This window comes from Primulina tabacum, chromosome 3 (genome assembly GCF_025594145.1).
Source record: "Primulina tabacum isolate GXHZ01 chromosome 3, ASM2559414v2, whole genome shotgun sequence".
NCBI classification, from domain to species: Eukaryota; Viridiplantae; Streptophyta; class Magnoliopsida; order Lamiales; family Gesneriaceae; genus Primulina; species Primulina tabacum.
In genome coordinates, this window is record NC_134552.1 from 50560863 (window position 1) to 50632951 (window position 72089).

Sequence of the window (72089 nt, forward strand, 5' to 3'; positions counted from 1 at the left end):
GAGTTCTCTACAATCTATACACAATCTCATACTTCTGTCTTCTTTATTCACAAACAGTACTGGAGTTCCTTATGGAAACATACTCGGTTAAACTTGCTTCTTGTCTAGCAATTCTTGGAGTTGTTCTTTTAGCTCCTGAAGTTCAGTTGGCGTCATTCGGTATGGTGCTATTGAAATTGGTGCAGCACCGAGAACTACATTGATTTTGAACTCAACCAAGTGGTCCGAGACTATCCCAGGTAATTCTTCCAAAAAAACGTCCGAGAATTCCCGCATTATTAAGGTATCTTCAAACTTGAGCTCAATTTCTTCCTGAATTTCCTTCACCATTGCTAAGTAAACTTCTTTACCTAATTTTATGGCTTTCCAAGTTTGGGATGCAGAAGGAATGTATTTATGTCTCTTGGCATTGCCATGATACTTGATTTCTTCTTGGTTCGCGGTTTGGAGTTTGAAATTCTTACTCCGGCAATATGCTATTGCACTGCTCTTAGATAATCAATCCATCCATATGATGACGTCGAAATCTACCAAAGTGCTTTGAATCAAGTCGGCAATTAATATATGCGAATAGATGATGATTTTATTCTATCTTGAAATTATCACGATTACCATCTCAAAACTTAAAAATCATATAAAATCTTGGAACTTAACTCAATATCAATCTATAGTCTATTGATTTAAATCCAAAAAATTATAACTCAGTCGTCATAAAATAAAATCTTATTCAACCTTATACGAATGAAATTAATCCTCAATTAATTCTTGTGCTAAATCTTACTTTCAACAAGACAATGATCTTATAGAGCTCCAACACAAACTATTTTTTTATGGAATGTCTTTCTCCTTGAATCATTCTTAGTACCGTAATAAAATTCAAAACTTATTATGCTGTATTTTACTCAATATCCAGCAATATCTCCTAACTTATTTTATTCACATAAGGTCGTAATCTACTAGTTATCCCAAAATAATATAAATTTCTTAACCTTAAGATATTGTCCCCCAACTTCATTTTAAACAAAATATTCCAAAATCATACATATTTAAAGTTAACGCTTAACATTCTTAAAAATCCAAATTAATGTTCACACATTTAACTATTGCCCAAAATATTGGAATATTCAAAACTTATTATAACTCTTATCTCAGATTCTTACATACTAGTTTTTTTTCCATAAATAATTTATTATCCCCAAATCAAATATTTAATCTTAAATCAGAAACTTAAGTCAACTTATCTCAGATAAATATAATCCCAACAATATAGGTCAATACTAATTGTTTCCTTAATCCAATTCCATAAAAATCCGATAAACACTACAAGAAACGCGTTGAACGAGATTTTTCGAGAAATTTTCCAAAAATGAAAAGTTTAGATAAAAACATATGGATTTAAAGCATATGTCGAGAGGGATTTAGAACAACTGACGGAATCGAATTTGGAATTTCCTTCAGAAAATTATAAGATATAAGTGACTTTCCTAAACGGCAAAAACGCGATTTTGGAGGTCTAAATGAAAGAATTTCGCGTTTACAGGACCATGCCTCACAAAATTGTGAATATTACTTGTTTGGTCGTTCCGAAAGAGACTGGATCGGCTCTTTGCAAAAAATCTGGCCGATTTTTTTTTTTTGTAAAATTTTCCCCAACTGGATTATGAACCTGACGGCACTGATACCACTTAAATGTCACGCCCCGAGACCGAGGTTAGTCGACACCGGCGTTATTCAACAATCACATAATTGCTAAACAATAAGTCTCGTAGTACAATATAAACCAAAACCAGTTTATATCATAAATACCATAAAAATGGAATCGTCTTTACAATAGTAACTTTGAAAACGATAAAAATATGCGGAAGCGTTTAAAACTTGAATTAAAACTCACAAGAATATATTCTTAATTAAAATTCTTCATGCGTCCACTATCAGTTCAAAAACTGGTGTCCGATTCTTCTTTCTCTTTTTATTTTTCTGATTTATCTGGGAGGGTAGAGTAAGGGGCGAGTGATATGGTCGTCACTCAGCAAGTGGGGGCCGTTCGACCACAACACACAACATGCAAAATTTCGGAACACACAACTTTTCATAACATGACTTAAACCACATACTTAAAATCGACTAGACACTGAGATTCCTCTACTTTCAATGGTTTACTGATATCAGTCCCTAATTTTTACTCCTCTAAGGGGTCGAGGCCATATAGCGGTTACATCCCCACCGCGTAAAGGTCATATCATGGTTCTGATTTCCACCCATATCGAGTTGAATCCTCACAGTGTCAACACATAACTTATGCAAAAATCTTAACCAGAAGGGGTAAAAAAGGAATTTGCACTCGACCGAATTTTAAAATACACGAAATGCATAAACCAAAAAAGTAAACATTTAAAACAAGCCCACTTGCCCTTAGACCTGGAAGAAAACATGAAGAATTCGAAAATCATAGAAGAATCATACAACCGACACTTCGAAAACGCAGCAGCACATCGCCCGAAAAATCAATTGTATTGAAAAATTCTTTGCGCCTTATTGAACTGTTGGATCAGGCTTAAACTTTAACAATAAGTTCAAAAATACGTCAAATAAATTATGAACGCTGGAGATCGGGTTTGGACGTCGTTTTATCCTGTATATGGATGAAAAACAGTAAGTATGCTTTTCTCGCTTAGAATATAAGCAGTTTTCTTGCGAAGACTATAAATGAAAAACTAACCGTTGGATTTGGCCGAATTTTGGATATGTTATTCGAAACATATGGAAGCATATTCTGACGGTGGAGATCAGATTCCGACTACCAGAGCGAGATAAACGAATTTATGAACTTGGACAGAATTTTGATGACCGTGCAGAATTTTGGAGAGGAATTTCGAAAATATGAGAGCAAAAACTCGAGAAATTTTTATGTGTAAATGGGGTGTAAATTATGAATGGGAGCTTCTCCTATTTATAGAGGGATGTCTGCTAACCTGATCATGTATTATAATCTCGTTTGAACTTTCGAATCAAACCTAAATATAGGATAATTCTCATTCTTTTATCTGTGATCTTAGATAATATTTCAAAATCTAAATCTTCATCCCTGGATTATTTCGAATTTATTCATTAAATATATCCTTGAATTCGAAATCTAGGGATCGTATTATCCTTTGATTGATTTTTATCCCGATATCTCAATATCATCTCAAATCTTAGATCTTTATTTGCTCATAAGTTCGAAAATATATGCACAATATTATCTTAAATATTGAGCTCAAAATATTGTATACGATAAAATTATCCACTCAACGTTAGATAATCTTGCAAATCTTACACCTTATAATGAGATAGATACCCGAATATTGCGCAAATCCTAGTACCATTAAATTATAAAATATTATCACGATTATGCAAAAATCTTGGAATTTACAACGTCGAAAAAAACTTTGGTGCCCCCTAACCCTATTTTCGTCTGTACAGAACCTTAGATTCCGATCCGACCCGTTCAGCTGTGGAAATTTGAAGACCCGCACTCCATACCGAACCTGTTGTAAAATTTTGGTATCATCACACTTAAAGATAATTTAACTAATATAAAACAAAATAAAACTAGATAAAACAATATTCAAATATCAAAACAAAGTTAAAATAGAAAAAATAGGATGATTGAAGTTTCACTTTTACTCATGATTATATAACCACTCTGAAGAATATTTGATGTGTTGAGAGAGAAAGACGGAAAAAATATTGAAGGAAAGTTGAGAGAGAAAGTGATACAGTGCAAACTAAAAGTAATGAATATACTAAATATTGGGGTACCGTTAACAACCTTAGGTCAAAACAAATAAACAAGGCGGTGCGATGTAGGAGGTTTTTTTTAAAAAAATGCAATTATTTTTTAAAAAATGAGAAAAAGCGGCGTGGTATGGTTGGGTCCGGCGGTTATTGGAATATTTTGATAAACATGTATCGTAAATAATCATCAAGGTTTTGCGTCTTTTCAAAATCTTGGATCAATCTTTCTTTTTTCTGAAATCGAATATTTTGCAAGTCATAATGTGTCTTTAGGTATGGATATATGAGGTGAGCCGAGCTGACTCTTGAATGTTTAAGTTTGGCTCGTTTATAATCGATCCGAGGTCGAGCTTTAATTAACGAATATATTCATTGCTCACGAGCTTATTCGAGCATTTATCGAACCGAAATGAACTTAATAAATATAAATTATAAATTTAAATATTCATTAAAAACTAAATTATATATTTAGATAAAAATATAATATTCTTATTAATTTTTTTTAAATTTTATTCTAATAAATAAATTTAATAGATTTTCTATTTTTTTTTCATTAGTAGAGTGTAAAATCTATAAATCCAATATCAAAACTATTATTTTTTCATCTAAGAGTTGACTCATGAGCCTATTAAAGAACATGTCATGAGCTAACGAGCCGAGTATCGTAAAACTTGAGTTTGATTCGTTTTTCTTAACGATATTCATTAAATGAGCTCAAACGAGTTTTTATCGAATTGAGCGTCGAATAGTTCATAAGCAATTTGGTTCATTTCCATCTCTGTCTTTAGGCCCTCAAGTTCCTCTTTCTTCAGTAATTTTTGAAATGTGCAACACAACTAGGTCCCACTTTTTCCATTAAATTTTGACTTATGAACACCACATAAATTCCTACGAAATCAAACGATTTCCTTAGTTCGAGTTGAATTGTCTCGTCATAAAGTAGAAGAGTGTTACGTTCTGGGGCTCATACGTGCATAAACACGATTATAAAACGGGCCCCTATAAGGACTACTTTTATATTCGTCCTCACTTTCACAAAAATTAATTGCCCACGTTGCTATAAGATTCAATTGAATCTAAGGAACAACATTCCTGAATTGTGCTAGAGATGACACTGGTTCGAAGAGAAGTCGATCACGCTTTTCTGCTCGGTGTCTGCTATGAGATTTGCTAAATCTGGATGGTATTTAATCTCATAGTCATAATCTTTCCACAAATCTATCCATCTACGATTCTCATTTCAACTCAGCTTGAGTTAACATGTAATTGAAACTCTTGTTGTCGGAGTAAACCTCAAATCGCTCATCATAAAGATAATGACACCAAATCTTCAGAGCAAACACTATCTCCACTAGCTCTAAATCGTGAACTGGATAATTCTCCTCATGAGACTTAAGCTGTGTGGAAGAATAAGCGATTACATGACCATTTTGGGTGCACACACACCCTAAACCTTGCAAAGAGACATCAGTGTAAACAATGAATCCTCCAGATCCAGACGGTAAAGCCAACATAGGCGTCGTCGTCAACGCAACTCTCGGAAAGTAGCGCGATATTATTATCTATTGGATGTATTTAGTCTTTGAATTTATATGTTCATATTTAGGATAATTCCATAATATATAATGCGAATAAATCTGATTTATATCTACAGTCAAAATTAATGGATTATCGTGAGACAATCTTGTAAGAGTTTTGAGATAACAAAATGAGTTAATGTAGATAAATTTTTGTTAGATATCGATTTTCTCGTTTACAAACGCAGCGGATGTTTTAACGATTTTTAAGTTGTCATTCAAATATTATCTTGGACACTCATATGGTTTAAACAAAACAAACATTCATAGAGTGTTTGTAAATATACATTTAGTGAATAAATCACTTGACACCAACTATTTTGATATTAGCAGATATAGCTCTTGTTTTATTTTCCTACAAACGTTCTTCAAAATCTCCTTTCTTCAATCCTCTTATTAAATCCACGACTGGATCGATTGTTCTTTTTCTAAACTGCACTAGAAATTTTAGAAGAAGTTTTTAATTTTGAGATCAACAAAATTTGACGGCTCAAACCCCAATTAATTTGAGGTGGCCGAAAATATGAGAGGATGGAGGATAGGTATTTTCGAAACACTCCTATGCTTTGAAGGGTACGGTTTTTCAAAAGAATGAAAGGTTATCTCTAACCCTAAACCTAAAATATATATATATATAACTTTATGGCTCATTAATTAAATTAAATATTAATGGGCTTAGTTAATTAATTTGACTAGTCCAACTAGTTTAATAAATTAATGTTTCAAAGTTCATTAAAAACTTTAATTAATTTGTATGTTGGACTTGAACTCCTACAAGTCCATTAAATATACTCACATTATATTTAATTTAATCCTTTATAAATTCACATGTTGAATTTAATATTTAAATTTCAATTTTCCATAAATTCAACTCTTTGAATTCATTGTCTCCAAATTTTAATTATCATAAATTCAACTCCTTGAATTTATTATCTCAACGGGAACCAAAAAAAGTCCAATACTTGTATGACCTTCAACGGTTCAGGGATACAGCTAGCCGTGAGTTCACAACTCTTTGTGATTCGAGACATTTTCTTTTATTCGGGCTTACCCTAATTTGCCACATTCTATGTACTAACAATTGATCCTGAGAATGCCAAAAATCATATTTCTGATTAAACCCATCGAATCATGGTAAGAGCGTCTAGTAGCATCGCCCCATGATTCCCTAGGTATAACTGATAGCGCCTGCAAGAACCAGTCGATTATTATTAACGTACAGTACGGTCCCTTCATCTCATATATCCCGATCAAATCTACAATTATTGGTTCATCGAGGGTTACATATTAGATTCGATAGCTATATGATATATTCAATTTACTTAGTGTCTCACATGCACAATTAGAGAACTCTTTCCTTAATGTACATCTCACACTCTGGCCAGAGATTTCATGCACTATTATGTCATTAGATAACAGGATATTCACACCCGTAGGTGAGCGGTGACTTTCCGACTACAATGCACTGGATCCCACACACTTCGCAATTGCACCCTACCTCTCCACCTTATGACCCTCGCGGAGTCAGTAAGCGAGTCAAAATACAATCATAGTATGTAGAGTCTCAGTGCTGTCCCGAGTCGTAAGGACTAATGGTATACAATTACAACCACATACTTTTTCTCTCGATGAATGATAACTACTTGGAATATCCGAGAGAGGGTTGTTCGGTATAATCATCATATGATTACCCATCTGCATGTTTGTACATCTCTATGTCCTTACTAAAAAACGCGGCACACAACATCACATATGCTAGTTTCAAGTTCAAGCGGTCTTTATCCTTGTTTTATACAGCTGAATCGACTAGGAACGAATTTAGATTCTACAGTGTTTATAAATGAGTTTCAATATCGAAGTACGATTCATTTGTATTAAAGTATAATCAAGAATTTTATCTATGTTGATCACATGTGTATACAGATAAAGTAAAATGAAACCATGAAAAGTTAAATTATATTAAAATAAATATTGTTTATTACACTTGAGTCAATAAATTCTATAGCCAACAATTGACTTACAGGGTATCTACTCTAACAATTTTACTGTCGAACCATAATTCAAGTCATATTATTGACGAAAATTATTAAGAAAAATTATATACAAATTAGAAAAAAGATGTTGAAATTCCAATAAATGTTTTATAATAAAAAATTAAGTTATTATAAAAAATAGGAACTAATTGGAGAATATATATTTTATTGATCGAAAATTTTGCAAATTATGAAAATAATAAATGAATTAAATTGTTATATATAACTTGCTAGTAATTTATTTTTATATTTGAGGGAAGAATTTAGTGGATGTCAAACCTAAAACATGTCCCGTTTTTTGGAAAACATAAAATTGAAAGTTTTAATTTCATTATGCTTCCTTCCTCTCATGCAACAGACTTACTGATCTTTCCTAGTACTTGGGAAATTTGTAAAGCAATAATTAAAGTACATCTTCATTCAGGAAGGACCTAGCGACTAGACCGGATATTTACGTTATATATATATATATATATATATATATATATATATATTGTTGGAGTAGATGTCCAGCAAGTCAACTGTTGGCTAAAAAATTTATTGACTCAAGTGTAATAAACAATCTTTATTTTAATATAATTTACTTTTCATGCTTTTGTTTTACTTTATCTGTATACTCATGCAATCAGCATAGATAAAGTCCTTGATTATGCTTTAATATAAATGAATCGTAATTTGATGTTGAAACTCATTTGTAAACACTGCATATTCTAAATTTGTTTCTAGTCGATTCAGCCGCCTAAAACATGGATAAAGGTCGCTTGAGCTCGAGACTAGCATCTGTGATGTTGTGTACTGCGTTTCTTGTTAAGGGCATATAAATGTCCAAACATGCAGATGCGTAGTCATATGATAATTATACCGAACTACCCTCCCTCGAACTTTCCAAGTGGTTATCATTCATCGAGAGTATAAGTCTGTGGTTATGATTGTACACCATTAGTCCTTACGACCCGGGACACACTGAGGCTCTATATGCTAGGGATGTGCTTAGACTCGTTTGCCGGCTCCAGAGAGTCATCAGGTGGAGAGGTTGGGTACAGTTGTGACACATGTAGAAGCCAGTGCATTGTAGTCGGGGATTCACCGCTCACCTAAGGGTGTGGATATCCTATGTGACCTAATGAAATAATAGTGCGTGGAATCTCTGGCCAGAGTATAATATGTACGTTAGAGAAGGAGTTCTCCAATAGCACACGCGATGCCAATATTTATATTTATCACATAGTTATCGAATTATTATGCAACCCTCGATTAACCAGTTGCATATTCGATCGGGATATATGAGATGAATGGACCGTACTGTAAGTTAATCATAATCGACTGGTTCTTGCAGACACTATCAGTGATACCTAAGGAATCATGGGGCGATGCTACTAGACGCTCTTACCATGATTCGATGGGTTTAATCATAAATATGATTTCTGACATTCTCATGATCAATTATTGATACATAGAATGAGGCAAATAAGGGTAAACCCGAATAAATGATTATGTCCTGAATCACAAGGAGTTGTGAATCCATGGCTAGCTGTATCCCTGAACTATTGAGGGTCACACAAGCACTGGATCGTTTGTTCTCGTTGAGAGAATAAATTCAAAATGTTGAATTTATATTATGATATAGTAAATTTAAGAAGTTGGATTTATGATAATTAAATTTTGAAGAATAAATTCAAGTAGTTGAATTTATAAAATTTGAGAATTTAATTTATTAGACTCAAAAATGGAGTTTATTAAATATTAAATTTTTTGAGGTGATAAATTCAAGGAGTTGAATTTATAATTTAAATATTAAATTCAAATGTTGAATTTATAATCGATTTAATTTATTAAGCTCAAAAGTTGAGTCTATTAAATATTAAATTAAAATTTATGGGAAGTATGTTTAATGGCTTGTAGGAGTACAAGTCCAACATACTAAATAATTAAAGTTCTTAATGGACTTTGATTAATTAAATAAAATAGTTGGACTAGCCCAATTAATTAATCAAGCCCATTAATGTTAATTATAAAATATTAGGTCATGGTTTAATCATAAATAGGAGTAATCAAGCCATAATCCTAGCCACCAACAGCACAATTTTCGAAAATCCTCCTCATTCTCTCCGAGATCCAACAGTGGTATCAGAGCCAAGTTTTTCTAAGTCTTATAGTTTTGATATTGAATAATTTGTTTCTAAACACACAAGAAAATTTTTCAAAAAATTGTAGCACCATAAAAAAATTATTTCTCCAGAAAACAAAAAAAAATATTTTGGATCTGCCCGGAACTGTTCCGGGCAGACCGCGCGTGCAGCGCAGCGTGTGGAGCGTCCGCACGCTGCGCGCACAGGAGACCCGCCATTGTCCAAAATGTTCGGGCAACGGGCGGCTGCCGAGAGTGTCTCGAGAGACGTGCTGGATGATGGGCTTGAATTGTTTGGGCCTAGAGTGCAATTTTCTGATTTTTCAAATTTTTGGACAAAATTGATATTTTTGAAAATTGGTTCAAATTTTCTTTTTGAAAATTAATTTTAGAAAAATTAATAATTTTCTTGTAAAATAAATAATTAGAATATGATTTTAATTATTTATGGTAAAAATGAGTTTTACAAGAAATCAATTATTATTGATTTAATTGAAAATTAAATAAAGGTGTTTATTTAATTTATTAAATTCTTTAATAATTGTGGTGGTTAGCAATAAAATTATTAGATATATGATTTATCAGTTAATTAAATTTGTTTAATTAATTGATGTTAATATTTGATATTAAATGCATGAAGGATGATCGAGAGCCTTGACCAATGTGTTAGATGTATGTTAGGATATTTTACTGTTTTATTCATTTTGTTAATATTTGATATTATTAAAGTGGGCCTGGTTTATGGCTCGTTCCCACCCCATGAGATGTATCCTTTATGTGCCATGGCTATTTAAATACAATTATTAGAAATAGTGGAAGATCAAGACTGAAAGATGGTGGACCCGATGCACAAGATGAAGACATGTAAAATATTGGAAGCTCTTGTAATAGTTGCATTTGCATCTCTGCATTCACCTAGGTTTTGGACCTGGATCCATATTTGGGTCACATGGATCTAATAGTGTTGGCGATCGATCATCCTTATTTATTGTTGAATGTCATATTATGATATATGCGATATATAGTATAATGCACGTAAAATAATTAACTGGCATAATGAAATTGTCCCGTAATTTTACCAACTGGATTGGATTGGATCGTCCCCAGGCTCGCTGCAACCTAACTGTGCCATGAAAAATATGCAATAGCTTAAACTTGACCAACTATGCAATTTAGTTCAAAAGATGCGACTATGACGCCTAATGACTTCGCATTTAATCATGACTCCGAGCCAAACTGAACCGACACCAAACCGACGTATAGTCATGATTAAAATACGCTGAAAAATCATAAAATAATGCTCCTAAAATGATAGGGTCGAAATCTAGGTGGAATGGAGGCCAAAACACGAAACGCTCTTTCGAGAGTCAATTTGGCACATCGCACCGTAAATTCTCGTACGACCTCATAAATGATCCAAATGACGAACGGTTAAAAACGTGACCTTCCTAACTCAATGAGACACTGTCCAATCCAAGGCCATGGGCTAAAATCCAACCAAGAACTCGAACGAGCCACCGAACCGACACAGCAACTTGCTGTAATTTCCAGCAACCGTACAATCGTGTAACTTGTGTTGTTTTCGAGACTACCGGCCATTGGAGGCGTGAACCACCAACCAGAGACTCTTACCAACATCCCAAGGAATGATTCGAACCATGGCTAAGGGCCCTAGGCCAGCCACAATCCGTATCACACCATAACTCAACCGAAACTCCAACCAAGAACCAACGTGCATGCGTGTGTAGTGTTTTGCTTTGATCGATGTCTTGCGTCGTTCCAGTGGCCATTTGATTGACCATGGCACGATCTAGACATCTAAGAGCATGATATGAACCGTGGCTATGGGCCATAGGCCAACCAAAAACCGAAACCATATGCTGAACCAATGAAGAAGCCGAATGGGGAAAGGGGCTGTTCTTGTTGATTATTTAAAAACCGATGAGACACAAAAAGGGACACAAATGGTGTTGCTGTCATTTCTGAATTTCCAGCAACCAGGGGCTTGAACGAACGGACCAATCTGATCCTAATGCATCCTATTACATGTATTGAGGTCACCTTGGGAGCCTGGAGTCGAACCAATCACCTGAAACTCACAAACCAAAAGAAACCGTGAAGCTTGCCAAGGAAAAATCGAAAATTCTGCATGTGTTGTTTCAAAATGTTTTGACATGTATCTCGGTTTTTGCTTGAATAAACATGCTCATGTACTGAAAAATAAATGATAATATGACTTGATTGAGGTTTGAAAGAAATCTAGACATGCCTGGTTATCGTTTCGAAAGAAAACGAACGAAACGACGACGACGCGGCACGGAGGAGGTGGAGCGCTTCTCTTGTTCTTTCTAGTTCTCGATTATTCTCCCTTTCTCCCTAGCTATTATTCACGTTTTTTCTACTGAAAAGGGGTCTGATTTCGGTGGGGAGGGAGTGTGATGGAGTGGTTATGAGGGGTGAGGAGGATGGTGCAAGATATAAGGATCATATCAAGACCAAGTCTTCATGCATTTGAATTTTGAATTTTGAATTGCTATCAAATGATCTCTTGGGTGATTCTAGAGTATAGTGGCCAATTTTATCATGCCAAACAAGGGTTAGGATAGTGGTCTAGTATTAATTAATTAAGGTGGAAAAATAGCTAAAAGAATTAGCATGCTAATCAACCAAGAATGGGTCAAAGGTGAGTTGGCAAGTCCTAGTTTGTTCTTCTAGGGGTGTGGCCGAAAATGCATGATAAATGGTAGGGGGAAATTGATTATCTAGTAATTTAATAACCCTTAAAAACCTTACTAATCCTTTAATTAATTTAGTGAGCTAACCCCTTAATTAAGTAACTTAAATGAGCTCATTTCTTAATCACCTCAAATAATTAAATTAAATCCTCAACTAACTTAAATAATTCCTTAAACTTTTTTTTAACTTAAATGAACTTACTTGCTAGCTAAATTAACTTCTGGAAATATTTCTCAAATCTTAAATTCTATCTCAAAACTCCAACTCCAGTCCGGCCTCACTGAAATAACTGAAATGCTAAAAAATCAAACTACTGAACTGAAATAATAAAATAATTAACTTCAAAGAAATGCATTTAAAATAATCATGCAATGAAGTCAATTAAATTTAAAAATCTAGAATTATGCATGGCTTATACGTAGACTGATTTACGGGTTCTACAATCCTTCCCCCCTTAAAAGAAATTTCGTCCTCGAAATTAGAACTCACCGAATGACTCGGGGTAACGATCTCTCATCTCCGGCTCAGACTCCCACGTAGCTTCCTCCTCTGAATGGTTGAGCCATTTGACTTTGACTCGCTTAACCAACTTGTTCGAAGTTTCTTCTCCTGCCGGTCTAGGATCTGCACGGGTCTCTCCTCATAAGATAAGTTCGGAATAAGCTGCAACGGCTCGAAATTCAGCACATGCGAAGGATTTGCCATATACTTCCTCAGCATGGAGACGTGAAAGACATTGTGTACTCCGGCCAGATTCGGCGGAAGAGCCACACGATAAGCTAGCGTCCCAACTCTGTCAAGGATCTCAACGGTCCAATGAATCTCGGACTGAGCTTCCCTTTCTTGCCAAACCTCATGACACCCTTCATAGGTGCCACTTTCACAAAGACATGATCGCCCACTGCAAACTCTAACTCTCTCCTCCGCTGATTGGCATAACTCTTCTGTCGGCTCTGAGCAGTCCTCATCCTATCACGGATCTTGACTACTACATCTGCTGCCTGCTGGACAATCTCTGGGCCCAACTCTGCTCTCTCTCCTACTTCATCCCAATGAACAGGAGATCTACACTTGCGGCCATACAGTGCTTCATACGGAGCCATACCAATAGAAGACTGGAAGCTGTTGTTGTAGGTGAACTCAACCAGTGGCAAGTTCGACTCCCAACTCCCTGAGAAATCGATGACGCAAGCGCGAAGAAGATCCTCCAAAATCTGAATAACTCGCTCCGACTGCCCATCTGTCTGCGGATGGAAAGCTGTGCTAAACAGCAACTTCGTACCCATAGTCGAATGCAAACTCTTCCAAAACGAGGAAGTAAATCTGGGATCTTTGTCGGATACGATCGAAACTGGAATACCATGGAGTCGGACTATCTCTCGGATATACAGCTCTGCATACTGAACCATGGTGAAAGTCGTCTTAATAGGCAAGAAGTGCGCTGATTTGGTAAGGCGATCTACAATCACCCAGATGGCATTCGATCCTCTGGCTGACTTCGGCAATCCGGTCACAAAATCTATGGTAATGTTCTCCCACTTCCACTCAGGAATAGGAAGAGGCTTGAGCAAACCTGCTGGTCTCTGATGCTCGGCCTTCACTAACTGACATGTCAGACACTCGGACACAAACCGTCTGATGTCCTTCTTCATACCGGTCCACCAATACAATAGCTGCAGATCTTTGTACATCTTCGTACTCCCAGGGTGAATGGAGTACGGGGACGTATGGGCCTCTGATAAGATGTCTGCTCGGATAGAATCACTGCTAGGAACCCACATCCTGTCTTGGTATCTCAAGACACTGCCCTTGGCTTCATCTCTCTTCTTCCACTGTGCCAACTGCTCATCTGCTGACTGACCACTGCGAATACGGTCAAGAAGGGAAGACTGAATGGTCAAGGTAGATAGACGAGGAACTCTACCTCGAGGATAAGTCTCAATATCAAACCTCTGTATCTCAATCTGAAGAGGTTTCTGAAACGTCAAATGAGCCATCACTGCGACTTTTCTGCTCAAAGCATCCGCAACTACATTAGCTTTATCCGGGTGGTAGCTAATGTCACAATCGTAGTCTTTCACAAGCTCTAACCAACGCCTCTGACGCATGTTCAGCTCCTTCTGCGTAAAGAAATACTTGAGGCTCTTATGGTCGGTAAAGATCTGACACTTCTCTCCATACAGATAGTGCCTCCAAATCTTCAAAGCAAAAACTACGGCCGCTAACTCCAGATCATGGGTAGGGTAATTCTTCTCATGGATTTTCAGCTGTCGAGAAGTATACGCTATCACTCTCCCATGCTGCATAAGAACTGCACCTAAACCAAGCTTCGAAGCATCGGTATAAAGGACAAACTCACCGGATCCTGACGGTACAGCCAAAACGGGTGCTGAGATAAGAGCTTGCTTTAAAGTATCGAAGCTCTTCTGACACTCCTCGCTCCACACAAACTTCACATTTTTCTTGGTCAGTGCTGTGAGTGGAACGGCAATGGATGAGAATCCCTGAATGAACTTCCTATAATATCCTGCTAGCCCAAGAAAACTGCGGATCTCGGATGCATTCTGAGGCACAACCCAATCTCTGACTGCAGCGACTTTCGCCGGGTCTACCTCAATGCCACTGCTAGAAACAATGTGGCCCAAGAACGCCACCTTCTCTAACCAGAATTCGCACTTACTGAACTTTGCGAATAGTTTGTGCTTCTGCAATGTCTGCAACACTGTGGTCAGATGCCTGCTGTGCTCCTCCCGACTCTTGGAGTAGACGAGAATGTCATCTATGAACACTATCACAAACTGGTCGAGGTACGGCTGAAATACGCGATTCATTAGATCCATGAAGATCGCTGGCGCATTCGTCAGACCGAACGGCATCACAAGGAACTCGTAGTGACCATAACAAGTCCTGAAAGCTGTCTTCGAAACATCAACATCTCTCACCCTCAACTGGTGATAACCGGAACGCAGATCTATCTTGGAGAAAATCGAAGCTCCCTGCAACTGGTCAAACAGATCCTCAATCCTCGGAAGTGGGTATTTATTCTTCACCGTAACCCTGTTCAACTCCCGATAGTCAATGCAAAGCCTCATCGTGCCATCCTTCTTTTTCACAAATAAAACTGGCGCGCCCCATGGAGAAAAGCTCGGGCGAATGAACTCCTTGTCGAGAAGTTCCTGAATCTGCTTCTTAAGCTCTGCCATCTCTGTCGGTGCTAGTCGGTACGGCGCTTTGGATATCAGAGCCGTACCTGGCATAAGCTCAATGGAAAACTCCACCTCTTTCTCGGGTGGCATACCAGAGACGTCTTCGAGAAAAACGTCTAAGAAATCTCTGACAATCGGAACATCTGAGGCTGACTGGCTGGGTTCCTCGGGGACAGATAAAAAGGTCGCTAGAAATGCCCGACACCCTCTATGCATGAGTTTCCTAGCCTGAACATACGGAATAATGCGCGGTAAAGGAAAGTACATGTCCGGCTCAAATAAGAACTGCTCCATTCCAGGCGGTCGGACAAGAACGGATCTCCGCTGGAAGTCTATCAACACTCTGTTCCTCAATAGCCAGTCCATCCCTAGGATGATGTAAAATTCCGGCATCGGTAGCACAATCAGATCCGCATAAACAAGATTACCGTGCAGCTCAAGGTCTATATCTCGGATAACATTGGTGGCTGCCATCTCCTCGCCTGACGGCAACACTACAGAAAAGGCTGTATCTAGCCCAATGGTCTGGATCTTGAGAAAGTTTGCAAAGACCTCCGAAATAAACGAGTGAGTGGCTCCTGAATCTATCAAGGCCTTGGTAGCGGAACCAGATATAAAAATTCTCCCTAAAAGAGCGGAGCTCTAAGTTGAATCCAGTAGTTACAAGAACTAAACTTATAGACATGCTAAAGGTCAAGGTTCTTCTAGCTTAATTTCCCCCAAAATAAATCTGAGTAGAGCATGCAATCCTATAACAGTTCTAAGTTCAAATCTAAATCCCGATTCCCAAAACACGGAAATTCAAATAATAACTTAAAGTTTAAAGGTACCTGTCAACAACATAGTCTCAGGGTTGGTTTCCGCGGCATGGAGAGCAAAAACCCTGCCCTGAGTAGGCAGATTCCTCTGAGGGCACTGCAGCAACATGTGGTCTGGACTGCCGCACTTAAAACACTTTCCTGAGCCAGCCATGCATGCTCCAGGATGGCGACGTGAGCACCTGGGACAGACGGGGTGCTCCTGAGTCCTCGGGGCTGGGCGTCCCCGCTGCTGCTGGCCTCGGTTCCTGGGCGGTCCATGAAAAGGCCTCTTATTCTGCTGCTGATGCTGATGAGGAGGAGGGCGGTGCGGTGCCTGGACTGGGCGCTTGCCCTGGCGATCCCTCTCGATATCCCGCAGATCCTGCTCTGCGGCTAAGGCCTTGGAGACGGCAATCTCATAAGTAGCAGGGTCAGATACCCTAACATCCCGGCGCAAGATCGGCCGTAAACCCACCAGGAAGTGCATCAGCTTGGCTCTGGCATCATTCGCGATAAGGGGCACAAAGTGACAGCCCCTCTCGAACTTACGGATAAACTCCGTAACCGTCATATCCCCCTGTCTCAGACTCATGAACTCGGTGGTCAGCCTGGTGCGAACCTCCTCAGCAAAATACTTGGAGTAGAAAACTTCCGTAAAGCGGGTCCATGAAAGTGTAGCCAAAGTCAAGGCTACCGAAGCTCCTTCCCACCATAAGCGGGCATCTCCATTGAACAGATAGGTGGCACAACGGACTCTGTCTGCATCTCCCAGCTCCATGAACTCGAAGATAACCTCGAGGGATTTGATCCATCCCTCGGCAACCATGGGGTCAGATGTCCCAGAGAATTCCTTCGGGCGCATCTTCATGAATCGCTCATAAACAGCCTCGGGCCCTATCGGCCTGGATGCGGCTGCGGCATTGTTCGCCGCAAACTGTGCGAAGAACTGTGCCATCCCAGCTAACATCTGGGCACTCATGTCTGGTGGGGGTGGTGGAGGAGGTGGTAGGTCTCCCTCCGGTCTACGCTCCTCCCTGTCCTCTCGGCGAGGCTCCTCCTCTCTGTTGCGCTCTAAAACGCGTCTAGGGGGCATACTGTTCCAACATAACCCATACGTAACTAACATGCATAATTACATAATTTATTTTAAATGAACACTGAAATACTGAAAATCTGGAAGCATGCTGACAAAATAATTCATGCTTTAACTGAAATGCTGAACAAAATGCTGAACTGAAAAACTTACAGACCGAAGACGTGGCTTCGTGAGCTTCTCGCGGTCAGTAGTAGTGAAACCCTATACAGAACCTCGCTCTGATACCAATTGTAGAGGCCCTATAACTTCTTGCTTGAAAATTTGCAGAAAATTAAAAATTTTCTTTTTAAAAGAACTTAAGTGGCCTCATTCATAAAATCACTGGTGAAACAAGTTCAATATTTCAAAATATTGCAGCGGAAGAAAATAAAGTTTGCCAAAAATCACAATTTAAAAAAAATATCCAACGACTGATAAAATGTTTGCGGAATAAAATAACAACTGCTGCTCTGAGGTCCTCGGGTGCCACTACTGCCGACCCAAGCTGGCTCACTGGTCCCCGCCCTCGGCCCTGGCCTCATCAGTACCTACAACAATCAATTCTAGTGAGCCTAAAGACTCAGCATGCATATATCGCAGGTAACGAGTAAAAATCTGAATTAAAATATGCATGAGTTAACATATCATGTCCTGAGGCATACTGAAAATAATCTGTGCCGAGCAATTATAATACGTGCATAACTGAACTAATAATCATTGTAAAAATGTTTGCTCCTTGGAGCCTGTACTGAAATAACTGATAAAATTTTCTGTTGAGATTATGTTTTACGCCTGTGGCCCCTGCACTAAGCTGAACTGATCGGTAACTGGCTACCGGGGAGGCTGAAACTGAACTGAGCTGGTCGGTCACTGGCGACCGGGTGGTACCATACTGAACTGATCGGTCACCGGCGACCGTATAAAATAACACTCCCACATAGTGAATGAACCACAAGCCATATCGCATAAATCTCAAAAATAATCATTTTCTATTTAATGCACGTAAAATAATTAACTGGCATAATGAAAATGTCCCGTAATTTTACCAACTAGATTGGATTGGATCGTCCCCAGGCTCGCTGCAACCTAACTGTGCCATGAAAAATATGCAATAGCTTAAACTTGACCAACTATGCAATTTAGTTCAAAAGATGCAACTATGACGCCTAATGACTTCGCATTTAATCATGACTCCGAGCCAACCTGAACCGACACCAAACCGACGTATAGTCATGATTAAAATACGCTGAAAATTCATAAAATAATGCTCCTAAAATGATAGGGTCGAAATCTAGGTGGAATGGAGGCCAAAACACGAAACGCTCTTTCTAGAGTCAATTTGGCACATCGCACCGTAAATTCTCGTACGACCTCAAAAATGATCCAAATGACAAACGGTCGAAAACATGACCTTCCTAACTCAATGAGACACTGTCCAATCCAAGGCCATGGGCTAAAATCCAACCAAGAACTCAAACGAGCCACCGAACCGACACAGCAACTTTCTGTAATTTCCAGCAACTGTACAATCGTGTAACTTGTGTTGTTTTCGAGACTACCGGCCATTGGAGGCATGAACCACCGACCAGAGACTCTTACCAACATCCCAAGGAATGATTCGAACCATGGCTAAGGGCCCTAGGCCAGCCACAATCCGCATCACACCATAACTCAACCGAAACTCCAACCGAGAACCAACGTGCATGCGTGTGTAGTGTTTTGCTTTGATCGATGTCTTGCGTCATTCCAGTGGCCATTTGATTGACCATGGCACGATCTAGACATCTAAGAGCATGATATGAACCTGTGGCTATGGGCCATAGGCCAACCAAGATCCATACCAAGCAACCAAAAACCGAAACCATATGCTGAACCAATGAAGAAGCCGAATGGGGAAAGGGGCTGTTCTTGTTGATTATTTAAAAACCGATGAGCCATGGACCAAGCCACCAAAAGGGCAACTTAGTCACGTCTTAGACATGCTAGGGGAGCGATCCAACCATGGCTAAGAGCCCTTAGGGCAGCCAAGATCAGATCCAACCCCTTGACATAAAAACTGAAATTTTCGAACACAAAAAGGGACACAAATGGTGTTGCTGTCATTTCTGAATTTCCAGCAACCAAGGGCTTGAACGAATGGACCAATCTGATCCTAATGCATCCTATTACATGTATTGAGGTCACCTTGGGAGCCTGGAGTCGAACCAATCACCTGAAACTCACAAACCAAAAGAAACCGTGAAGCTTGCCAAGGAAAAATCGAAAATTCTGCATGTGTTGTTTCAAAATGTTTTGACATGTATCTCGGTTTTTGCTTGAATAAACATGATCATGTACTGAAAAATAAATGATAATATGACTTGATTGAGGTTTGAAAGAAATCTAGACATGCCTGGTTATCGTTTCGAAAGAAAACGAACGAAACGACGACGACGCGGCACGGAGGAGGTGGAGCGCTTCTCTTGTTCTTTCTAGTTCTCGATTATTCTCCCTTTCTCCCTAGCTATTATTCACGTTTTTTCTACTGAAAAGGGGTCTGATTTCGGTGGGGAGGGAGTGTGATGGAGTGGTTATGAGGGGTGAGGAGGATGGTGCAAGATATAAGGATCATATCAAGACCAAGTCTTCATGCATTTGAATTTTGAATTTTGAATTGCTATCAAATGATCTCTTGGGTGATTCTAGAGTATAGTGGCCGATTTTATCATGCCAAACAAGGGTTAGGATAGTGGTCTAGTATTAATTAATTAAGGTGGGAAAATAGCTAAAAGAATTAGCATGCTAATCAACCAAGAATGGGTCAAAGGTGAGTTGGCAAGTCCTAGTTTGTTCTTCTAGGGGTGTGGCCGAAAATGCATGATAAATGGTAGGGGGAAATTGATTATCTAGTAATTTAATAACCCTTAAAAGCCTTACTAATCCTTTAATTAATTTAGTGAGCTAACCCCTTAATTAAGTAACTTAAATGAGCTCATTTCTTAATCACCTCAAATAATTAAATTAAATCCTCAACTAACTTAAATAATTCCTTAAACTTTTTTTTAACTTAAATGAACTTACTTGCTAGCTAAATTAACTTCTGGAAATATTTCTCAAATCTTAAATTCTATCTCAAAACTCCAACTCCAGTCCGGCCTCACTGAAATAACTGAAATGCTAAAAAATCAAACTACTGAACTGAAATAATAAAATAATTAACTTCAAAGAAATGCATTTAAAATAATCATGCAATGAAGTCAATTAAATTTAAAAATCTAGAATTATGCATGGCTTATACGTAGACTGATTTACGGGTTCTACACTAGGACTCACCCAAGCCACTTATATCGATACCATTTTGAAACAATTCTCTATGGAAGAGTCCAAGAGAGGATACTGATAAGTGCAATTTATTGTACTTTTATTACTTGTTTTTAACTTAGAATTTTGTGATTCTTGAGCTAGGTTTTATGTGATTTGTTGTTGTTTTTGTTGTTTTAGTTTGGAAGCTTAGAATGAGAGTTTGGAGTAGTAAAGTGTTGAATTGGAAAGTGCAAAAGATAAAAATTGCCGAAGCTCCAGCGCACCCGCGCTAACAAAGAGAGCGCACCCGCGGTCAATGAAAATCGAATTTCAGAAAATCTGCCGAAGCTGTACCGCATCCGCGGTCCTTGTTCTACCGCACCCGCGGTCACTGAAGTTCGAAAATGAAAGTTTTCCCCGAAACAGCAGCGCACCCGCGGTCTATATAGCAGCACACCCGCGGTCTTCGAAAAACAGAGTCCGAAAAATCTATACTTTGTGGGCTACGCATGAAAGTCTATGAAAATGGTGTGCTACGATTTGAGACTTGTCTGGACTATAAAAAGGCATCATTTACTTACCATATAGGGTATTGGGGATCAAAATAAGGAGTGGAGGCTGTTGGAAATTATTGAAGACTCAAGTTCTTCTAGTTCTTGAGAAATCTTTTGCACAAATCCGGGGACGGAAACAGCACTTCAAAATCTTGTTCTAAGATCTTCTTTCTTTTATTTTTCATTTGATATGTCTTGTTTTAGAACTATGTTTTATTGTTTTGCTTGTGTTATTATGAACTAATTTTTATTTCTAGAGGAATGATGGAACAAAACTAGAAACCATGTGTTGGAACCTATGAACTAAGTTATTTAAGTTCTTCATCTTGTTCATTTGTATTATGCCAATCTTAATGCTTTCAATTTATTGGCCATAAGTTGAATGATTTATATGTTTATAATTTATCACTTGGAAGAGGAAATTATAAACAAGAAAAGGAAAAAATACATCAATGGTATTTATAGAGTTTGGGAGAGCCTATAATGCTATTGAAGCTTATAGAGAATTTAGTGCTTGATGTGTTATTTATTTGTAGATTGTTGATGGGAACATTGCAATCAAATTTTAGATAACTAATATCGACTTTGCACTCGGGAGAGGAAGTAGATAATTATAGAATTCTTGGCTAATGAATAAGAAGGATTTTTATAACATAGCTACAAGAAGTTACACATGGTGGATAGTTGAGTGAAATCGGACCTCTAGATCTTTTATTCCATTGTTATTGTTATAGTTTGGTATTATATTTATTTAAATCCATTTTCAATTTAGTTATTATTGCAAACAAATCTTTTAATCGATTTTTCTAAATAAAATCGAGACTATTTAATTACAAGCATTAATATACATTTATATACATACTCCTCGAGGGATCGACACTTGTACTCGAAAATACATTTTATTACAACTTGACGTTGTGCACTTGCAAGCAATTAAGAAAACACGCAACAAGTTTTTGGCGCCGTTGCCGGGGAGTGTTTATTATAAATTTATATTAGTATTGTTATCAATTAGTCTTGATTTTAATTTAGAGCTTGTTTCTATTGGATTACATTAAACATTGATTTGTTTCTTTTATTTGTTTGACAGTGCATGCGAAGATCGCAAAATCTTGACTTGCTTATCTTTGATCCTGAGATCGAAAGAACCGCAAGAAGATTAAGAAAGGCAAGAAGAGAAGAGATTCAAGCAATGGCTGACAACAGAGATAATGAAAATCCACCCCCTGCAATACCTATCAGAGATCATTTTAGACTGGTACTAAATGCTCATTACTCGGGCATAGCACAAGGGACTATTAGTGCAAACAACTTTGAGCTCAAACCCGCATTGATAAACATGGTTCAACAGAATCAGTTTGGGGGAGCCGCTACAGCAGATTCTCATCTACATCTCAGAACATTCCTTGAAATCACTGACACAGTAAAGATAAATGGTGTTTCTGATGATATAATTCGATTGCGCTTGTTTCCTTTTTCTCTTAGGGACCAAGCAAGAGGATGGCTCCAATCGCTTCCTTTGGGGAGTATCACTACATTGCAGGAATTAGCAACCAAGTTTCTTGCTAAATATTTTCCACCTGCGAAGTCTGCACAGTTGAAAATTGAGATAAGTACTTTTAGGCAGACTGACTTTGAGCAATTATATGAGGCATGGGAACGGTATAAGGAGTTGTTGAGGAGGTGTCCAAACCATGGTTTTGAAGATTGGGTACAAATTGAATTGTTTTACAATGGTTTGAATGGACAAACAAGAGGCACTGTGGATGCAGTAGCTGGTGGCACGATATCTGCAAAATCACCTGATCAAGCATATGATTTGCTTGAACAGATGACCATTAACAGTTATCAGTGGCCATCTGAGAGGTCAGGAGTAAAGAAGCCAGCTGGGATGTATGCCATAGATCCTATTACATCACTCACCGCACAAGTTTCAGCTTTAACAACTCAAATTGCAGCTATGAATAAAGCTAGTACAACAGAGGTTGAAAATGCATCGGTTGTTACTGAAGAACCACACATTCCTGATGAGGCTCATTATATCAACAATAGGAATTTTGGTGGCTACGGAGGATATCAAGGTAACCCTCACCATAACACTTATCATCCTGGTTTGAGAAATCATGAGAATTTTTCATATGCTAATAATAAGAATGTGTTGAATCCTCCACCGGGGTTCAATACATCAAAGGGGGAAGGAAAACCTTCACTTGAGGATCTAGTTGGGACATTTGTTGCTGAATCTAGTAAAAGGATGGCTAGGACTGAATCTCGTCTTGATGGCATGGAAACTCACATGGGAAATATGGGTGCCACAATGAAATCATTGGAGACACAGATTAGGACAATTGGCTAATGCATTGAGAGATCAAAATAGAGGTCAATTCCCAAGTAATACTGAAGTGAATCCAAAGGAGAAATGCAAAGCTGTAACTTTGAGAAGTGGAAGAGAACTAGAGGTGCCAAAGTTCCAAGGAGAGAATGGACAAGGAAATGACAGTTGAAAAAGAAGAAACTGAGGGATCTAAAGCTGAAGTTGAAGTTGAACAAGCCTCCGGTATTTAAGCCAACTCTTCCATATCCGCAGGAGGTTCAAAAAGAAGAAATTGGATGATCAATTTGCAAAATTTTTGGATATTTTCAAGAAGATTCACATCAACATTCCATTTGCTGATGCTTTAGAGAAAATGCCAAACTATGCAAAGTTCATCAAATATGTGATTTCAAAGAAGAGGAAGTTGCAAGATTTCGAGACAGTGAAGTTGACCGAAGAGTGTAGCGCCATTCTCCAAAAGAAGCTACCACAAAAACTAAAAGATCCAGGGAATTTTACTATACCTTGCATTATTGGTGGTACTCAAGTTAATAAAGCTTTATGTGATCTTGGAGCAAGTATTAATCTTATGCCATTTTCTACTTATAGGGACTTGAAGCTAGGGGAGGTAAAACCAACCACTATAACTTTGCAACTTGCAGATAGGTCACTCACCTATCCTCGTGGAATTGTTGAAGATGTTTTGGTAAAAGTTGACAAGTTTATCTTCCCTGCTGATTTTGTAATACTTGATATGGAAGAAGATCAAGATGCTCCATTGATTTTTGGGCGACCCTTCTTAGCCACTGGAAAAGCATTAATAGATGTACACAAAGGAGAACTCACCTTGAGAGTTGGTGGAGAAGCTGTCATTTTTAATATATATCACGCCATGAAGGAGTCAGATGAGGTAAGCACTTGTAAAAGCATTGATGTTTTAGACTCATGTATGTCCTTTGATTGTGCAGGAACTAGGGATCCCTTGGAGAGCTGTTTGATAGGTGTTGCTGGAACTGTTGATGAAGAAAATTGGGAAGTGAAAGAGCAACGGGTGGCTCTTGAAGCACTGCAGAAAGAAAGGAAAAAAGATGCACCACCTGAAGAGTTTAATGTAAATGAGAAAATTGAGGTAAAAGAACCTTCTCCTGAATTAAAGGAACTGCCAAGCCACCTTTGTTATGCATTTTTAGGTGAAAATTCGACATATCCGGTAATCATCTCTTCCTTTCTTACTTGTACTGAAAAAGAGAAATTGTTGAGAGTGTTGAGGAAATTTAAAACTGCATTTGGTTGGTCTATTTCTGATATCAAGGGGATTAGTCCCACTATATGCATGCATAAAATTTTGATGGAGGAGTCGTATACTCCTTATGTGGATCACCAGAGGAGGCTAAATCCATCCATGAAAGAGGTAGTGAAAAATGAAGTGTTAAAATTGTTAAATATTGGAGTTATATATGCTATTTCTGACAGCAGTTGGGTATCTTCTATGCAAGTAGTGCCTAAAAAGGGTGGAATGACTGTGGTAAAGAATGAAAATGATGAACTAATATCTACTCGTACTGTGACTGGATGGCGAGTATGTATTGATTATAGGAAGTTGAACAATGCCACACGTAAAGATCATTTTCCATTATCTTTTATTGATCAAATGCTTGATAGACTTGCTGGTTATTGTCACTACTATTTTTTAGATGGTTATTCAGGTTATAACCAGATTTCTATAGCATCGGAGGATCAAGAGAAGACAACTTTCACAGTGTCCCTATGGCACGTTTGCTTTTAGGAGAATGCCGTTTGGGTTATGCAATGCACCTGCCACTTTCCAGAGGTGCATGATGGCCATTTTTGCAGATATGGTGGAGGAAATAATGGAAGTCTTCATGGACGACTTTTCGGTATTTGGTTCGTCGTTTGATTACTGTTTACATAACCTTTCCCTTGTTTTGCAGAGATTTCAAGAAAAGAACTTAGTTCTTAATTGGGAAAAGTGTCATTTTATGGTCCAAGAGGGTATTTTTCTTGGACATAAAGTGTCTTCAAAGGGATTAGAGGTAGAGAGAGCCAAAGTGGTTGCAATTGAAAAGCTTCCACCACCGAAGAACATCAAAGGGATAAAGAGTTTCTTAGGACACGCCGGGTTTTATCGTAGATTTATCAAAGATTTTTCTAAGATTTCTAAACCTCTATGTAACTTGCTTGAAAAAGAGTCGGCTTTTATATTTGATGATGATTGTTTGCAGGCATTCGAGAAGATCAAAATGGCATTGGTAACTGCATCGATTATGATAGTGCCGGACTGGAAGGAACCCTTCGAGCTAATGTGTGATGCAAGTGATTATGCAGTGGGTGCTGTATTAGGCCAAAGAAGGGAGAAGATGTTTAGGGCGATTTACTACGCAAGCCGCACGATGGATGCTACACAGCAAAATTACACTACAACCGAGAAGGAGATGCTTGCATTAGTATTTGCTTTCGACAAATTCAGACCTTATTTGATTGGCACAAAGGTAATCGTTTTCACTGACCATGCAGCTATTCGCTACCTATTCGCTAAGAAGGATGCAAAACCACGCTTGATAAGGTGGATTTTGCTATTACAAGAATTTGACTTTGAGGTCGAGGATAAAAAAGGTAGTGAAAATCAGGTAGCTGATCATTTGTCAAGGCTTGAGCTGGAGGAGAAGAAAGAAGAGGGAGCTATACAAGAAACATTCCCTGATGAGCAACTCTTCAAGGTAAATTCTATACTTCCTTGGTTTGCTGATATTGCTAATTTTTTGTCTTGTGGCACCCTTCCTCCAGATTTGAGCTATCATCAGAATAAGAAGTTCGTCCATGACATCAAGTTCTATTATTGGGATGATCCATTTGTATATAAGAGGTGTGCTGACCAAGTGATTAGGAGATGCGTGGAGGGTATCGAAGCTCAACAAATTTTGGAGAAGTGTCATTCTTCACCATATGGTGGACATTTTGGAGCATCACGAAATGCAGCTAAGGTATTGCAATCTGGTTTTTATTGGCCTAGTTTGTTTAAGGATAGTTATACCTTAGTAAAGTCATGTGATAGATGCCAGAGGTTTGGAAACATATCTAGGCGTCATGAATTACCACTGACAAATGTTTTGGAAGTGGAACTTTTTGATGTTTGGGGCATAGATTTCATGGGACCCTTTCCCCCTTCTTTTGGTAATTCTTATATTTTATTAGCTGTTGATTATGTGTCGAAATGGGTGGAAGCAATCGCCACCAATACTAATGACTCTCATGTTGTAGCGAAATTTGTGCATAAGAATATCTTCCCTAGGTTTGGAACACCGAGAGCCATCATAAGAAACGAAGGTACGCATTTTTGCAATAGAATTTTCAACTGCACTTTTGGCTAAATACAATGTGAAGCACAAAGTGGCACTAGCATATCATCCTCAGTCGAATGGACAAGCTGAAGTATCCAACCAGGAAATTAAGCAAATACTGGAAAAGACTGTCAACACCAACTGGAGAGATCGGGCTATGAAGTTGGATGATGCGTTATGGGCTTATCGGACTGCATTCAAGACGCCTATTGGGATGTCTCCCTATAGGATAGTGTTTGGGAAAGTATGTCATCTGCCGTTGGAGTTGGAGCATAGAGCATTTTGGGCTGTGAAGAAATTAAATTTTGATTTGAAAGCTTCTGGCGATGTTAGAAAACTACAGTTGAGCGAGATGGAAGAATTTCGAAACGACACATATGAGAATGCCAAGATCTACAAAGAGCAAACTAAGAAGTGGCATGACAAAATCATTGTCCGAAGGGAGCTCAAACCAGAAACAAGTACTATTGTTCAACTCTCGTCTGAAGTTGTTCCCTTGTAAGCTAAAGTCGCGTTGGTCAGGGCCGTTTGTTGTTGAAACGGTGTCTCCTTATGGGGCTATTGAGTTAAAGTGCAGTGATGGGAGAACCTTCAAGGTCAATGGACAGCGGGTTAAGCCGTACTATGGGACTGAAGTAAGGAATATCGACAGTGTCAAGCTGAGCGAACCAAACTGATCAGACTAGTGACAGTCGGGCTGAAGACGTTAAACCAAGCGCTTATTGGGAGGCAACCCAAATTTTTGTTTCTTTTGCATTTTGTTTTCGGTTTTGCTTTTATTTTTTTATTATGATTATTTTTGGTTGTATACTTTTAGTATAGTGTGTGCTTGTATCTTCCCAAATCTAATGAATCCCAATTGTTTTCTTTTCAGAAATAAAAATTGGAGAAGAAAAAAATTTTCCGAAGGAATACCGCACCTGCGGTATAATTTGGAACGCACCTGCAGCGTTTAAGACAAAAAAATATGAAAATTTCCCGAGGGAGAAGCGCACCCGCGCTCTACATTGGAGCGCACCCGCGGTAACTGTTGCATAAAAAACGACAATTTCCAGTAGCCACACCGCACCCGCGGTATGTATTGGATCGCACCCGCGGTGTCTGAGAAATCAAATATTGAAAATTTCCCGAGAGCTAAGCGCACCCGCGCTAACAATGAGACCGCACCCGCGGTCAATGAAGAAAAATTTTCAAGAAATTCCCGAGAGCATACAGCACCCGCGGTCTTTGTTTTACCGCACCCGCGGTGGTTGATTTTAAAATCAGAATGGGGCAACATTTACGCATAAACGAAGAACACTTCTTCAAAAATTTCTCCTCCACTTCGAAATTCCTCCGCTGAAAACACACTCAACACTCAAAGTTTGTTCTTTCAAGCATAAATTTACCACTCCACACCTACATAACTTCAATTATTCCATCCAATACCCATCTTATTCCACAAATTCAACACAAAACCTAGGGTGTGAAAAGGGGGCTCGAAAATTTTCAACCAAGGATTGAATGGAGCTTTGATTTTGTTCTTCAAGAAACATTTCTACACTCAAGGTGAGCAAATCCATAGTACATTTGTTGAAATTCGAAATTAGTGATGTTATTGGCTATGGAGAAAAAATTGAATTTTAGTGGAATACATTGTTGATATTGTTGATTGTATTGGTATGTATATTGTTGAGGTGTTGTTATTGTGGTTAACAAGTTTGGGGGTGTGAAGAATCATCTAGTTTTGTGAATTGGATTGAAGGGGAAGTTGGTGATTTGAAGGTGTTTGATAAAATGCCTCCAAGAAAGAAACAATCCAAGGGTGCATCATCATCTGCAAATTATGATGCAAACAGGTTTTGGGACGAGAAAGCGGAGGAAAACTATGGAAAAATTTTGAACAAAAGCATTATAAAAGAAAGGGGATTTGATCTGAGTTTCCCCCGAATTGAAATTGGATTAATGCTTACTGCTCGGCATTGGGAAGAGTTTGGCAAGCAGCCACAAGATGCTGTCATTTCGTTGGTAAGAGAATTTTATGCTAACCTTAAGGTTAAGCATGAACAATTGAAGGTTTTGGTGCGAGGTAAAATGGTCGCTTTTGATGCACATACTATCAATACGCTGTATGGTATACCTCTATGTATGCATGATGAATATGAAGAATACCGGACTGAGCAAATTGATTATAATAATATTCTTCAAACAATATGCATAGAGGGAGCGGAGTGGAGAATGAGAGAAGATGTGCGCATGTCAGCCTAGCCAAATCTGATCTGAAAAGAGTTGTCAAAGATTGGTATTCCTATATTTCTGCTAGGATTAAGCCTACCGAGCATACCACCACCGTCATCAAGGAGAGGGCAATCCTGACTTTTTGCATCATGATGGGGAAGACAATTGATTTAGGTCAATTGCTTCAGAGTTCGATGCTTGATTATGCAAAAGGTAACTCTCCTAGTGGACTCCTCCACCCTTCTCTTATCACTGCATTATGCCAGAATGCGGGAGTGACTTGGGCAGTGAATGAAGAATTGTTAAAGCCGAAAAATGTCATTGTGGTAGTTCAACCACATAGGGCAGTGAGAGGTGAACAAGCTACGGCACGTCGAGCTGAAAGGGAATTCAACAGAAGAGCTGCTGAAAGACGTGCCCAGGCTCAAGCTCAAGAACCACAAACACAACTGCAACAAGGAAATATGAGAGCTAGGTTGACCCATTTGGAAGAAGAAATGCGAAATCAACGCCAAGACATGGATGAGTTTCAGTTTAGGACCGATACATTTATGAGATATATGATGGATTTTACGTCTGTCTTGTCTCAGCAATTTCTATCAGCTTCAACCTCTGGTAATCCATTTCCACCTTCCTCCACAGTGGCCACCCATATACCACCCGCCGGAGTTCCAACCACCACAAGATGACGCAGATGATGAGGATGGCGATGACCACTGACGGTCGTTGCCCGAGTTATGTGTATTCGTCTAACTTTCATGATCATTTACATCGAGGACGATGCACATATTTAAGTTTGGGGGAGAGATATTATTTTATTTTGTGTGTTTTATTTTGTATGTTGTTCATTTTATTTAGTTTTATTTGAGTGTTTTATTTTTTTCTTGTGAGTTTGTTGCTTGTGTGTTTGTAATGTCATAGTCATGAAATTTTTTATTTGAAACGGCCAATGATGAAAAAAATTTTGTATTGAGAAGAAAGGTCATGCATTTCATTAATGTTCATCAATCAATTTGAAAAATTTAGAGAACAATCATGAGATTTGGTAAATTTGAGACTTATAAATTCTAAACAACTCTACGATTTTCATTTAATATTGAAATATATTTTTGCAAACACATATATGATTGAGGCGATCTTTGATTTTATTTGGGCCTATTTATATTGTTCATAAATATTCAATTGATGCCCTCTTGAGTCTATATGAGAAAAGAATTGTGTTCTTAAAATTTCCTGGAAGCCAAGCACTTTTCTTGTGAATATATATGTATTTGGGTGATGCATTGAGACATCACTTTTCACGATGATTAGATTCTACTTTGTGTTAGTGAATTGAGATTTTGTCTAGAACTATCTAAACAACACTCGAGGCGAAATACGGACAAACTATGATTTAGGAATGATTTAGGTGATTTTTTGGATCGATTGAGCCTTTCAAGCTACCAAATAAAAATAATTTATCATTTGTCACCTCTTTGAGCTTATATGAATTCGAATGGCACACGTTAATATATGTAAAAGACCCCCATTCGATATCCTTTCAAATATCCCACATTTACTACCCCGTTGAATATCTTAAACATTAATTTCCTACCTTCTCAAGGGAGTAAGAATTCAAAGAATCAAAGAAATGAAAATTCTCCTACAAAAGAAAAGTAAAATGAATGATGTTACATTGAAGAAGTTGGAGAAAAATGGGAAAAAAAAAGAGATAAAATGAATAAAAAAAATGGAGATGAAAGAAAGAAATGGAGTTTGCAAAAGAGATAAAATTCAACTTACTCCCTTATTTGAATTCCTAATCTTCATTTGTAGCCATGAGCCAAGGCCTAACATTACAAGCATTGCAAATCCTATTGACCAAGTCATAGTTGTCCAATATACTAGTGGAGAGTGTTTGGGAGGATTTAGCCTATGGACAATCGATAAACACTTCCATTGAGTATGAATCTGAACAATTTACACACACCTCATTGCATCAAATATTTATTGGGTATTCCTTTCTTTAATGAATATGGCTTTGAACCCAATCTTTACCATAAAGGACCTCTTGATTTGTGTTTGTAAAAATTGAAATCGATTGAGAATGTTTTGAAACATGAGTTGAAGAAATTAGAAGTTAAGAAAATTAACCGATTGCATGATTTTATTCGGATGAAAAAGTGATTGGATTGATTTGACTTGTGAATGCATGAAGAGTTGTTAATTTATCTTAGGCTAAGTTCTTTAAAATATTTCATGATTTGTTTGTTTGTGTTGTTTTGTTTTGCTCGGGACTAGCAAAATATTAAGTTTGGGGGAGTTTGATAAGTGCAATTTATTGTACTTTTATTACTTGTTTTTAACTTATAATTTTGTGATTCTTGAGCAGGTTTTATGTGATTTGTTGTTGTTTTTGTTGTTTTAGTTTGGAAGCTTAGAATGAGAGTTTGGAGTAGTAAAGTGTTGAATTGGAAAGTGCAAAAGATAAAAATTGCCGAAGCTCCAGCGCACCCGCGCTAACAAAGAGAGCGCACCCGCGGTCAACGAAAATCAAGTTTCAGAAAATCTGCCGAAGCTGTACCGCACCCGCGGTCCTTGTTCTACCGCACCCGCGGTCACTAAAGTTCGAAAATGAAAGTTTTCCCCGAAACAGCAGCGCACCCGCGGTCTATATAGTAGCGCACCCGCGGTCTTCGAAAAACAGAGTCCGAAAAATCTGTAACTTTGTGGGCTGCGCATGAAAGTCTATGAAAATGGTGTGCTACGATTTTAGACTTGTCTGGACTATAAAAAGGCATCATTTACTTACCATCTAGGGTATTGGGGATCAAAATAAGGAGTGGAGGCTGCTGGAAATTATTGAAGACTCAAGTAGGGGTGTTCGTCGGTCGGTTCGGTTCGGTTTTCGGTTTTTTATTTCGGTTTTTTCGGTTTTCGGTTTTAGAAATATATAATCCGATATCCGAACCATTTTTCTTCGATTCGGTTCGGTTTTCTACCAAAACGGTTCGGTTATTTCGGTCGGGTTAATTCGGTTTTGGTATAATTATTTAAATTAATAATATAAATATATTGTAAAATATAATATGTTAACTTTCTATACGTTTTTTTAATAAAATATTTAAATATAAGATCTAAATTAATTAAACAAACAACAATCAACTAAAAATTGTTCAAAATGGTTTTTCATTCACTAGATATCATATCAAAATATATAATATAAATAAAAATATAAAAAATATTATTAATTTAATGAAATTTCGGTTTTTCGGTTTGTTCGGTTTTTGACATATATAATCCAAAACCGAACCAAATAAATTTCGGTTTTAACATTTGTATCCGAATTACACAATTCGGTTTTCGGTTCGGTTCGGTGTTCGGTTTTTACGGTTTGGATTTTCGGTTTTTTCGGTTTTATCCGAAGTTTGAACACCCCTAGACTCAAGTTCTTCTAGTTCTTGAGAAATCTTTTGCACAAATCCGGGGATGGAAACAGCACTTCAAAATCTTGTTCTAAGATCTTCTTTCTTTTATTTTTCATTTGATATGTCTTGTTTTAGAACTATTTTTATTGTTTTGCTTGTGTTATTATGAACTAATTTTTATTTCTAGAGGAATGATGGAACAAAACTAGAAATCATGTGTTGGAACCTATGACCTAAGTTATTTAAGTTCTTCATCTTGTTCATTTGTATTATTCCAATCTTAATGCTTTCAATTTATTAGGCCATAAGTTGAATGATTTATATTTTTATAATTTATCACTTGGAAGTGGAAATTATAAACAAGAAAAGGAAAAAATACATCAATGGTATTTATAGAGTTTGGGAGAGCCTATAATGCTATTGAAGCTTATAGAGAATTTAGTGCTTGATATGTTATTTATTTGTAGATTGTTGATGGGAACATTGCAATCAAATTTTAGATAACTAATATCGACTTAGCACTCGGGAGAGGGAGTAGATAATTATAGAATTCTTGGCTAATGAATAAGAAGGATTTTTATAACATAGCTACAAGAAGTTACACATGGTGGATAGTTGAGTGAAATCGGACCTCTAGATCTTTTATTCATTGTTATTGTTATAGTTTGGTATTATATTTATTTAAATCCATTTTCAATTTAGTTAATATTGCAAACAAATCTTTTAATAGATTTTTCTAAATAAAATCGAGACTATTTAATTACAAGCATTAATATACATTTATATACTTACTCCTCGAGGGATCGACACTTGTACTCGAAAATACATTTTATTACAACTTGACGTTGTGCACTTGCAAGCAATTAAGAAAACACGCAACAGATACTTACCAATGTGTCATGGTATTACTCTATCTAAAGCTATGTGTCCCAAAACTGATGAAGAGATAGAGATGATGACACATATTTCATATGCGTCAGCTATTGGTAGTATCATGTATGGTATGATATCGAAACGTCCTGATGTTGCTTACGCTCTGAGTGTTACAAGCAGATATCAGGCGAACCCTGGTCCAATGCATTGGAAGGCCGTGAAGGATATTCTTAAGTACTTGAGAAGGAGTAAGAACTTGTTCATGGTCTATGGGGGTGGAGAATTGAAATTGGAAGGCTACACTGATTCTAGCTTCCAATGTGACGTAGATGATTCGAAATCGATCTCTGGTTTTGTATTCATGCTTAATGGTGCGGCTGTCTCTTGGAAAAGTTCCAAGCAAGACACCGTTGCGGATTCCACCACTGAAGCTGAATACATTGATGCATCTGCTGCAGCCAAAGAGGCAGTTTGGATGAGGAATTTTGTCCAAGAGTTGGGCGTTATTCCTAATGGAGTTGATCCAGTCCCGGTGTACTGCGACAACACTGGTTCCGTTGCGCAAGCAAAGGAACCAAGGTCTCATCAGCGATCCAAACATGTACTGAGGAAGTTCCACATCATCCGGGAGATTGTGGGAAGAGGAGATATATCAGTCGAAAGAGTCCCCTCTGCAGATAATATTGCTGATCCACTTACAAAGCCCGTGTCAGGACCATTGTTTGAAAATCATCGCGAAACAATGAGATTAAAGTTTGTGGGTAGTTGGCTCTAGGGCAAGTGGGAGATTGTTAGAGTAGATGCCCTGCAAGCCAACTGTTGGCTAGGGAACTTATTGACTCAAGTGTAATAAAAAATCTTTATTTTAATATAATTTACTTTTCATGGTTTTGTTTTAATTTATCTGTATATCCATGCAATCAGCAAAGATAAAGTCATTGATTATGCTTTAATATAAATGAATCGTAATTCGATGTTGAAACTCATTTGTAAACACTGCATATTCTAAATTTGTTCCTAGTCGATTCAACCGCCTAAAACATGGAAAAAGGTCGCTTGAGCTCGAGACTAGCATCTGTGATGTTGTGTACTGCGTTTCTTGGTAAGGGCATAGAGATGTCCAAACATGCAGATGGGTAGTCATATGATAATTATACCGAACTACCCTCCCTCGAACTTTCCAAGTGGTTATCATTCATCGAGAGGATACATGATTGTACACCATTAGTCCTTACGACCCGGGACAACACTGAGGCTCTATATGCTAGGGATGTGCTTTGACTCGTTTACTGGCTCCAGAAGAGTCATCAGGTAGCGAGGTTGGGTACAGTTACGACACATGTAGGAGCCAGTGCATTGTAGTCGGGGATTCACCGCTCACCTACGGGTGTGGATATCCTATGCGACATGATGAAATAATAGTGCGTGGAATCTCTGGCCAGAGTATTAGATGTATGTTAGAGAAAGAGTTCTCCAATAATACACGTGATGCCACTATTTATATGTATCACATAGTTATCGAATTATTATGCAACCCTCGATGAACCAATGGTTGCAGATTCGATCAGGATATATGAGATGAAGGGACCGTACTGTACGCTAATCATAATCGACTGATTCTGGCACTATCAGTGATATCTAGAGAATTATGGGGCGATGCTACTAGACGCTCTTACCATGATTCGTTGAGTTTAATCAGAAATATGATTTCTGACATTCTCATGATCAATTGTTGATACATAGAATGGGGAAAATAAGGGTAAGCCCGAATAAAGAATTATGTCCTGAATCACAAGGAGTTGTAAACTCACGGCTAGATGTATCCCTGAACCATTGAGGGTCACACAAGCACTGGATCGTTTGTTTTCGTTGAGAGAATAAATTCAAGATGTTGAATTTATATTATGATATAGTAAATTCAAGGAGTTGAATTTATAAAATTTGAGAATTTTATTTATTAAACTCAAAAGTTGAGTTTATTAAATATTAAATTTTTGGAGGTGATAAATTCAAGTAGTTGAATTTATAATTTAAATATTAAATTCAAATGTTGAATTTATAATCGATAAAATTTATTAAGCTCAAAAGTTGAGTTTATTAAATATTAAATTAAAATTGATGGGAAGTATGTTTAATGGCTTGTAGGAGTACAAGTCCAACATATTAATTAATTAAAGTTCTTAATGGACTTTGATTAATTAATTAAACTAGTTAGACTAGGTCAATTAATTAATCAAGCTCATTAATGTTAATTATAAAATATTAGGTCATGGCTTAATTATAAATAGGAGTAATCAAGCCATAACCCTAGCCACCAACACCACAATTTTCGAAAATCCTCCTGTTTCTCTCCACAAAATTTCGGCCACTTCTTTTTGAAGGAAGAGTTTGAGCCGTCTCTCGTTTTTAATCTCCTACGTAAAAACTTCTTCTAATTTTTATAGTGCAAATTAGAAGAGGAACAAATCATCTAGTCGTGGACCTGATCAGAAGAATAGAGAAAGGAGTTCTTGAAAAAAGTTCGTAGGGATTTCATCAAGAGCTATCTTCGCTAAACCCGGAATAGTTGGAGCCGTGTGATTAATTCACCAAATGTATAAATTTTTACGCCCTATGAATGTTTGATCACATGAAACCATACAAGTGCCCAAATCAATTATATTTTGATTGTCAAAATAAAATAAAAATTTTAAACTTCCGCTGCGTTTTGGGCACGAGAAAACCGAGATCCAACATATTGATACCCCCATATGGATCCGGGTCATGAACGACCCGGATTATTAATTGGATAGCCCATATCAGAGCCAGTATACCGGCTATTCTCCTCATCAGCCGGGCATTTCTTTATTTCCCGGGCAATCAAGAGCCCGGGCCCTCATACAAGCTCTCGGGTACTCTACACCCGGGCTGCCTCGAGAATCGCACCACACTCGAGTGTGTCGGCATGGGTTATCTTATTTGTCAGAACAGTATGGGTTTGGCGTGTTTTAGAAGTTATCAGAAAGCATGGTAGTCGACTTGTCATACCTAGTAGGTGGCACTGAAAACTAGGTAATGATAGGATTTAACACTATAAATAACAGGTATACTTCTCATTTAGGGATTCTGGATTTTCGAACTCTCAAGCATACACATATTCTCACATATATTGCTTGTGTTCTTAATTTTCCAACCTGCTAACTTTAGCATCGGAGTGGCTACGCAGGACACTCCTCCGACGCCCATTCACGAGTTCATTTCATTGTTTGCAGGTGTTATTGAAGTCATTATCCCTACTCAAATTTTCCTAAACATTAAACTATTATCATTTATCCGGTGGATCGCCCACTTATATCTAACCCGATTCACACGGATCACATCATTGGCACCGTCTGTGGAAAATTGAGACTAAGGCGTTGATATGGATCCTACAAGAAGAACTAACCAGGACACTTACCGGGCTCCTGGAGATGGTGTATATGCTTCAGGACAAGGCGGTGTTCCTCCCACAGGACCTAATCTTATTACTTTGTCCCTGGATGATTTGGCTAGGATTGTAGCTAAAGCAGTGGAAAAGGTGGTAGCCATGAGAGAATCTTCTCATCACGTTACCCCACCCGGGAGGTAGCAGGAGCAGGAGCAGGAAAGGGGGAAGAGGAGGAAGTGAGAAGAGAAGATGGAGAATCTAGTGTTGGATCTAAATCCCCTACTATGGCGGAAGAGTTGTTGGAGTTGCGGGAGAAGATGAAGGTCATGGAGGGGCAGTTGGAAGGTCACAATATTTCTCGGGCAGGTTGTCAAAGGATGCATGTTTGCTGAAATTATTGTCCGAGAACCTCTTCCCGGGAACTTCAAATCTGCCAAATTTAAAGACTACGATGGACAATGCAGACCCGGAGGAACATCTGGCCAGATTCAAGAATATGGTCATGTTGCACTGCTACACTGATCGAATTAAGTGCAAGGTGTTCTTGACGACTTTGGTAGATTCTGCACAAAGGTGGTTTGAGGGGTTGGCCCCTCAAAGTATTAATTCTTTCAAGGACTTCCAGAAGGTGTTTTTACACCATTTCAGCAGCAGCAAGAAATACAAAAAGACTGCATTTAATCTTTTTGAAGTAAAACAAAGCCCGGAGGAGAGTTTGAGGGCTTACATTAGAAGGTTCAATAGAGTTGCTTTGGATGTTCCTACATGTGCCATCGAAACAAACACAGCTGCATTCACCCAGGGTTTGAGGGAGGGTGAATTTTTTCGATCATTAACCAAGAATGTGCCCGGGGACTTTGAGGATCTGTTATCCCGGGCAGAGAAGTTCATTAACATGGATGAAGCACAGAAACAGAAGAGAGAGGCAGGGAGGAAAGAGAGGGCAGACCGGGTGGTTAAGCCCGAGGAGAGAGGACCGAGGAAGAGCAGTTAGGGGCATTTTTCTCATCATGTGCCCTTGAAGATTATCCGAAACCGGGAGGTCCAGGAGTATAGTGGGGATTTGATGCCATCTCAGCAGTTCACTAGGCCTGAGAAGAAAGGATTATGTACTCTCCATGGGGTGTGCTATCATAATACTGAGGATTGCAAAATCTTGAAGAGAGATTATGTCCCGCCCTCCGTCTAGGGACATAGTCAATCCAATAAAAGATCGAGAGGACCACCTTGGACATCTCGGCAGCCAGGACCCAGCGCCAGGGGAGATTCAAGAAATATCCCGAGAAGTGATCCCGGTAGGAGGAAAGAACAGGAGCCCGAGAGGAAGAAAGCTTCACCCCTTGCTGCGGGGTTAATAAAGATGATATCGGGAGGATCCACTGATGGAGATTTTAACCGGGCAAGGAAATCAAGAAGTAGACGAGATTGTATGGAGGTGGAAGGGATGAGAAGGAATGAAGCAGTGATCAGTTTTGGCCCCGAAGATTTAAAGGGTGTAAATCTGCCCCACAATGATGCCCTGGTTTTCCAAGCCCGGGTGGCCAATTATGATATTCTGAGAGTCTTCGTGGATTCGAGCAGTTCTGTCAATGTTATTTGTAAGGATGCCCTGGTGCAAATGGATTTGCAAGGATTTCAACTGGAAACCGTGGAGACTGTACTTTTTGGCTTTGCTGGCCATGTGATTTATCCAGAAGGGGAGATTGTCCTGCCATTGACTTTGGGTTCCCGAGATCTTAAGAAGATAATGATGACCACTTTCACTGTGGTGGATTCCCCATTATCATATAACATCATTTTGGGGCGGCCTGCTATTAATGAGCTAAGGGCCGTATCATCCACTTACCACCAGAAGATTAAATTTCTCTTGGGAAGCCAGGTAGGTGAGGTCCGGGGAGATCAACCTTCTTCCCGGAAATGTTATGTGGAGGCAGTGCGGGTGGACCAGAGTAAAGCCAGGAAGAAAGAGAAGAAAGCGAGAACTGATGAGACATGAGGGAGAGTAGTCGAGAAGGGGGAAGTGCATTTTGTAGCTGAGGAGGAGCAGAAAATTAGTAGAGATCGGACCAGGCCAGCAGTGTTCAAGAAAAATCGATTACACGCTTTAATCGTGCTTATGATGATTTCAAGATAATGAGGACTTATAAGCAATTTAATGCGTTGGATTTTGAGAAACCAAAGCTTGAACCTTTTTGTACTTATTGAGAGTCTAAACACATCAAAGCTATGAAGCTTTTTGTACTTTTTATTGTGAGTCTAAGCACCATCATCATAACAAACATGAACAAAGTGAACCACCATTCTTGAACCCGTAGCACAGTATCCAAATCTATTGCGGTGATGAACCGAAACGCACTTACCGTGAGCAGAAATTGAAGATAAATTAGAATGGAGCTGTGAAATATATGGCAAATGTTGGTGAATTATAATATGATATAGGGGAAAAAAACCAGAGAAACAAGAAGTAACTTTAGATGTTTGATTCACTAGCAAGAATGACGAAATTTCAACCAATTTAAGAGGGAAAATTTGAGAAAAGATCAAGGATTTGGTCGACGATTTTAAGGGAAGTAGATAAATCAAGAAGCACCATATGCAACTTAGGGGTAGTTAGGACTTTTTATGTGATTGGGGACTGAGAGACAATTGAAATCAAGGTTTTATAGTTTGCTGTCGATGAAATTGGGAGAAATCGCTTCCTCCAACTATTTTCTCATAGAGTAGAATTTGATAAATATGGAATCTGGGGATGGAACCCTTTCTGCTACAGAGTTCCGCGTTGCTGCTTGTGCTTTCTCTGAGCTATGGAAAACATTCAACTCTTCTCTTCCACAATGGTCATGGGTTCCTTCTCCAAAACGATCTTGTGTTCATTATCAAAATGTAAATCATCTGTGTCGTGAAATACATCATTTTCGAGGCTTCTTTTTCCTGAATTTGTTATTTTCTTGTATTTTCGTAGATGGAAGGATATTTATCTTCGGAAAATGTGATTCTTCCCAGGTTTTGTGTGGTGGGTTTTTTTTATTTGTTAATATTTTATGCCATATTAGAGAAAGGTTGCAAAAAAGTTCAATCTTTGTCTCTTTTTGTAGGAAGATGATGTGATGGAGGAGGTAGAGTGTAGTTCTGCTGAGGAAGATGACTTTATTGACACGGCTAAATTAGTATGCATCTAATTCCTTTCTATGCCGCTGTTTTTCTGCTTTAAACATTGTAGATTTGTCAATATATACTCATCGAACTTATTATCCTCTAGTTTTTGTATTTCAAGCTCGAGCTTGGAAGTTTTTAGCCATCTAGAGGCACGTCTGCGTGCTAAATGGAGCAAGGTTTAGCTTAACTTTGGCTCAGCTTAGAGTTTGAATCCAAACTTGATTTGTTTGGATCCAACTGTAACATCAAGCTTTATCGAGCAAAAGTTCGAAATGCAACTTGAGCTAGTTAGCTATGCATTTTGAAAATATTAATATGTTTGTTAGATTTGCAAGCAGCTCGCAAATTGTCAGACAAATTAATTTGACCATATTTGAGATCTCTAATTTTATGGTCTCAAATAGAACTCGAATAATCTTTGAGTTGGTTCAAAAAGCTCGCAAGAAAGCTTGATTCATTGTAATTAGAGGCTTGATAACTAGCATTTTTAAGGGAGTTTTAATTGATTATTGCTTATTTTGGAGATCCCCAGTAGCAATAAAATTCATTCTGGAATTCTTGAGGTATCTTTGTCTTTCAGGGTATTTAACTCGGTTTTACTCGTAGATAGATTAAAAACATTCTTTTAATATTAATACACTATTCCATCCTGTATCATGTTTCCATTTAACTCTTTACTGTGTCAACATTAGAGATCTTCACTTATCCCAAATTTTATGTAACTTGAAAATATCACTTGCTTATAACTGATTGGTTTTATTTTCATTTTTCTCTTTCTTGACCATCAGACTTATCTTATTCATTGAGTGGCTTCATTTTTTCACTCACTACACTTTTTTATCTTCTTGTCCTGCTAGGTTCGAAATCATGATTCCGGAACTCATCACTACAACTTCCACATTGTCTACAGCTTTTCTTACAGGGTTCCCGTGCTTTATTTTCGCGCTTACTGCAGTGGTTAGTTGATTTTTTGTTCCTTTGTATAATATCCTCGATGAATCACTTTAAAAACTGAAAGGCTGTGCCGCGATTTTTTCTTCTTGATAGTTAAAACTTTAGGCGTGAGCAAACATAAGAGTTCGTTCTAGAAATTTGAACTATTTGGCTTTATATATTACATCCTCAAATTAGTCTTGGATTACCAATAGATATTATTAACTACCTGAAATCATTTATATAACAGCCAATGTCTGCGAAAACCATGATGTTCAAATACATACATCTGATGTAGGGAAATGTATACTGACTCTGGAAAGTCTACAGATGGACAACCTCTAGCATTAAAAGACATTGAAAAGGACATTTCAGTTAACTCTGTGCAGTTGCTAACAAAATCCAAGTGGACATTTCTCACTCAGGAGGTAAGCTTCGCGTTCGAGGCTCAGCTTGATTTGCTTACATTGCTTTCCCCAAGTTATGCCACGCATGAAGCCTTGAGCTTAATTCTTTTGAAAATATTTGTATTTATTTTGATTTGCTCAACACTATCCTAATCATATCAGGATTTTACATTGATTTTCTCCATTATAGCTTTTGGATATTTCGGAATGTTGTTAGGAGTTCATTTCCTGGCAAGTATGAATGGATGTTTGTGCTTCATATAATCATATTTATCCTAGTCTGAAGCAGCTAGATGGTCGAAAATCTTATCATTTGAATTGGAAATATATATTCGGATTGATTAGTCTTTAAATGATTCTGTCTTTTATCTTGTGATTTAAATTTTGGATTGATTTACTTCTCTATAGATATAGGTATCTCATCCTCTTAAAGGGTTTTTGACTAGCATCTTTCATCTCTTCATACTAAGAGATTGTAACAAACCAATGACATACTTCTCCACTCGTTACTCTCGTGAGTCGTGACTGTTTCGAAAGCTTTGGTGTTTTCTCGACTGCATGCGTGCATTCACTTCTGTTTGTGTGTAATTTTCCTTCAACATATAAGTTTCGGTTCCCAAAATATATGAACTCGCCCCTCCAAGTAAAATCATGGATGTGCCGATGCTTTTCTGTTTTCACTTGGTTAATTTGAACAAAGAAGAAAACTCTGTTTAGAACTATCATTGGTTTATAAGCTGAGTGTTTTGTGTAAATGAACTGTAGGAGCATCCCATATTGCATCTGCCATGGTATACATTACATCCCTGTGGGACAATGGAATGGATGAGGCTACTCTTAGGTAACAAAACTTGTATTGATCAAGGTGGCTCACCAATAGATAATATCTGGTCTCATGGTTTTCAGTTGTTGGACAAGTATTTGGGCTTAAAATTCCTTTTGAAATGGTGTAAGTATTGATAAAATATGTCGCCCACTGTTAGGTCTAAGCTCCATTTCATACTCAAATATCTCAGCTAATTGAATACAAAATCATACATCTGCTAAATATGGGTGATTCAGTCACTGTTATGTATCAAATATATTTCCTTCGATATAAGCACCTTTGAAGGCATCAAAAGTATTGGTTGAAAATAAAATCTTGAATTTCCATGGCTTGTGACATTACGAAGCGACAGTATACACATATATTCGACAAAAGCCACGAAATTCATTTTTCCCTGACAAAACTAGCCTTCTTGATTGAAAAAATCTCTAGTTAAATATACATGGAAATATCAAATTAAAATCAAACATCGCAAGAGTTAATCGCTTGAACTTGCAATACAAAAAAAAAAAAAAAAGATAGTAGCTGCGGCAGCAAGCATAGAGGGCACAAGTTGTACAGGAAAACGCCAAAGACTCCAAGAACTGAAGAGTCTGGCTCATCCTCGGTGAGGCCATAATTGCCTTCCGAGAAAACTAAACTGCGATACTGAGCACAGCACACTACGCTGATGTAATCTGTGCTCTTGAGCTTACCCAATGTTTTATTCGACGCTTTTAAAATAGCCATTTTCAATACACTTGATCTTTATCCCACCACTTTATTTAGCTCGTGAAGCCTCTTAATCTGTCATGAATACTACTCTGAAATAATGACATAAGGGTGCCGTTCTTGATGCTTTGTAAATGTCATACATAAGATTAGTTTTAGCAAACAACTGTTACACTAACTCTTCATTACAACAAACCTACCTTGCGTATGGAGTGAACCACAGTTAATGCTCCATCTTCACATTCACCGATTGCTGGTGGCATTTCTTCGGTGAGGTTAGAGAGCATCCAAAACAATCTCTACCAACTGAATGTTTCCACTCAACCTTGATGCCTTGTGGGAGGGCATGAACGAAAACCCGTCAACAAGCTTGGTGCACTTCAAACCCCATTTCACCATCAACAACTCAATTAAGTGATGCCCGCTGCACTAAGTCATAAACCAATCAACCAATTTTCCATTTAAAAAGGAAATTTGAGAGGACTATACACATGGATTTCATGTGGCCATGGGAAGAAGAAACACATCTCCCCCTCCCTCAGTTTTATCTTCATAAACGAGGCTCTGAAGCAGAATCTTTATAGAAAGTTAGAAACAAAAGTCCAAGAGCATGACAACCATTACGTTGAAGTTCAAGGTTTTTTTTGGAGAAGGTTAGTTTTCATGTTAAACTTCTCAATTCGTAACTCTGTCTTATTCAATTTGAGGAGGGAAATTAGAAATCATAACACGTATTTCTTGATCCACATCTTATAATATCAAAGTACCATAATAATGACCTTTTGTTCTCAATTCATAACTTTATGTATTATTCAATTTAATATCAAGTATATTTGTTCACATGTATGATAAGAGCAATAAATGTTTTCAAATTAGGAGACAAAAATAATTACTGCCCTACGAGGCTACATGAAGGAGTTATAATAACCCTCTCGACAACAATGCTTCACAGGACTTCATTAAGCACGATTTTTAAATATTACACAACTTGTACTCGTGCATAACAACTGTATTGATAAGCAACGAATAACATTTGATATTGATCTCCCAAATTATGGTTTATTTTGTCATGGCCACTATGGTCATGCAAAAATTATCTTAGTACCTTTTGTCCAACAAAATGTCAACTTTGTGAAGAAATAGACTGAGTACATCTTACAACACAAAATATATGGTTTGCACATGGATTATATTAAGTTTATCTAATTGTGCAATACATGCACAATAATCATATGTCAAAGCTCAAGAGCAAGGCATCTTCATAGAAAGAAAATAAGATATTCCGACCTATTTAACAAACTTCGGAATCTCAAACTTTTCAACTCCTTTTTCGATTTTCCCAGAAAAAAAAACATCTCCATAAGCTCAGTATCACTAAATGGGATCAAAATACGAAAATATTAAGTTTTATCACTTTATGTATTATATTTCTTCTTACTACTGTTTGAGTGTCCGCTTTAACACTCATAGTTGATATTAAAACATACTTCCCTACATAGAATAATGTTACTATTCTCTTCCGAAGCACGATCATTAATTTTAATCGTTATTCTCAAACCTAATAATGACCCTTTTTCAAGTGGAATTGCTTTTTGACTTATCCATTTATTTTCCTTCTTAAATTCCTTTAAGGTATAAATTATAATAACCCTCAATCTTATTGAGATGCCGACATGATCAGCTCCAGAGCATTGAAATGATTATATTTTCTTCACTCTTCCTACTGAAATTTCTTGGATTCATTGGCAAATTTTAAATTTACTATTTTCAACAAATTTTCATATTAAAAGTTCACATAAATGTGATTCGAAAATTGCCAAAATATATTAATCGTTTAAAAACAGAAATATGGTTACTTTTAATAAAAACCACCAATTCCGTGAGCTCTCTGTTTATTAAGCCAACCAAAACTTATCTGCAATTTATAAAAGAGATATGTATTTCAAATATTCATCTTGTTTTTGAAGTTAAAAAATTACTTTTTGATTATGTGATATGTTTGCATACTTACTTTGTCGAGAAACGTTATATGTTTGATTTCATAATATTATAACAATTATAACATGAACACATTTAACCCGCTATGTCTTTCCCACACAAAATCCTAGCTCTGCCACTACACATACCTAAGTACAGCAACCAATGTTCCTTAGCTAAGAAAAATAAATGAACATTGAAGCAGTTACCTTCTGTTGTGATAGGTTGTGATGAAAACAGAATCCAGATGTTTGTGGAGTAAAAATGAGACAGTTGCGAAAAGATCATCGAATTCTTAGCGCCAATATGCAATAAAATAACAATATCAGTTCACTACAATGGAAAAAGAAGTAAATATAATTTATATACAAGCCAGAGAGGAAGCCATCAAACTTACTGGTAGAATCATAGAGAACATCAGCTCCAAGAATGATATTAGGCTGCAAAGTGAAGACAGGAGCATCCCATACACCCCATGTTAGCCCCATTACCTACATCAAAGGAACCATGATTACCAAAAGATGCATCAATCTATGACTACATTACTCATCAATCTGTGTCTGGGAAAAGCACAACGATAGGATAAAAAGATTGAAATTTACTTTACACTTGATATCATTTAATTTACACACCCTCCTCATATTATCCAACACCTGTACATCGACAACAGAAACCAACAACAAAGTTTTAGCATAAAAAATTATTTACTAACGAACGAGGCTATAAAAAAGGCGTACGGAGATAACATTTTGATGTAGTGCAACGAATTACAGGGTTATTTTCAACATATCAAACAAAAATAGAAGACTCAGTGTACCAAAATAATACCTCCGATCTGTTTGAGTCATCCGTAAGTGTTACATCTGCACCCACTTTCACAGCAACCAATCCAGGCAGAGAAGTTCCAGCACCCAGCTGCTAAGGAGAAAAGTAGATTTTTAAAAAATTTAAAGAAACATGTTAACTAAATAAATTAAACTTGAGCAGAATTAGTTCTAAACCAAATGTGTTTTGAGAGAGACTGCAGCTGACAATTCGACTTACCTCAACAACATTAGCCCCAGAAAATCGTGTCCTCTGCTGCCAAATGTACTCAGCTAGAATAATACTACAGGGCCATACATACAATCCGTATTCTTCTTTCATGTTCTGATATGAAAGTCAATAAATATAGGGAGTCAAAACATTCGACTTCACATTTAGGTTTTCCTTTATGAAGAATTTGTTTAGAGGAAAGGTTTTGTAGCAGTGTACTCAAATGAATTAAGTAAAAAGACTAGCTCAAATTAGTTCCTAAATATTTGATGTCCTAGCAAATCAAAATAATTCAAATGTGCAATAGGTTATTATATATTGAAACTAATAAGCCCTGGATCCTGAAAATCCAAACACATCCCCAGCTTCACTCTGTCAAATTCTGTGCCTCTGATGTGGTTACTTACCTCAATGATGCTGATGGAGAAACCATCCTCCGTTTCACCAAAATGATGTTCAGATATCGTGGTCATTCCATGGTCAAGCAATGATTCATCTGAAAGTACTTCATTGTTCTCCGTAAATGGTTCCTGAAAGGGGAGCAGAATCTCAAAGATGGTTAAGCAATCTCTTAATTGAGATTTAACAAGCAGTCTATTGTTCCATGCCGACACCACAATCTTGAGATACAAGTTTGCAAACCTTTTTTTTTTTGGCAATTTTAACTTTGTTTCCAAATCGAACACTTGCCAAAGACAACTGATGTACAGTATTTTGAACAATAATGAGTATTTTCTTCACCAATGAACTTTGATGCAATAAAATATATTCCTAGCATCTAGATCACACGCAAATCCTACAAAATAAAGATACTGCAGATTATGCTAAACCTCTAAATACAAGAGCTAGCTTTTCGCAAGTTAATGTACATCTCCCATTCCCTGAAGAACCCACATTTAATTTAAAACTTCTAAATACATTTACAGTTTAAATGAACATCAGACAATAGGAATTCGGTATCATATCACTCAAATATCCATAAACCCTAATTACCTCACTCTTCTCTTCTTCTTCTTCCGACTGAGTATTCGAATCCATTCTTGGACTTCGCCCTGGAACTGGAAATGGTATGCAATTTTGCTGAACCACGACGCAAGTTGGCCCGACAGATGAAATGAAAAAAGGGCTCCTACGTTTTGGGCTTTTCGCAATCAGCCCCACATATCCAATAATAGGCCCATTACTTTTTTCTGCTTTCGTGGATATCTACAACAATTCACCGAGTTCACCTAGTGTATACTAAACATAAAGATCGTGGGTTCCATCGTCATTAAAAAAAAAAAAATTTAATCATTTTAATTTTGAATTTTGAATTTTGAATTTGAATTTACTTATCCATCACACACTCATTTGATCTGCGCAACACATCAAACAAGTTATGAATTCTGCCGTCGGGGATAAGTTCATAGTAACTCGTATCTATCAACAAAACAAGTTTATCCAAACATTTTTTACTTGAGGTCGAAATAATAAATCGCTACTTCTAGTAACACCCTTTGCTATTTAACATCAACAATATTGAAAATGATTTCTTTTTAAAAAAATGAAATCAAATACATACCATATTTATTTTTTTAAAATTGAATATATTTGGTAGAGATTGATAGTGTCTCCAACAATCGCAGCATGTGTAACGAAATTGTGGGGGCGACTGGCGGGGAGATGTCGTTCATGAAATGAAATACATACGCGCGCACCTGGGCTGCCTCCTTTTGTATTCATCGCAGATGACACTTCCACTCCAATGGCACGTCGGTACTCATGTTGTGTCACAAGTACACTTCATCGTAACATTTGTGACAAACAAGTAGGCCATGACGGCCTTGGGGTGATGAGTTCGTGGTTTGAATTGACAAAATTCAAATTATTATTAAATTTATTCCATAAGTTATATCAAGTTAAATAATTTCAACATTAATTCTTGTTAAATGTCAAAAATCAGCTGGTTCATTCACGGGCTTGACTGGTGTGTTAATTGTCTCACCGACTGTATTAAGTTATTTGGAGTTGTATATATGAATTTGATCATCATATCTCTTTAGTTAATTTTTGAGAATCAATTACATCTAAATCTCAATCTTAAATGTTTCTGTTAGCGTAAATTAATTTTTTTTGTTTATAAAATGACAAAAACTTGTGTGAGACGGTCTCACGGGTCGTATTTAGTGAGACGGATCTCTTATTTGGGTCATCCATGAAAAAATATTACTTTTTGTGATAAGAGTATTATTTTTTATTGTGAATATCGGTAGAATTGACCGATCTCACAGATAAAGACTCGTGAGACCGTCTCACAAGAAACGTACTCTTGTAAAAGTGAGCATGTAATATGATGAAAGGAGCCCGTGTTGTCCCAGCTAGCGATGGGGCCGGGCGTTGCCGCTCACGATCATCGATTAATTATAATTAATACGGGAATTTCCTAACAATGCGACAAATATTGTATGCCGACAGCCAACTACTCCCGCCAAATATATGCGGTCAAACCAAATAACTAGATGTTACTTAGATGTTATTTTTTTCCCCAAGTGCTATAAAAACATTCAGGTATAATAATTGTCCTTGTTAAAAGAACGATCGAATCATAATATTTATGTTTTAAAATATTCGAATTGTATTTTTGTTATCAATTATAGTTTTTGGTTAAACGGCAGTCGCTCGATCCTACGAAAAATCTATTAACAATTTCGAATATTTCAATTTTGATTGAAAAAATGTCATGAAAGTAGAGCAACGTGGTCTGGATATTAATTCGAATGAAATTTTACATAATATAACCTGCTACGTTTGATTTATATAAAGTTGTATCATCAAAATATATCTAACTTTGTAAGGAAATTAAGACTTGGAGATATAGTGATTGTAGTAAAACTATTTATAAGGAGTGCTTTTTATAAGAATATTATAACTTGATTTATATACTATGACTAAATACTAATGTTTGTATTTTGCTGCAATTCTATTTTATTTTATTTTATTTTTGCTAATTATTCAGATATTATGTTTCGTTTTCATGATATGTATGCAATCATGTTTACCGTCAGTTACGATTAAACACGCCTGATTATGTATACATTTTTGAAATAAATTGTGTTTTGTCTTTATCTATAAATTATATTATGTAATTTCTCTCTATTTTCTTATGAATGGTGGCATTATTTATTTTTTGTGGGAATATTTTTGAAAAGGTTAAGGTACTATGAAATGTCCGTGTATAATTCTGAGAGCATCTCCAATCATGACAACATGATGGTATTAACATTAATGTGGTGCCATGAATGTTGCCCCAAAAAATTTAGATTTTAATTAAATAATAAATTTTATAATTGTTTTTTATTTTATATGATTTTAAATAAATATTAAATTGCTTTTCTTCAAAATCTTGATATATTAATTATAAAAATTTAATACTTTGATTTTAGATTAATTAACTGTAAAAAAATATAAAATTAACAAATAACCAAATTAAATTACTAGTTCGTTAAAAATATTACAAATGACAAATAACAAATATGATGAAACGACAACTAAACACGATAACAACTAACAGACAACAAAATTACGAAACATAAAAATATAAATTTATGAAAATAAATTGATTTTTAGATTTTTAATAATTAATTCATATTTTAATATATAAATTATAAGATTTAATTATTATCGTAACTACAAATATTTATTAGAAAATAATAATATTAATATTTAAATAAAAATTATTCTAAATATATTGTATTTTATTAAAAAATGTATTACAGACTAGTTAGAGATGGTTTTTATGTAGTACAAATATAACATAGAATATATTGTAGCGTAATATAATGAATGGAATATTTGAGTAGAAACGTATTTCATCTTGAGTAGAAATACCCAACAGTTGATATTTGATTTATTTCCGAAAATAAATGTATGTATTTTGTAAAAATATAATGATAATCATTTAAGTGTAGTACTGATAGAAAATTAAATTATACTTCTGAGCTATTTTAAATTTTGTATTTTTATGCCCATTCTTAATATTATAATATAGTAGAATTATTATTGTCATCGTAGAGTGGGTCTTTTTTAAAAAAAAATAGAAAAATAAAAACACAAATTTACGTGCATCTCTCTGTTAGGATCAGAAACGTGTTTAAGGAGTATGAATAAATGCTTTAAAAAAATTTGCAATTAAAAGAGATACAAAAGATCGTTTTTGAAATGTTAAAAAATAACAAAGTATTGAGAAATTTTTTGGTTCTAAATCAAACGAAAAACTCAAAATAATCTTTCTATAAATCGATTAATCATTTTATAAAGTATTTAAAAATGTGCAGTTGAAATAATAAAAACGGTTTGATTGAAACATTTTATCAAACACTTGATATACAATATTTTGATATTTGAAAGACTAATAAAATGTTTAAACGATATATCTTAAAAACAATAGCAATAATAAAATGCAATAAAGTAAGAGACACAAATTTGTTTATGGATGTTCAGAGATAAAATTCTTACTGTCATTTGTTCTTCTATTTAGGAAGGATTCATCAGAAGACTTTAATTTATACAAATCTTTTATACAAACTCATTTCGACGTAGAACGGATCCCTTGCCTAATCAAAATTTCTAGCACACTCTCGATTGTAGGTCGCAACCTCACAATCCACATAATGTTTAATGTCTCTTATGCTAAAAATACAAACATAATCTTTAATGTTTTCATGTGAAAACTATCACTCAATTATTCTTGAAGCTCAATTTCTTTTGTGTGAGTGATTGTGTGTGAGGAAAATTAATCTATTACAGTGTATAAACTCTCAAATGCATCCTCACACACAAGTGAATATACTCTCGAATGCTGGAATTTCCAAGTGGTCGGGTCGGATTTGAGCATCAGAAATTTTGGAGCAGTCCGGTCGGATTTGAGCATGTTTGACTTTGAGCTGTTGGATTTTGAACCAAGTCTAGTTGGTCTCTTCTCTTGATTATAACTCTTTATTCATTAATTTTTAAGCAAATTAGTTAATATGAAAGTTGTATTTCTTTCTCGTAGGTTTCAAAAGAATCAAGAATCACTTATTTTCGATTTCATATGAGAGACATATGCTCGTAATATTAGAACTGCTTGAAAACCTATCCGACGAACGGCTGGAAGTATTGTGGTCCGGTCCAGTGATTATAACTATTGTTTCTTTGATTTCTGGGCTATGTGGTGAGCATGAAAGCTGTAACTCTTTTTTCTTACCTTTCAAAAAAATCCAAAATCATTTACCTTTCAAAAAAATCCAAAATCATCAAATTTCAAGTTCATATAAGATAAATATGCTTGAATACTAGCACTGCGGATAACTAGCCGCTTATTGTGTCTGCGACTACCAGTTTGAACTTACAACCACTATTTTGCCTAGATAACATCCGAACTAGCCCTACCGATTTAAAATATTACTTGTAGTAAATTGATTTTTATGTTAATCCGGTTTGCTCGCTGGTCATTTAGATTACTGAGATACGATATATAATCGAAATTTGAAGCTCGCCGGAGTCTAGTCGTTCGCCAAATTTGAGTTTCAACTTCCAACTTGAGGTTTCAACTTTACATATAAGTAAATATGTTAGAAATACAATAACAAATTTTGTTTTCATCAAAATCAAGATTGTCAGTGTTTGCGCAACCCAACAATCTCCATCCTCGTTAAGGATGACAATGGGAAGAGTCTAAACTCGACAATTGAGTAAGGTTAAGACGTGGTCAAACGGGTCCCAAGCAGGTCGAGGGCGGGTCCTGACCCACCGCGCACACACACACACACACACACACACACACATATATATATGTATGTATATTTATTTATTGAATTTTTTCATTTTTTTAATAGATGGGAACCCGCAGCCGCTACCTTTCGGTACCCATTAGGTAAACTCTTGTATTAACACGATATCTTGCAAACCATGTTAGTCCAGTAAATCACATTAGATAAGCCATGTGAGACAAACTCGCCTAAAAATGTGCTGGTAGGGTAATCCAACTTTTAGTCATTGGTCAAACATTCACCTACTTCACTAATTCGGATACCACTTGAAAGTTGATTTTTTTCATTCTTTGGTAAAATCAATATTTAGTGCTCATTACTAACGATTATTAATCATCGGACGAATTTTTTAAAATTTCTTTTATTATTTTTAAGAAAAATATTATTTTTTGTTCAGAGAAAAAATTACTAGTTTTGTATATTTCATTCTTAATTTTTTTTAGTCCTTTAATTTTTCATCTTTAGATAATATTTGGTATGCAATTTACTATTTATCAGTATAATTCTTTTTGTGTACATATTCAATAGTGGAGTTGGTCACAATTAAATTTGTAACAAGTTTCGGACCGACCAGTTAATGTCATTTACATGAGTTTTCTTCTAAACTACGCAGGAATCGTGATTGCTTCCACCATTTCTTTGAAAATTAATTTTATAAAATCAAACACCGCAAATCCCAAATATATATATTTCATAAAATGAGTTGGACCAAGTCACAAATATATTTTAAAAAAATGTACATTCTTGGGATAATTAAAAAATTTATCCCGAACTAAAATTGCATACATAATATTTTATATGGTATTATCGTCCACATATATATGAATATTATTATTGAACAAAAAATCATCTATACCCAATAAATAAATAGTTTAATGGGTTTATTGCCCAATCCTAATATATAAACACCGTGTTTGCACCAAAAATAAATTATTGGCCAAGAAATTATGAATGAAAGATCAAAAAGTTTAAAAATATTTTAAGCATATTAGGGTAAAAGATGTTGAGCAACTAATTGCTTGAAAAATTGACCAAGTCTTTGGACGACTCTCCCAACTAACCAACATGCAGTGACGTGAAAGATTGGAAAACAATGGGAAAGAAGCGCATGGAGTTGGAAATCGTAGGCTGAACAAAAAGAAACAATCGACAGAACAAAGAAACACAGTCAACAACACATTCAACACAAATATGCAAATACTCTCTACAAAATTTTAGTCTTCGAGATTCCTAATCTCTAGTATTTCCAATAAATTTCTAGCGTCTTTGGTATTATCATTTCATATTTCAGTATAATTTTATTATATTTTCATGTTTTTTAATTTTTTACTGATTTATATATACATAATCATGTTGAGATTTTATTATTCAATTTTTAGTGTCATTTCCATCCATTTACTCTATTTTGGTAGCATATTTCTTATGAGATAATAAATAATAATCAAATTAGGTATTCATAGTCATTTTGTGTTTAGAAGTTATATTTTTTATGTTTTACTCAGTTTGGTGTTTTTAGCACTTGACATGCTCGCATCTACAAAAATTGTGCAAACCAAATTGGCATGTCCAGTAGGATCGGAGATATGCCTCCAAAGACGAGAAAATTTTGAGGGGAGTGGAAGTTCCATCAAACCTTGAAGATGATATGATTGACGAAAGTGCACATAAAGTTTTTGTTCAAGACATAATTGAACAAATATATGGCCAACATCATGGCCATGTGTTGTGTTGCGCAGCAATTGAGTAAATTGATCAAAACGAGAATAACCGCAACTCCTCTCCGAGATCACAAGATTGTACGCAAGAAATTTTAGTCTCAAGAAAACAGAACAAACACACAAGAATTATAGTGGTTCAGATTCGAATTGAATCCTACATCCACTTGGAGCACAGCCAAGAAATTCCACTAGAATCAAAATAACAAGGTACACAATAATGAGATTTCAAGAACACTCTATGTTCTTCCTCACAGGAGTTTTTTTTCCTCTTGCTTCCTATCTCTTTCTATTGCTTCATACAGTGGTGTATTATGAGAGATAGCTTCTATATATTTTCACGTGTCTTGCACACACCTGCATGTATATTTTGCAAGCCCATTTATTAAAGAGAAAATATCCTAACTACCATAACCCACCAATCTTCTAGAAGATAACCAAGTTGCTGGACTCAAATTGACCAAGTCAAGTTGACATGTTTAGTCTTTATCCAACAATTCTCCACCTGATTCATCATGTTAACTTCTTGGCCGTCTTTCTCCTCCACCTCCAGCTAAGGTGTCTTGATGACTTTGATTAGTTTCAAGCAATGTAAGAATTTGTGACTTGGCACTACTTTGGTAAGCATATATGCCGGGTTGTCTTCTGTGGGAATTTTCATTACTTGACTGTTCCTTGAGCCATTATATCTCTGATGAAATGTAGCCTAACATCAATGTGTTTGGTTCTCTCGTGATGAACGGGGTTCTTCACAAGTTGAATAGCTCCTTGACTGTCGCACCACACTGCTGCTTTCAGTTCCTTCCCTTCTAGTTCTTCAACAAGTCCCTTGATCCACAGAGCTTCTTTAAATGCTTCTGTTGCTGCTACATACTCTGCTTCAGTTGTTGATAAGGCTACAATTGGTTGTAAGGTAGCTTTCCAACTGACCAAGTTGCCATAGAGAGTGAAAAGATAACCAGTATGTGATCTCCTCTTATCTTGGTCTCCTGCAAAATCCGAATCTACATATCCAGAGATATCATCATCAAGCTTCCATGTATCGTTGTATTCGAGTGCAGAGCTTTGTGATCCTTTCAAGTACCTTAACACCCACTTGACTGCTCTCCAATGTTCAAGGCCTGGATTAGACATCAACCTGCTTATTATACTTGTGGCATATGCAATATCTGGTCTTGTGCAGACCATTGCGTACATCAAGCTTCCTGTTGCACTGGAGTAGGGAATTTTCTGCATATGTTTTTCCTCTTCTTCACCTTGCGGTGACTTATCTGAGCTGAGTTTGAAATGAGCTCCTAATGGCATAATTACTGGTTTTGATTCTTCCATGGAGAACCTGCTTAAAATCTTTCTGATATAGGCTTCTTGAGACAGAATTAGCTGCCCCTTATGCCTGTTTCTCACAATTTGAATGCCCAAGATTTTTGAAGCTTTTCCCAAGTCTTTCATTTCAAACTTCAACCTCAATAACTTCTTCAAGTTATCAATTTCCGTTTTACTCTTACTTGCAATTAGCATATCATCTACGTATAACAACAAGTAAATCGGATGACCATTCGATGGTTTCTTGAAGTATACGCAGCTATCATAGGAGCTTCTGATAAATTCCAGACTTGACATGTATTGATCAAACTTTAGATACCATTGTCTCGGTGCTTGTTTCAATCTATAAAGAGACTTGTTTAGTAGACACACCTTTTGATCACTTCCAGCTTTTACATATCCTTCCGGTTGAGCAATGTATATTGTTTCTTCAAGATCACCATGAAGAAACGCGGTTTTAACATCCATTTGCTCAAGTTCAAGGTCATAGTAGGTTACCAAGGATAAAAGTATCCTAATCGAGGTATGTTTTACAAAATGTGAAAAAATCTCGTTGAAGTCTATTCCTTCCTTTTGTGCAAATCCCTTTGCTACAAGCCTAGCCTTGTACCTTGGTTTCTCAACACTTGGAATCCCTTCTTTGAGTTTGTACACCCATTTACAGCCTATTATCTTCTGTTTTTCTGGTGCATCAACTAACTGCCATGTCTGATTTTTTGTGAGAGAATTAATCTCATCATCCATAGCTTTCTCCCATTCAGATTTCTCTTTACTGATCATGGCAGCTCGGTAACTTCTTGGTTCATCACCAACCACTTCTTTTGCTGCTGCAAGTGCATATGCCGTGAGTTCAGCATATCCAAGTCTGTCAGGAGGTCTTATGTCCCTTCTTATTCTGTCCCGAGCTAGTTGGTATCCTCTAAGTTCATCATTTTCATTGTTAGTTTGTATCTGAGAAACATCTGGATGATTTTCACCTTCTAACTCCACCTTAAGAGGTGTTTCATCACATGTATTCTCAGGTTCTTGGGTGATTTTAGTTGTGATTTTTTATCCTTGTTCAAGCATTTCTTACTCATGGAAGATCACGTCTCTGCTGGAAATTACCTTGGACCCTTTGTCATCTGTCAACCAGCACCTGTAGCCTTTTACACCATCTGAATATCCAAGAAATTTACATTTCTTGGACCTTGGTTCCAATTTGCCTTCATTTACATGGACATATACTGGGCAGCCAAAAATCCTCAAATTATTGTAACTAACTGACCTTCTTGTCCATATTTCTTCTGGGGCTTTAAAGTTTAAGGCTGTTGATGGGCATTTATTTATCGAATACACTGCTGAATTCACAGCCTCTCCCCAAAATTGTTTACCAAGGTTTGCAAATGTTAGCATACATCGCACCTTCTCAAGAATGGTCCTATTCATTCTTTCTGCGATCCCATTCTGTTGTGGAGTCTTCCTTACAGTTTTGTGTCTAGCTATGCCATGCTCTTTACAAAACTCATTGAATTCCCCATCAACATACTCAAGGCCATTATCAGTGCACAACCTTTTAATTCTTTTGCCCGTTTGATTTTCGATTAAGGTCTTCCATTGTTTAAATGTCTTGAAAGCTTCATTCTTGTGCTTTAGTGTATATATCCATACTTTCCTTGAGAAATCGTCTATGAAAGTAATGAAATATCTGGCTCCACCTAGAGTTTTTGTAGTGCTTGGCCCCCAAACGTCACTGTGAATATAATCAACAGTCCCTTTTGTAGTATGTGATCCACTTGAGAATTTCACTCTAGTTTGTTTCCCAAATATGCAATTTTCACAAAACTCTAATTTCTCAACTAGATCCTCACCAAATACGCCTTGTTTATTCAGCTCATCTAAGCCCCTTTGACTGACGTGTCCTAACCGTAGATGCCATAGCTTGGTCATATCAGCTTTTTCTTTAATGACTGTGTTAACATTAGGCACATAAGTGTTTCCTTGAAGCTCATATAGGCCATGTGTTTTAATACCCTTCATTAGAAGTAAGGATCCTGAGAAAACTTTTAGGACTCCACCTACTGCTCTAAATGTGCATCCTTTACTGTCTAAGCTCCCAAGTGAGATTAAATTTCTCTTGAGCCCGGGAACATGTCTCACATCGGTAATAGTTTTGATTGTGTTGTTTGCCATCTTGATTTTGATTGTTCCAACATGTATCACTGAACATTGAGCATCATTCCCCATTATCACCTTTCCACCATCACACAACTATTATAAGCCTCGAACCAACCCCTGTTTGGAGTCATGTGGAAGGTACAGCCAGAGTCAAGTATCCACTTTTCTTCCTCTTGGTTTATTGTGACAGTTAAGACGTCTGAGGTTTCATATCCTTCTGATATCATTGCTGCATCATCAGATTCAGTATTATAGCCTTTGTGTCTCTCATTTCCCCCTCTTCTTCTGTCAGGACAATCACGCTTGAAATGGCCTTCTTTATGACAGTGGAAACATTTTAATTTTCCTTTAGACTTTGATCGACTTCTTTTTCTCGGCCCTTTTGGATCTCTCTTATCTGATCTGCCTCTAGCGGACAGTCCTATGCCATCATAATTTTCTTTCGTATTAATTCCTTCGACCTCTTTGGATTTAATGGCTGTTAGTACTTCCTCCAGTGTCAAAGTTTCCTTGGCATATTTCATCGTTTCAACAAAGTTTGAGTGTGTTCTTGGCAATGAATTCAGAATTAATATTGCCTTATCCTCATCTTCAACTTTGATACCAAGATTCTCAAGATTGATGACAATACGATTAAAGTCATCAAGATTATCCTCTAAACTCTTTTCCTCCAACATTTTAAACCCAAAGAGCTTTCCCTTGAAGTGAATGCGATTGTACAGATTGTTGGTCATGTACAACTGCTCTAATTTTTGCCAAACTCCAGCTGCCGTTGATTCTTTATCAACCTCTCGAAGGACTCTGTCACTGAGATACAAGATTATCGTGCTGTAGACTTGTTCAAGAATATCCGCTTTTTCATCGTTGCTCATCGTCACAGGCAATTTGTTTTCTCCTTCCAGGGTTTTCGCCACCTTCATCTAGACCAAGACAGCCTTCATCCTCTTTCTCCAGATCGAGAAGTCAGTTTTGCCATCGAATTTTTCAATCTCAACTTTCGATATTCCCATTCTTGTCACGAAAAAATAAAACGATAGCTCTGATACCAGTTTGTTGTGTTGCGCAGCAATTGAGTAAATTGATCAAAACGAGAATAACCGCAACTCCTCTCCGAGATCACAAGATTGTACGCAAGAAATTTTAGTCTCAAGAAAACAGAACAAACACACAAGAATTATAGTGGTTCAGACTCGAATTGAATCCTACATCCACTTGGAGCACAGCCAAGAAATTCCACTAGAATCAAAATAACAAGGTACACAATAATGAGATTTCAAGTGCACTCTCTGTTCTTCCTCACATGAGTTTTTTTCCTCTTGCTTCCTATCTCTTTCTATTGCTTCATACAGTGGTGTATTATGAGAGATAGCTTATATATATTTTCACGTGTCTTGCACACACCTACATGTATATTTTGCAAGCCCATTTATTAAAGAGAAAATATCCTAACTACCATAACCCACCAATCTTCTAGAAGATAACCAAGTTGCTGGACTCAAATTGACCAAGTCAAGTTGACATGTTGAGTCTTTATCCAACACCATGGTACATTCTCAAACCAATGTAAGAGAAATCAAAGCAAGAGAAAGAACCAATGTAGGAGAAATCAAAACAAGAGAAATAGAAAGCGTCAAAGCTTCTGGCCGATGGTATCCTTGCGTATGTGAAAGCAGTGGTGAGGCAGACGATGAGCAGATCTTAGAGTGTGAATCATGGGGAGTGATCAACCCATAAATGTAAAAAAAGATTCAGGGAGTTCCAAGGCATGCGATATTCATCACTCAATCTCAATACACTACAAGAAAAATGATTTTCCGCAGCACGTCATCAACAGCGTGCATTAAAAGCACGCTGCGAATACTACTTTTAACGGTGTGCACCCATATGTGCGCTGTTAATATTGTTGCACTTGACAGAAATAACGGCGTGCATTAAAAGCACGTTGCGGATAGTAATATCCGCAGCTTGCATTTATGTGTGCTGTTAATAAATTATATAAACGACATCGTGCAGTTATATATGAGCTGTTAATAATCTATGCAATTTTCGCAGCGCACAATAAAGACAAGCCGTTAATAATATTATTAACAGCGTGCATGTTTATGTGTGCTGCTAAAAGTAAATCATTTTTTTAAAAAAAACCGTGTTTAGACATTAACGACGTACATTAATCGCACGCCGTCAATAGTATTATTCACGGCATGCATATTATTAGCACGCTGTGGAAAATGAGTGCGAATTTTTAAATTAGCGACGGTTTTGGTAAAACCGTCGCTAATTTAAAGGTTGCGACGGTTTATAATAAACCTTCGCCGATTTAAAATCTGTGACGTCTTAATAAAAACACCAGTCGCTAAAAGCGACAGTTATTACTAACGGTCGCTAAACGGTCGCTATTATCGACAGTTATATTTTAACCGTCGCTAATAGCGACGAATTAATGGACAAACATCGCTAATAGTCGCAAATTGCCTATAAATATCCGATTTTCGTTCCATTTTTCCTCCAAACCACTTCACAACACTTAAAATTTTTCTCTTTTATACGATTTTAGTTTCGATTTAGATACGTTTTTTGTTTAAATTTTTGGTTAATTTTTTAAGTGTTAGTTAAGATCATTACTATTGTTATCATAGTTGTATTGTAGTTTTTTTTTTTAATTTATTAAATTATAAAAGTAATTTTTTTTATTTTTACGAAAAATTTAGCGACGGTTTTGTAACCGCCGCGAAATTTAGCGATGGTTAAAAACCGTCGCTACATTTAACGACCGTCGCTAAAGTAGCGACGGATTATAAACCATTGCTAAATTAGCGACGGCGTCTTCAGTTACGAACCGTCGCGGATTGACAAAACCGTCGCTAATTTTAGATGTTCTATGAATATGAACGGCGTACATTACACGCTGCGGATAGTTGTATTAACGGCGTGCATGGATAATAGTATTAACAGTGTGCACATGTACGCCGCGAATAATCTTGAACTTTCAACAGCTTGCAACTTTGCAGCGTGCAATGTGCGCTGCGGAAAGAGAATTTGCGCGCTGCGAAAAGCCATTTTTGTTGTAGTGATATTTCATGGTCATGATAAAATGTACACATCACCATAGAGAATAGATGAGGGTTTTGGTGAGAGGAATCAATCAATTGTACGTGCAAATGAAAATGGAAGAAAACCAGCAAATTATGTTATGATTAATTATATTCATTAGTCTCCATCATACAAAGAGGTGGCTAATACTGTGCAAACACTTAGAGGGCACAACCTTCCAGTGAGGAGTTGAAAGATAAATATCATTACAAGTCTCCTTATTTATTTAGTCATCCCACCAAATTTTGTTGTGTTTCTAAAGATATTTTGCAAGAAAAACCAATATGCAAATATTCAAGTTCCCGAAAAGATGGTGGTAGATGAAGATAGTTAAAATTTGATTTCCTAAGGAAAGATTTTTTAGGTGAAAGAAATGTCTCATTATCCTGATGACGTAAAGAAACATGTGTACAGCCATAATAGGAGATTCTATCAAGGAAGTCATTCTAGAGATGTTAGAGAATTCACGGCCTTAGGGACGAGAAACAAACACCTCTAAAAAAGAATTGAGCTTTCATGGTCAATGAATCATTTGCATCTTGGGATTTCACCGTGCCAAGGGATAAAAAATTGCATAAACATGAGGGATTTATCATATTGATAGTCTTATAATAGTTTGTATTTTATTTTTCATATTTTCTATTATTTTCACTTCCGACATACTTAATTGATATACTTTGGTGTTATTTTATTGTAGAAAGAAATTTTATGGTCTTTGAGATAATTTGAACTAAAGAGGTGATTTTTATTACATTTGAAGTTGCCAACTATAAAAAAGACAAAAACAAAAGAAGTCTTAGAACAATGCGTGATCATGCCTTGTGACAGTTCTTCTGATGTATATGAAACTGAAGCTGACAGAATTTCAAGGAGTGAATCTCGAAATTTGTGAAGATTATGCCAAAATTTAGAGTCATAATTATAGTATTTGGCTTAAAAATAATTCTTGCAGAGAGAAGTTGTTTTTTAGAGAAAAAATACTAGATAGAGTTTTATTCTATAAAAACTCTTTATTCCTATTTTGAGATATTTTCTACATTAAGTTTACTTTTGGTTAATGGGATTTTTCCTTTGGCCCAATTAACCATCTATACGTGAAGAAGAGAAGGATGAGCACAAAATTGAAGAAGGAGAATTCTCTCTTTTCCCTCCACCTCTTCAACATGAAGAACAAGAAGAAGGCGCAAGAATTTCTCATCTTCTCTCCAGAACTCTAGGCTAAGTTTTTATTTCTGATTCAATGAATATTTCTACTATTTCAATTTTAGCACTGTGAGGTTTTTTTGCGCTTTAATTTAATATTCTCGTTTGTTCAAGTATTTTTTAGTTTATAATTTAATTATATGAAAGTTATATATCGATTATTCTAACAATTTAATTTGATATCTAATTTTCTACTAATATCCATGAATTCAATGGTCCGTAATTTTCATGAACGATTGATACCTAATCAGAGATAGATTAGGTCTAATCGCAACCTCTAGAAGGAGTGAAAGCCAGGTTCGCTAGTTTCTCTCCCTTGTTCTCTGGGGTTGTGATATCATAACATATTTAGTCTAAATAAATCGACGAAACTAAATTTATCAATTGCAGCTATCTCGATTGTTAGATTTTAGGATTAACTATTTTCACAAACGAAAAATGCTATTTTTAATTAATATGGAACTCTATCGTGACCAATTGATTATTGATAAGTTTTGACTGTATGTTGGGTTTGGTCAATTATGTTAGGAAAACACAAGAATTTTAGCGGTTATCCATACAATTCTAATGTTAATTGCTTGTAACTGCATGAATAAATAATATGTTAGCCAATGCACAGTGATACAATTGAATAATTGAAACCCCTTGAATCGGAATCGGTAAGATTGAATTTTCTCATTTGTTAATCATTCATCGCTGTAATTTAATTCTTGTTTAGATTTATTATTTTTTATTGGTTTCTAATTTTAGTTTAATATTTTATTTTGTTTTTATCCAACAATCCCTCCTTTTTAGTTGTTTTTCCTCGAAAAAAATAAATCTCATGTTCCATGTGGATTTGACCCTACTCACCATTACACTCATTATATTTGGAGGTAGGAATTTAAATTTGGTGGCTTAACGACAGCACACCAAATTTTGGCGTCGTTGCCAGGAAAGGTGCAAGGTTAGTTTTTTCGAGTTTTGTTAATTTTTTATGTCTCATTCTTCTCTTACAGGTGATTCATCAAGAGAAGAAGAATTTGAGATTTTTTTGTTGTGAAATACCTCGAGATGTTCTATCGACAAGTATTCACAAGATTTGTCTAACAAAACGGATAGTCGTTCTACTGCAGCATGGGGGAGATTCAATAATTTAGCAACAACATTCAGAAATCATTATTTTTCTAACTACATTCTTATTCGAATTTTCCTTAAAGGTTTGGATGCAGTTAAACGAATATGAGTATTCAATGGGGCACTGACAACTGGGAGTCCATTACTTAGTCGAAATGAAGATAGTGTGATATATTTGCTGGATGATATGGCCGACTTTGACTATCATTAGTATTGTGATCCTTCGCTGCAGATTTGGAGCCACCAATATCTCCCAAAAATTAGTTGTTCAGATTTTACAGACCGACCTTTCAAGCATTAAAAAGATGAGGGATATAATCTTGATTTAATCATAAGTCGACTGAATGATATGGCAAACAAGTGTGTGGCATTGAATGAGGAAGCTATTGAGCCTCGGTCTGAAGAAATTTTAGAAGAAATATCATAAAAAGATGAGCCACCAATGAATTTGAGAGATGAACAAGCTCCCTGAGAATATCGATTTGAGCTCATCGATAGGATTATCATACATATATCTACGGGATCCTTGTCTTTCTCCATTGCCGACCTTCATAGATTTTGTTCTTCAAGAGCCAACATTGTTACTCTCATCCCTTGCCAATTATTTAAAGTCACGTTTTGTTGAGGAGACGGGCTTACATTGTATATATCAAGCCAAACTTAAGGGCACGTGGAATCAAGACCCATATGTGGTGTCTTATGACACTTACTTGAGCCACTTTTTGATGAGTGCTTCTGAGGATCAAGATGACGACTATTAATCAATCGCTTTTAGGAGGCAACCCAAATTTTTCTTGCTTTCTTTTATTTTAAATTTCTCTTTTTGGGATTAGATATAATTTTTGGCATTCTTTATGCAGAAGATAATTTCGATTAGGACGTGGGCACGCCTTGATCAAGAAAACCAAGAAACAGACCAATTCATACATAAAATTTCAAATATTGATCCAAATTGTTTTGCTTTCAATCTTGGCACTTACCAAACGAATTTTCATGCATAATTTGTATCAAAGTACATAATATAACATGATCGATGCGTAAATAAAGGATTAAGACATGTCTTTGCGTTAAAACGCACGAATTATCGAATATCGACACGGTGAAGAACGGAGGACGAACGGACGGCGTCGTGATGCATTTTTCTTTCTTCCAAGGATCCAAAAATCCTCCAGAATAGTGGGTGATGTTTTTTCTAGAAGAAAGAGCCAAAAACTCACTTCTCCAGCCTAAGAAACTCACGTATTTTTGTGTGTGTGGCTTGTGGGTGTTTGTTTGTGTGTCGGGTGGTGTTGTGTGTTTTACGTGCATTTGTGAGGGAGGGCTAGGAGTACTATTTATTATAGATTTTATTAGGTGTTTTAGTTTAATTAAAACACTGATTAAATTTACTAATTAAGCCATTACAATTTAAATTACTAATTTAGCCTTCCAAATTTTAAAATTAAGAGCCCCACGATTTTAAATTTTACCCTTAATTAAATTCTACTTAATTTAATTAATTAAGTCATAAAAAATTGTTAAAATTTTTTATTTCGAGTGAACATATTTAAATATCTTATTTTCGAATTTTCGCTAATTAAAATGCTTAACGCTAACAATTTTTTATTTCGAGTGAACATATTTAAATATCTTATTTTCGAATTTTGCTAATTAAAATGCTTAACGCCTTTAATACACTCGATAAGTTAAATTTAGCCATAAAATACTAAAATTTAAAATATTTTAAAATACTAAATTTCTTTACTGAAAATAAAAATTATAACCTTAAATTTAAGGAATAAATCTTAAATTTTTAAAATTGATATTTTAAATGCTTAAAATTTTATAATTCGGCAGATAAATTAAATAAGACTTTAAAATACTAAAATTCTTAAATCATTTAAAATAATTAATTTTTTTGACTTAAAATATAACATTCAATTTTAACACATTAATCGTCTCCGGTATCTTTTCCCCGGTCCGACACCGAATATTCGCCTGAAAACCTAAAACTCGCGAAAATATTTTAAATTGCATAAACATGAGTAGATAAACATTTACAATAATTTAATCATGTAACATAAACCATTTAAATCATTAATTAATTATATTAAATTTTATAATTATGCATGGAGTTTACGTGTACTGGTTTTTGGGTACTACACAATACGACTCAAAATAAGTTAATTAAATTGAATAAGAAAAATTTTGTGTCGAGTAACGCCAGCCCTATATAATATGTTACTAAAGTGGCATGAAAATGTATGGGAGACAATAACGTTGACTAATATCGCTACTCTTTAATGTCTTACACTACGACTTACACTGCCAACCTGTAAATTCGTTATAATTAATATTCATTTTTTATACTATTACATCTACTAAAAATTTTAACATTGAAGTTATTTAAAAAAAACGCATGAATCTCTATATAAAATTAATAATATTGTAAAGCTTATATATTTTTTATTAATAATATTATAAAGCTTATATATTTTTAAATAAAAAATATATTTTATATATATATATAAATCAAGTATAAAACCCAGTAAAAATTGATAAATATGTTTGATATTTAAGGACATATCTTAGGAAAAGACCTTTCATTTTATATTAATGATTTTATGCCTTTTTAATATTTCACAAAGATGAAAACTGCAATTTGTCCTGTGTCATAGATTTCAATAGATATCAGTCGCAGATCATCAAAATTCACATTAAAAAAATATGATCAATTTTGATTTAAACTGCGTTAGATTATCGAATTTAATTATACTAAAAAACAAAAAAACAACAAAGTATTCGAAAATTTTGTACGAAGGACTTCTCGGAGACTTAAATTGGTTATTTTTATTTTATTTTTATATTTGCTTCATCGACTTTCACTTCCATGAATTTTTCTTTTATATATTTTTGAAGTGTCACAATAATTATACCATTTTAAATTTATAAGACGCATATTCTAATTTTAATTATCGAACTGAGTACTTACCGCTTAACAAAAATGTCAAAAAAAAATTTTATCTATTTGTTCAGTAGCTATCATCATATCACATTTTATTTTATCTTTCAAAGCCGGCATGGGCTAAACCAGATCGTGTGATATATATATATATATATATATTCGACAGTTAATTTTGTGAGATAGATATTTGATTTGACTCATGAAAATTATTATTTTTTATATAAAAAATAAATATTTTTACTGCATACATCGACACTTCTTACAAATATAGATCCATATGACTCTCTCACAAGAAATAGACAATAATTTGTGTGAGACGATCTCACTGCTCGTATTTTGTGAGACTGATCTCTTATTTGGGTCATCCATGAAAAAATATTAGTTTTTATGCTAAGAGTATTACTTTTTATTCTGAATATCGGTAGGGTTGACCCGTCTCACATATAAAGATTCGTAAGACCGTCTCACAATTGACCTACTCCAAGAAATATATATATGTATATGTATATATATATATATATATGTATATATATATAGGCGCACCAGTTAAATAAACTATTACTAGTTGCATGCACGTAGACATGCACTCAATGGGAATTTGAACTTTAATGACCAATTGACCACTTAACCACCAAGCTATCCATTATTAAAACAAATTGATTAAGATATATAAATCCACCAAGATTAGTAGTAATTATTCAAGACTTTTAAATGCAAAAAAAAAAAAAAAATTACAATAAAAAATTTAAAAAAATCGAAATTTATCCTTGAAATGTTCTAATAATATTTATTCAATGAGTAAATTACAAAAGTTTCTTCACCGAAATCGCAAATAAACAAACCAAAATTTCAGTATTCGTTATTTAATTATTAACAAATTGTGGGTCACTTTTCAATCTTATTACGTAAAATGCGGCAATAAAAATTAAACGTCAAATGTAAAAGCAAACTCCACTAACCTCGATTCATAACCCACTTGCGAATCCGTAAGATTCTATCTTAAAAATTTGGACACTCTACCAACACTTTTATTAATGTTTTGTTTACCATAAATCGGTGGATTTATTAAAGGATAAGAAAGCAACAAACTACTCTAAAGCTAAGTTTTTGACCACTCGAATAATTTGATTTAATAGGCTTCATAATGTGGGCAATTTTTGTTGGGCACGATCAATAAATACACGTAGACTTCATATAAAATATATAATAGGTATCTTGATATACGGTCTCACGGATTTTTATACATGAGACGGGGTCAACCATGTCCATATTTACAATAATACATAATATTTTTGATATAAAAATAAATTTTTTTTTATTGATGATCCAAGTAGTAGACATGTCTTATAAAATTGACTAATAAGACTACGATACGTAAAATTTCTTTTAATATATATTTGGAAAGTGTTTGAATTTGACATGATATCATTGAATAATGGGAAGTAACATTTAATGGGTCTCCGTTGCAAAATTCTATCATCCAACGCGTTTGAACTCTAGGTAGAGCTGGGTAGCGTACTGTGGAGGGGTTGTGCGTATATATATATATATAATATATATATATATATATAATATAATCGAGTGTTTGAACATTTGTTGTTCGTTATCATCCTTGCTACTATTCTATCGATATGTAATTAATGATTAAAATTGATAAGTATTAATATTTAAATTTTTATTAAAATTATTTCTATGATTTCTTTATTATATTAAATTTTTATTATAAAAAATTATTAAATAAAAAATATTTTTTATAATTTCAAATAACACATAAATGAGGATAAAAATATTTTGCTGTTAGACTGACTTTTAAATTTTGGTTGAGTGAGACTGTTATTAATAAAAAAATATTTAAAAAATCATATATTATTTTGCCTATCAAAATTATAAATAATAAGTGAATAATTTTCAAAAAGTCTAAATTTGAGTAATTTATTATATTAATACATATTGATTAAAAAATTTATTTATTATTTTTAGAACATGTTAAAAAATATTTATATTTAAGTTTAATAATAATAATAATAAAAAAAACGTAATATTATATAAGAATGTATTTTTTATTTAATATGATATAGCGTGATGATAATTAAATATATAAATGTAAAACAAATATCAAAAAAATAACCGAAATTAAATGAAACGATGTAATCAATGTAGACACTTAAATGTAGTTTATATTTTGAAAGGATGTCAAATTCAAATTTGAATTTAAAAAATTGAAAAAAAAACTTCACATTAATTGCACATTTATTTCTATTTATTTTCAAATATTTAATGTGGTATATGAATATATTAATTTGACTAAATATTTTTTTATAATTATTTTTTGAAGGGAACTTTTCAAAAAAAGTTATATACTATCGAGGATGAAAAATAACAATTATAAATATCGACGAATTAGTCTGATAAATAGAAAACATGATCGTTTTTAACATGTAGTAGAATTATTTTTTTTTTTAACCAGAATCTTATAAGGTAAATTGTCTATAAATCTCTAAACTCAAACTTCGGTTTGGGCTCAGTTATTGTAAGGAAACAATACTTTTGCATTCTTTGATTTATATATAAAAAATTCTTCGTTCTTTGGGCTTACATATCTTTTCAATGATGAAAATTAGCATAAAACATTAAAAATAAAGTATATGATATTTGAATACCAATTATTTCAAGTCTGATACAAATTGAATATAAAATTAGAACAATTTAATTAATATCAACACTTACTATATATTTTTGGATACTAATATAAGAAATTTTAGGTACAAAAATGTTACATCAACGTATTAATTTATATATTCTATAATAGCAATTGACTCAAATTAGGTACAATATCATGACTTACACTTACTTTTTAGATAGATAAATTGTAAAACACACATATATCAAATATTTTTATACACCGAACATCTACTTTTGTACAAAATCTAAAATAGTTGATACTGAAAACTCATATATTTGTACTATATATTCAATTATGTGTACATATTTTTCACATCGGAGAAGACACGTGGGTCAGCCCATTGAATGCAGAAAAAAATTCTCGTGGATCAAGGAGTGCTAAAATATTTCTTTCACTGAAAATGACTGGCTTCAGACCCAAGTTCGCATTCGTAGATTTAAAAGCAATTACACAACTTATAAAAATATCATCATCTGATAAAATCTTGGTAAAAACTTGTGTGTGACGGTCTCACGGGTCGTATTTTGTGAGACATGTCTCTTATTTGGGTCATCCATGAAAAAATATTACTTTTTATGCTAAGAGTATTACATTTTATTGTGAATATCGGTATGGTTGACCCGTCTCACAGATAAAGATTCGTGAGACCGTCTACTCTAAAATCTTTTATTAAAGTTGGATAATATGCACCTATTTGCAATCTAACGTTCTTGATTGTCTCACCATGAACGGTTGCACTATCTCAACTGTTTTTCGATCCCATATAACCCAGTGGCGCCTAATCACTAACCATGTCATGCCATCGAACCTGATTTCAATTTCCTATAATGAAAGGGGCTCCTCATTACTCCTCACGATAATGTGTACGTGCTAGATGCACCGATTTCATTTGTGTGTGAGCGCGCTCGAATCGGCGTTGGCCATTATGTATGCACAAGCATCGTTCGGCTTTGCATTGGGCTTGGCCATTGGCTCGAGCTCGAGCGCGTGCGCGTGTTAGTACACGCGCTTTGTTCTGATCGATGTATTGCACTTTTCTTGCCTTCTATTAACTTGGGTAAAATTGACTTAAATTAAAATAATAATCCAATATACAAAGTGACGTGCAAGGGGGATTTATCTTCCTTTTTTATTTTCTAATATGATAAATTCCCATCATTTCAATTTTAACGATAATTGGATTTTAATTGGGTAACTATAATTATTAATTTCTCATTCGATTTTAAGCAAATTAATATTCTAAAAATATATGCTCGAAATATAGATTTCAAGTTTCAAGTCAATTTCCATATTTACCAAATGTATAACATTCAAATAATTATCCAAACATCAATTTCTAACAGACACGACAAAATTTACAAAATCAAAGTGAATTTGAGATCATGTCTTTCTGTGTCAAATTACACATTTTAAATACTAGTTATGATGAATTTAAAATACATCAAATCCGTGAAATCAAACTCTTCCTCCATATCAAATAATTCCACTCAAATGCAATCTAGCATCTAACTTTTAAAATAAAATGTAAAAATCTAGTCAAAAACTCGTGTGAGACGATCTAACAAGTCGTATTTTGTGATACAGATATCTTATTTAGATCATACATGAAAAAATATTACTTTTTATACTAAGAATATTACTATTTATTGTGGATATCGGTAGGGTTGACCCGTCTCACAGATAAAGATTCGTGAGACCGTCTCACAAGAGACCTACTCATAATATTAATAATCACAACTTAATATTAATTAAATTATCTACTTTTACCAATCAGAAACCCCTAATTATACGCCGCAAATGAACATAATCTTGTCTCCTCCTCACTAAAAGTAAAAGTAAACCAACACATGAATAAGTTCCCCCTATAATTACTGCACTAATTATACAATATCGACTTAGTATATTTATTTTATTAATGATCGAATCATAGCTTTTACAATCATAATTATATTAATTTTTAGATATACAAATTTAGTAATATTTTTATTTTTAAACCATAAAAAACATCAACATAAAATTACTTTTGATCCTTCTCGAAAAAGTCTTAAAAGCGGAAAAAAAACATCAATTAATTTTTTTAAAAAATTTAAACCTTGTTTATTAATTAGATCAAGAAATTATTTTTTATACTTTATAAAATAACAGTTTTAAAAGGCAAAAATCATTAATTTAATTTTTTTTTGTTTTACGTTTTCAGTTTTGATTTGAAAGCACCCAAAAAAATAAAAAATAAAAATTGTTATTTTCAAATTAATAATCTCCAAGTCAAAATGAACGTAATATCACATACATACATATATATATATATATGTATGTATGTATATATATACATATGTGTGTGTATGTATATGTGTGTGTATATGTATATAAGAGATTGTGAGTTTTGAGCTGAATTTGATTAACCCAAACCTTTGTATTTCATTCATACATCTTCCGCGTAGGCTGCCAGCTGCCAGCGTCTTTGGCACGGATTCACTCCACACTCTACACAAAAATCCATTCTTATTCTTCACTTCACTCGACCGAATACAATCTCTTTCGTCGCCACGTGCGAATTTGAGGAGGCCGAAAGGAAACGTCAAGAATTTTCCACAGAATAAATGAGATTTTGCAAGATATTTCGAAGATTTCGTTGTGCAGAACTGGGTTTTCGTTAGGACTTATTGATGGCGAAGAATGGGGTGTCCGAAGAGGATTCGAATATGGCGGCGAAGGCGATGGAATTGAAAAGAGAGCTTCAGAAAATGGTGAAGGCTATTGTTGACGCGGATGATGTCGATTTGGAGACGACTGATAGAGCTCTGCAAATGCTGCGTGATTTGAAGGAATTGAAGTTGAAGAAATCCATGTCCTTGAAACTTCGCAGTGGCTATAAGGATGAAGAGACGCTTTATGGGACGGCGCCGGAGGCGTTTAGATGCCCGCTCTCGAAGGAGCTCATGAGGGATCCTGTGATTGTTGCCAATGGGCAGGTAATGATCCTGGTTTCTGTGTTTCTTATGTTAATAATCTTTGTTTATGCAATTTTGTTTTCTTTGATTTTAGATGTGTGTTTCTTGGACTTGAGCAGATTTTTTTTCTCTCGAGGTTAACTGTGAAAAATATTTGGAGGGATTTGGATTTTTGGTTTCTGTTGGAACTAATGATTTTCATTGATTTGGTGTTTTTTTTCATTAAAGATTTGAAGTTTTAATTGTTTCAAGTTTTTAGATGGAACTTCTAATCGTTCTATTCATATTGACCTTTTTTAAACTTGTTGATTGAAATAATAATAGCATGATGAGTAATAATGTTTCAGTTTGGGGTTGAAAGAAAATATTTGATGCTCGAGTATTTGCACAGTTGATGTTTGTTATCTGCTGCGCGTTCTTTTTGCTTTGAAATCAGTTTTCTTTGCTTTTTTAACGGCCATCTAAGAACTTATCAATCAAGAATTGGTTATGGCTTATAAAATTACTTGTATTTTGAATGATCTACTCTTAAGGACTAAATTCTTGTGCGAATCTTGGATAAGGTGTTATTGGGAATTAGATGAATGCTGAAAATTGAACCTTTATTTGATCGTCAATCATATTGAAATTTCCAACATTTATTATGCAGACTTATGATAGGACTTTCATTCAGAAATGGTTAAATTCCGGGAACAGGACGTGCCCTAGAACACAACAAGTACTCACACACACTATCCTTACACCTAATCAATTGATACGGGAAATGATACAACAATGGTGCAAGAATCATGGGATCACATTATCTGAATCTCTTCAAAGTGAAGAAGGCTTGATGGGGGCGGATAGGGACCATTTTCTTTCTTTGCTTGGTAAAATGTCTTCTACTTTACAGAATCAAAAGGAAGCAGCAAAAGAATTACGCCAATTGACAAAAAGGATCCCTTCATTTCGAGCACTTTTCGGTGAATCCGTCAATGCCATACCACAGTTGCTCTCTCCACTCTCTCAGAGCAAGTGTTTCAGTGAGGTTCATCCCGACCTCCAAGAAGATGTAATAACTACGCTTTTAAATCTCTCTATTCACGACAATAACAAGAAGCTTGTTGCTGAGACACCAAAGGTCATTCCTCTTCTTATGGATGCTCTACGATCGGGAACAATAGAAACGAGAAGCAATGCAGCGGCAGCCCTTTTCACTTTATCTGCTGTAGACTCGAACAAATCATTTATTGGTAAATCAGGAGCTTTAAAACCCTTAGTCGACCTATTGGACGAAGGGCATCCTCTAGCCATGAAAGACGTTGCATCTGCAATTTTCAATATATGCAT

The 72089-nt window shown here is 35.7% G+C and overlaps 4 protein-coding genes across 10 annotated transcripts in view; 3 read left to right on the forward strand and 1 right to left on the reverse strand.

Annotated features, from left to right (window-relative positions):
* The first annotated feature begins 38104 nt into the window (after positions 1-38104).
* On the forward strand, positions 38105-38740 carry LOC142538773 (uncharacterized). The gene has a single exon (XM_075644074.1). It carries the CDS (start codon positions 38105-38107, stop codon positions 38738-38740), a length of 636 nt encoding a protein of 211 aa, XP_075500189.1.
* A 137-nt stretch (positions 38741-38877) lies between these two features.
* LOC142541176 (ubiquitin-like-conjugating enzyme ATG10) lies at positions 38878-42588 on the forward strand. The gene is given in 7 exon segments (XM_075647823.1): positions 38878-39627; positions 39707-39757; positions 39840-39911; positions 40758-40857; positions 41164-41261; positions 42006-42120; positions 42123-42588. Coding segments are annotated over 7 exon segments (654 nt in total). The 5' UTR covers positions 38878-39480; the 3' UTR covers positions 42194-42588.
* Positions 42499-46935, reverse strand: LOC142541174 (uncharacterized). Of its 7 annotated transcripts, XR_012819252.1 has the most exons (10): positions 46783-46935; positions 46197-46319; positions 45799-45903; positions 45583-45672; positions 45357-45407; positions 45152-45245; positions 44964-45048; positions 42978-43201; positions 42826-42852; positions 42499-42750 (listed from the first exon to the last, which is right to left on the reverse strand). XR_012819252.1 is itself a non-coding variant. In XM_075647822.1 (8 exons), the coding sequence occupies exons 1-8, from the start codon at positions 46825-46827 to the stop codon at positions 43054-43056; spliced, it is 738 nt and encodes a 245-aa protein (XP_075503937.1). In that variant the 5' UTR covers positions 46828-46935; the 3' UTR covers positions 42879-43053. The 7 variants fall into 7 exon arrangements, 2 of the variants coding, with proteins under 2 accessions (XP_075503937.1, XP_075503936.1); XR_012819250.1 differs by having other exon boundaries at positions 42499-42869; XR_012819251.1 differs by lacking the exon at positions 42826-42852 and having other exon boundaries at positions 42499-42756; positions 42974-43201.
* A 23259-nt stretch (positions 46936-70194) lies between these two features.
* The window catches only part of LOC142541177 (U-box domain-containing protein 9-like), a 2520-nt gene continuing 625 nt past the window's right edge, over positions 70195-72089 (forward strand). The window contains exons 1-2 of the mRNA XM_075647825.1: positions 70195-70781; positions 71410-72089. The exon at positions 71410-72089 is cut by the window's right edge and continues 625 nt beyond it. Coding sequence (XP_075503940.1) covers positions 70476-70781; positions 71410-72089 — 986 coding nt within the window. The 5' untranslated portion in view covers positions 70195-70475. The remainder of the gene's footprint in view (positions 70782-71409) is intronic.

Excerpts from the sequence above, each read along its gene's own strand:
- LOC142538773 (XM_075644074.1), top strand. The coding sequence starts at position 38,105 with ATGATATCGGGAGGATCCACTGATGGAGATTTTAACCGGGCAAGGAAA.
- LOC142541174 (XM_075647821.1), bottom strand. The coding sequence starts at position 46,827 with ATGGATTCGAATACTCAGTCGGAAGAAGAAGAAGAGAAGAGTGAG. Across the intron at positions 46,320-46,782 it reads AAGAAGAAGAGAAGAGTGAG|GAACCATTTACGGAGAACAA; the intron begins GTAATTAGGGTT and ends CTCCCCTTTCAG. Across the intron at positions 45,673-45,798 it reads CTGGGGCTAATGTTGTTGAG|CAGCTGGGTGCTGGAACTTC; the intron begins GTAAGTCGAATT and ends TTTTCTCCTTAG.